Source organism: Myotis yumanensis, unplaced genomic scaffold (assembly GCF_028538775.1).
Source record: "Myotis yumanensis isolate MYYU_CA2020_CCGP unplaced genomic scaffold, mMyoYum1.0.hap1 SCAF_11, whole genome shotgun sequence".
NCBI classification, from domain to species: Eukaryota; Metazoa; Chordata; class Mammalia; order Chiroptera; family Vespertilionidae; genus Myotis; species Myotis yumanensis.
In genome coordinates, this window is record NW_027223762.1 from 55560565 (window position 1) to 55613273 (window position 52709).

A 52709-nucleotide genomic window follows, 5' to 3' on the forward strand; every position below is an offset into this window, starting at 1 on the left:
ACCATTCATATTTCCCTTATGTGAATTGTCCATTATGGATATGTCCATTATTGATATTTTTATGTAATTCTTCTTTTTTCTTCTTGAATTGCAAAAATTCCTTGTATATAGTAAATTAGAATTCTGTAATAGTTTATTTTATTTGTGAAACCAAATATTATATACTAGCTGTCTGAAGGCTGCGGAGACGTTGGGGACCAGGATGGTGGTGGGTGGCGGGAAGCAGAGGGATCCAACAGTCCTAGATGTGAGGGGGAAGTTGGGGGGCAAGGGAGCAGGTTTGTCCCAGTGAAGCAGAGGTGGAGCTCTGCAGCTGAGCCGTGGTGGTCAGGGGGCTGGGTGACACTTCGTTACAGTCCCACATGCCGGCCACGTAACCCATAACCGTCAACAAAGGTTCAGGGCTGGCTCCCAGGCCTTCCGCCGATAGGCTGCTCTGCCTCGAGGGACTCCCCACCCGTGGGGAGAGGAAGAGACCCAGAGCGGACAATCCCACGGGGCTTTGTAGGCCTCAGCTTAGCAGTGACATTTCAATGGCTGGAATGTGTCCTCTGGCTCTGCCCGCCTGCCACCAGCAATCACCTCCACCACAGGATGTGCGATGGCTCAGGACTGGCCTTCTCCTGGGCCTGCCGGGGCTTCCAGACCACCAGGGACCTGCTCTGGAGGGGACATGTTGCTGATGGAGGCCTTGCAAGGCCCTGGGAGGCCTGCCCTCCCCGGAGGGGCTGTGAGACCAGCCTTCCGGAAGGAAGGGGTGGGGGGTTCCTCTGTGCTTTTGGGGCCCCTTCCTGCCCTTTCTTACGACTACAAAGGGCTCACACCTGGGAGGAAGTGACACCACAGTGAGCCGAGGAGGGGTTATGGGTGATGCTGCACTGTCTCCCCCTCCCCCTGTTCCAGCTCCCATAGAGCGGAGGACTTCTGGGACGAGGGAAATAACACGTGTGTGATAATGTGTGCGGTGGGTGTGATGGGTGAGGCTTCTGTCCCTGGAGAGATGGGACTGGGGGTCTCAGGGCCTCCTGGCCGGTCTGTGGTGCCCTTGTTGCTGGCTTTCACCAGAGAGGCCACCCCTTGGGTCCCACTTGGTAGCCAAGGAAGGTGGGGCTCGGGTCACTGAAGGGCCTTGACCAAGGCCATGTGGCAACTTGGGAGGGACCAGGTTGGGAGCCCAGCCTCCTGCCCCTGACCTGACACCTCACCCTCACCCTCACTCCTTTCCCTCCACCTTGGCACTTGCCTAAGCTGACCCTGCTGCTCAGACCACATTTGACACATTAAGACCATCCCTTCAGGAGAGCAGAATCGAGTATCAATGCCTTCCAACCCCCAGGAGTTGAAAACAAGAGGCCTGTGCCCCCTAGACCGACCCAGGAAAACCCAGGGGTCGGGGGCGGGAGTGGGGGCCCAGGGCAGGGGCCCTGGGTGTCAGAGGAGTGGAAACAGGATGTGAGTAGCGAGGGGGCTGTGAGAAAAAAGGTGCCTCCCAGCAAAGGCGGCCACCTGGTGTAGCGTGTTCTGAGCCACGGAAAAAGACCGGGGCTGCGTGGGAGGCGTCACACCCGGCTCCCCCCCAGGCCTCCCCAGCCAGAATCTGATCCCTGGGCCATGCCGGTGAGAGGACAGGAATGTGGCCCTTTAGAGAGATGGAGGCATGGGGGGCGGGGGGAGCTCCTAGCTCCCGGAGGGAAGCCTGGTACCCAAGGGCGAAACTGGAAATAAAAGGAGGAGCTGGGCAAAGAGCTCACCCGTCCTTGCAGCCAACACTGATAGAGGCCTGCTGAGCCAGGCTGAGCCAAGAGCAGGGGAAGCGAAACTGCCGCCCACTCCCTGACTTCAGGGAGGCCCATGCATCGGCAGGTCTCCCGATGAGGCCTGTGAAGAGCAGAGGTGACCTGTGCTCTGGGGGGGCCTGAGAGAGACCCTGGACTCAGCCTGAGGGTCTGTGAGGGCTTGAAAGCTGGGCAGGTGAGGGGTGAATAAAGGCATCCCTGGTGACGCCAGCCAGCACAGAGCACTGACAGGACACCCGGCCTGAGCTCTGTGGGTCCGTGCCACTAAGGGCCTCTTTGCTCACCTGGCCAGAGCCCACCCTCTTGGCCTGCTCAGGCCCTGCAGTCTCCCCTCTGGCCTGGCCTCTCACCGGCCTTAACACCAGCATTCTCCTTTCTTCATGGGTCAGAGCAAGACCCCTGCCCTGTGTCCCCCAGCAAATACAGACAGTGCTGCGCTGCACATCTCTGTGCAGTTCTTTTTTTCTAGAATAATATCCAGAACCAGGCTTGTGGGTCAAAGAATATGTGCTTTCAACATTTGGATAGGTCCTGCCTCATTGCCCTCTAGTCTAGAAGAAACAATGCCAGCACCCTCTGCCACCGAAAGGGCACGAGGTGACTCACTTACCTGTCCCTCCGGTGCTAAATGTTTGCCAACATGATGGGCCCAGTGGGTCAATACGAGTTTCCCATATCTACTGGACACTTGCATTTCTTGGCCTGTTGCTGTTATTTGCCTCCTTTCCTATTGTGCTTGTGGTTGTTTTTTCTTTTCTTTATCTTTCTTATTGTAAGTATTATAGATGCCCCCCGTCCCCCTCCATGGGCCCCCTCCACCCCACTTCAGCCTCCCCCCGCAAGCCTTCACTGCATTCCTATTATGTTGACTGTTTCCTAAAGGCCTCACATCTTTGCTTGCCTTCCCCACACTCCCTTCCCTTCTTCCCTGTGTTTTTTCCCCCCATGACTGCCATCTGACATATTATAAGTTTATTTTCTTATTGCCTGCTTCTCCTGCCCCATGAGAATGTACGAAGCAGGGGGGCAAAGGTTTTTGTCATTTGTTTATTTTATTGTTTCTAGCACCTAGGACAGTACCTGGCACATAGTAGGCAGCCCCCCCCCCCAACTAATTGTTCTATGAGTGAATGAATAATAAGTGAATAATAACCTTTTTTTAATTGATCTTTTCAGAGAGAGAGAGAGAGAAGAAGGGAGAGGGAGAGAGAGAAACATCCATGAGAGAGAACCATTGATTGGCTACCTCCTGCATGCCCCTTCCTGGGGATCGAGCCCACAACCTGACTGGGAATGGAACCCAAACCTGAGACCTCTTGGTGCATGGAAGGACACTCAACCAATGGAGCCACATTGGCCAGGGCTGAGCACTAACCTTTTATCATTATTTGTTTTTCACATATTGTCCCCATGTCTCTCACTTGACTTTACCTTTGTTTATGGTAAGTTTGATCAGACAGAAAATTTTAGGAGAAACCAAGATGGCGGCATAGGTAAACACCGGCAATTACTGCCTTTCACAACCACTTCAAAAATACAACTAAAAGACTAAACGGACATTATCCAGAACCACAGGAAGGCTGGCTAAGTGGAAATTCTACAACTAGAAGGAAAGAGAAAAGCACACTGAGACTCAGAGGAGGTGCAGTGTGGAAGAAAAGTGCAGAGGTATGGAGGCGCATGTGGAAAGGGCTGGAAACTGAGGACGCAGCTGTCTTTTTCAATTGGTAGGAAGTCTGAAACTCCCAACTGCTCTGAACTCCAGTTCCGGGCGAGTCTCTGGGGACCCAGACTCATACAGGGAGAAACTGGACTGTCTGGCATCGGTCAGAACTCGAGGGCGGCTTTCTCTCAGAGGTGCTTGCAGCGATTACCACAGGACACTGAGACGCGGGGCCCCTTAGGGCAGGGCTGAGGATCAGCCATAGCTGTTTGCTCCACCCTGTTGATTCCCTGAGGCCCTGCCCTACCCAAGCTGTGCAAAGAGGCTTTTGCATATGGAAGGCCTGGCCCTTTGCAATCTGAAAATTACCTAACAAACTGCAGCTGGGTCAGAGAGACCCAGAACTTCCAAAAGAAGGCCCAAGGCCCCATAGCAGCTTGCATTGCTTCACAGCTGGGCCTCATCTAGGCACCTCCAAACCCCAAACAAAGAAGAGGAATCTGCAGATCTCTCCATACCTCCTGTTGGGTAGCCTCAGGCAGAGGCTAAATTAGCACCTCCTTAGAGCCAGTGTACCCAGTGGTCAGAGTGGGACCATCCAGATTACAATTCCTCAGATCCATAAGGGACACACTCAGGGGGCAGACTCAGTGAGCACCAAAGCCCCACTAAAGCAAGTCTTGCCCCAGAAGGGTGTCTCCAGTGTTATGGGTTGGCTCAACGAGATAGACCACCGACTCAGAATTTAAATTTAAGAGCATTTATTAAGCTGGCCAGCTGACCACAGCACCTAGCTCCCCCTCTGGGAGCTTCAGAGCATGTGGCAGAGATCAAGGGTGCAGTATGATCCTTTATAGCAAAACAGTGTTACCTTAGAAGTTCACAGAAAGTTCATAAGAACAAAGCGGGGGGGGGGGGGGGGGAGGTAAACAGAGTCACACCTGGCTGGAGCGTATCATAACACATTGTTTTTCTAAGACAATCTAGCAATTTTTCTTCCATGGTTCCTAACCCTGCAATCCCTCTCCATATGTCAGTCCCCCCTCCCAGCACATACACAATCCTTCTCCATATCCTGACAACATAATCCTTCCTCATACAACCCCCTCCCTCCGAGCACATTCAATTTCTCATGTCTCATTTCCTCCCCTTAGCACATTCTGTAACATTCTGTAACCCTTCCATGCCGAAGTCCCTCACCCTAGCACACCAGCACAGAAGTTCTCCCACTGCAGACACAGCTGATTCTCACAGCCAATTGGCCTGGAGGTCAATTCCTCCCAGTGATACCTACAACAATCAAGGCTTAACTACAACAAGACTGTGCACAAAGCCCACAAAGAGGTGCACCAAGAGTGTCCACCTCAGGTAATTGGGGAGGCTGAGCCACAGGGCCCTATAGGACACCTAGCACACAAAGCCACTCTACCAACACAGGGAAGCATAAAAAATGCGGAGACAAAGAAACAGGACACAAATGACAGAAATGGAAGAAAGCAAACTACTGGATATAGAGTTCAAAACCACACTTATAAGGTTTTTCAAGAATTTTCTAGAAACTGCCAAAAAACTTAATGAGACCCTCAAGAAATCTAGTGAGACCCTCAAGGTTATGAAAGAGGACCAACTAGCAATTAAGCATACACTGACTGAAATAAAAAATATCATACAGAGTTCCAACAGCAGACTAGAGGATTGCAAGAATCAAGTCTAAGATTTGAAATACGAAGAAGCAAAAAACACCCAACCAGAAAAACAAAATGAAAAAAGAATAAAAAAAAATGAAGATAGTGTAAGGAGCCTCTGGGACAATTTCAAACGTACCAACATCCGAATTATGGAGGTGCCAGAAGAAGAGAGAGAGCAAGATATTGAAAACCTATTTGAAGAAATAATGGCAGAAAACTTTCCCTACCTGGTGAAAGAAATAGACTTACAAGTCCAGGATGCACAGAGAACCCCAAACAAAAGGAATCCAAAGAGGACCACACCAAGACACATCATAATTAAAATGACAAGAGCAAAAGACAAAGAGAGACTCTTAAAAGCAGCAAGAGAAAAACAGTTAGTTACCTACAAGGGAATACCCATACGACTGTCAGCTGATTTCTCAACAGAAACTATGCAGGTCAGAAGGGAGTGGCAAGAAATATTCAAAGTGATGAATACCAAGAACCTACAACCAAGATTACTTTACCCAGCAAAGCTATCATTCAGAAGTGAAGGTCAGATAAAGAGCTTCACAGGTAAGAAAAAGCTAAAGGAGTTCATCACCACCAAACCAGTATTATATGAAATGCTAAAAGGTATCCTTTAAGAAGAGGAAGAAGAAGAAAAAGGTAAAGATATAAATTATGAACAACAAATACACATCTATCAACAAGTGAATCTATAAATCAAGTGAATAATCTGATGAACAGAATAACTGGTGAATATAATAGAATCAGGGGCATAGAAAGGGAGTGGACTGACTATTCTCAGGGGGAAAGAGGTGTGGGGGATGCGGGAAGAGACTGGACAATAATCATGCATCTATGGATGAGGACAGTGGGGTGGGGGAGGGAAGGGCAGAGGGGAGGTGGGAACCAGGTCGAGGGGAGTTATGGGGGTAGGGGAAAGAGGAACAACTGCAATAATCTGAACAATAAAGATTTAATTTTTAAAAAAACATGAAAAAAGTTTTAATTTATATGAGATCAAACCAGTTAGATCTTTCACACATGATTTTGTGTTCTGCATTTTGCTTAAGCCCCTTTTTAACTCAAAGTTACTTGTATATTTTGGTCTTATTTTAAGTGATTTATTCCTCATGAAATGCATTTTGCAAATGCTATGAGAATGGCTTACCAGTTGTCCCATTGCTGTGTTTTAAAGTCTAGTCTTTGCTTTGCTGCTTCTAAATGCCACCTTTGTCACTGTTGGGCTAGCTAGCTCCATGGATCCATTTGTCCATTACTGTGCCAGGACCACACTTACAAACACATAGTGGTTCTCAACCTTCCTAATGCCGCAACCGTTTAATACATGTTGTAGTGACCCCCAATTTCATTGTTACAAATTGAACATAATTAAAGCATAGTGATTAATCACAAAAACAATGTGTAATTATATATGTGTTTTCCGATGGTCTTAGGCAACCCCTGTGAAAGGGTCGTTCGACCCCCCAAAGGGATCACGACCCACAGGTTGAGAACCGCTGCACTAGACTTTTGTAGTTTCTTTTCTTTTTTTGTTTATTATTTATTTTTTAAAATTTTTGTTGTAGGTTATTTTTATATCAAGTGGGACAACACCCCCCTCCTTGTTCTTAATTTGAAAAAATGTCTTTGCTTTTTCTCTCTTAGATGAATATGAAAGCCAGCATAGCAGGTCCTGTGAAGACATCTTGCAATTTTGGGCTGTACATTTACAGATCAAGTCAGGTCGGACCTGGCACCTTGATGTCAACTCTTCCTGTAACTGGGACAGATACAAGTCTCTGTATAGTTCGCCTCACCCTGTTCTTCAGCCAGATTTCATAGCATCTTCCTGTGGGTCTTACACATTTCCGTTAGGCTTATTTCTTGGTGGTTTACAGTTTTATCAATATTTTGAATGGCATGATTCTATACAATTTCTCATCGTTTTCCCCAGTGTGTGGAAAAGCAATGTTTGTTGTAAGGTGATCTTGTATCTGGTTCCCTGGCTGACCTCCCTTTTTAGTTCTAATACTTGTTAGCTGCTTCTCTTAGATCTTTCTGATGGGCAGTTGTATTTTCTGCAAATAACAATGGTTTAGGACCGCTCCCCTCCCCCCGCATCTTTCTTTGTCTCAGTGAAAGGCCAGGACCCCAGCACACAGCCCCGCAGCCATCCTGTGGCACGCTCGTCTCCTTCCTGCTTATTTATTTATTTATTTATTTATTTATTTTTATTGCTTAAAGTATTACAAAGGGTATTACATAGAAGGATCCTGGAGTTTCACCCTTGAGCATGATAGTTGCTGGAGTTAAGAAGGCTTCTGCTTGTCTATTTCTTGTGTTCTAGAAACTTTTCTATTGTGTTCTAGAAACTTTTCTATTGTCTTGACTGGGTGTGGAATGGTATCGGTGTTTCGACATGCTTGCTCGGTGTGATGGGAACTGTGGAATTTCAGCTGGGCGCCCGGCTGCCCAGGATAATGAAAGCCTTTCTTGCAGGTGGGTGTGGCCAGGTGACTGCATTCTGGCCACTGGAGTATAAATAGAAGTGACCCCAACATCCCAGCAGTGCCCTTAAAGCTTTTAAGGGGGCACGTCTTTCCTCCTTTCTGCCGGCTGGAATGTTGATGTGAACGCAGGAGCTGCCATCTGGGACTCTAAGGTGACCTTGGAAATGGAGGTCGTACACAGGATGGAAAGACCCAGATTTTTGCATGCTTAAAGTTGGGGAGCCTCCAGGCCAGCCCTGAGTACCTACATCCCAGCTTACACCTGAGTTATTGTTCCATCAGCTCACCCCAACTCTACTACCACACCTGGGTGCCGACAGGGGTGACACAGTCAAACGTGCATTTTAGAAAGTTAATTCTGGCAGCTATGGGGGAAATGGACAGGCGGGAAGCAGGTTGGAGGTGGGGTCTACCAGTCCCTTCAGCCACAGGCTAGGCCACAAGGGACACACCTGAACACACCTATGGAAGGGAGAATGCCGCCCCTATCCTCCCCGCCCCTCCGCCCCAAGGAAACCATAGGGCATCTCCGTGAGAGGATGTTACAGAACCCGGCTGTCCCTGTGACTCGCTTGGACAAAGTCGGAGAAGCAGACTCCACTTCTTGATGGCAGAGCAGCAAAATGTTGTGTTATTGCTGCCCTCACAGGCCAGCCCTGCATCTGGGGCTGGAGAGGAAGGGCGCCCTCGGAGCCTGGTGATCGCTGGGGCCGGGCAGAGGGGAATGCCATGGGTCACAGAGTGGCCCCACCGCTGCCCAGACCTGGGAGCAGGGAGGGAGGGAGCCGACCCACCCAGACTCTCCTCCTGCTCTCCCTTTGCCGGCTGGCACCTCCTGGCTGACTGTTAGGAGGCAGAGGGCCAGGGAACCAGGGGAGGTGTCCACACAGACTGGAGCAGAGAGGGAAGGGCCTGGAAGCACGGGGGTGGGGGCAACAGCCTTGCGTCCCAGAACCTGGGGTGGCCCTGGCATGGAAAAGCTGCTCTACAAACGTGTCGAGTGAATATCCCAGGGGTTCCTGGCCCAGGCTGGGCCCCTCTAATGTGTGTGCCTGGCGTCTGGCAGCCCTGGTTCCTCCAGGAAATTCCCAGGGTGGATGCAAGAGGGGGTGGGGCCAAAACAGAGTGGGCAGCCCCCACAGGCACCAGGGGGCCTTAAAGGGCCAAGGGCTTGATATTAATTCCAAGAGAAGGGGGCCCTGGGGGGAGGTCTGTCCTGACTGTGAAAGGATGATCACATGTGCAGAGAAGTAGTCCTGTGCCCAGGGGGCGGGTGGGAGGGAGAAAGGCCTTTTCTGGGGTCTCTGCAGAGGTGGGGGCTGCCCCACATCCCAGGAGGCCAGCCCACTTTCCCACACTCATGAGTCGGTTGTTCCCTAATTATTTATGTTATTTACAGGAGGGCAGCCCTTCACAGTTTCCAAAATGCTTTCCTGAAGGTGGCTCATTCAATTCTCACAACAGCTGGGTGGGCTGTGCTGCTCTGGCCCCTGGCCCAGGGGTGACTGAGGCGGGGTGACTCACTGAGCCGCCCTCCTGCCCACACCGGGGCTGCCCAGTAGGGCTCGCCGGGAAGGGGAGGGCTCTGCTGTTGGTATATAAGCAGTTTCTGTTTCCCTTAGTTGCACTGTGGGGAGCCTCTGTCCCCACATGGAGCTCAGTCTGCCCTGGGTCCCTGGTTGTGTGGCCTCGCCTCCGTGCTTCCAGGCTGCTGCACACTGCCTGGCCCGTGCCACCCCCTGCTCAGACAGATACTGCTCCTGGGCCCCTGGGGCTCTGGGTAGGGAGGTGAAGATCACAGAGGAAAAGCTAGGAGGCTCCTCTGTGACCTGCTTCACAGCCCCACGGCCCAGCCTGGCTCTGGCAGGGGCTACTCCGTGGTTGGGCATAGGGGCCTGGCAGAGCTCTGCAAAGGGGTGGAGGGAAGGCAGTGCAGCCTGAACAAGACTTGCCCTCTGCCCGCCAGCCTGCTGCCCTGGATGTGGCCTTGCAGGATGCACGTTCCCTCTCTGGGCCTGGTTCCTCCTTTGAAAAGTAGGGCTGACGAAAGTCCCCAGGGTGAGGCCTGGGTGAGGCAAAGCCAAGGAGGAAGGCAGGACACACCAGAGCCCTCTGCGCCTTCCTCATTTGTTGTTGTTGTTGTTGTTTTTGTTTGTTTGTTTTTATTGATTTCAGAGAGGAAGGGAGAGAGAGAAACATCAATGATGAGAGAAAATCACCGATCGGCTGCCTCCTGCACCCCGCCCCTCACTTTGGGGATTGAGCCTGCAACCCCAGCATGTGCCCTTGACTGGAATTGAACCCAGGACCCCTCAGTCTGCAGGCCAACGCTCAATCCATTGAGCCAAACCAGCCGGGGCTGCACCTCCTCCTTGACTGTAGTCCTGTGCCTGGCGCTGACACGCAGCAGATCCCAGAGGGACAGGTGGGCCAGTGGCCGCCCGAGTGGAGACTCCAGTGGGATAGGTGCCCCCCCAGCTGCATGCCTTCTGGCTGCTGCGCAAGATGCCTCTCCAGGACACGATCCTCATGCCCTTCTGGGGGTCCGCCTGTGGGCTCTGGGCATCTTCCCTCACCCTCAGCACCCAGACCTGCAGGCGGGAGGCTCCAGCTGTTAGCACAGGTAGCTAGATATTCACAAGGGAGTCGGACGTTGTGAGCCTAATGGGCCGGGGAGCTGAATGGGACACTGAGCCAGCTTGCTTCCCTGGAAAGTGACGGCTTCACACACTCCCCAGAGAACCACCCGACCCACAGGGGGTAGAACAATAAAGGGGGAGGTAAGCGAGATGGTGACCATAGAGGCCTGTCAGTCTAACCTGGGAAAGGAATCAACTGATTAGGGCAGTGATGGCGAACCTTTTGAGCTTGGCGTGTCAGCATTTTGAAAAACCCTAACTTAACTCTGGTGCCATGTCACATATAGAAATTTTTTGATATCTGCAACCATAGTAAAACAAAGATTTGTATTTTTGATATTTATTTTATATATTTCAATGCCATTTAACAAAGAAAAATCAACCAAAAAAATGAGTTCGAGTGTTGCCTCTGACACGCGGGACATAGGTTCGCCATCGCTGGATTAGGGAGTGGACCCACTAGAAGCCTGCCAAAGCTTAGGCAGTTGATTGGTTATTTGAAAAAGTGTCTGTGTGGTTCTTTTCTATAATCAGCTTAACAAAGAAGCCCTTCTCTCTCCACCCCCACAACATGCACAGGCCCTGCTCATTCACATGTTCTCTCCGTAGCGGCCTTGTGGGACTAGCAGCCGAGCCCAGCAGCTGCGCAGACTCTGATCGCAGGCCCAGGCCGGGCAAACAAACTCAGCCAGCTGGATGGCGAGAAAGGCTGGGCATGGCACAAAAGGCCTGGGCACTGATCCTATTTCTGGGCCCAATGAAGGCAAGATGGGTCTTTTTCCGTGGTGAGACAGACAGAGATGGGCATTGGAAACCCAGGGGAACGCCTTGGATTTTGCAATCTTATCAACAGACCTCATCCTCCCTGTGCGTGTCCTGGAATGCTTGCCTTGTGACACCACAAGAACCCCACTTCTACTGGTAACACAGCCACTTAGGTTTTTGGCTCATGATTATTGTCCTTGGGGCTGTGCCCTGGAGCCCTTGGCCTCAACCGGCTTCCTGCCTTCCATAACTCAGCCCACTGCAGCCCCAGCCAACCCGCCCCAAGATGGCAGGAGCACCAGGCATCTGGGCACGCCTGGCCCCTGCAGGCTCCAGGGAGCTGGCCTACGTCACTACTGCCCTGCCTTGCCTCCAGGGCATTTCTTATCTTAGACTAAATTCAAGGCCTGCCCTTGCCCTTGGGGAAACTGAGGCAGACATTCCTTGCTCGGGCCCTGCTGTGCGTGAGTCAAGCTGGGGACCGGGTCAGCAGCTGCACCCAGGAAGGAGCAGTGGCAGCAGAGATAAGCTTTCCGGGTTGAGGTGCTTGAGAATGTGCCCCTCCACCCCGACCGCTCTGCTGGGCACCTCTCCCTGGAGCAGTGTTCTGACTTGGGGCAGTGGGTGGGCTCCCCGGGGTTTTGTCAGTGGGGATGACAGCAAAGCCCAGCCCACAATGAGGTGCCCTGGAGGCACCCAGCATGGGACCTGACCTCCATGGGTCCCTTACCACCACATCTGCAAAACCAAAGACTAATAGAGAACATCTTGTTTTAGTTTCTAGTCTTCCACGTGAAGACCACTCCACAGAGCAGTACTGACTGTGTGTGTGTGTGTGTGTGTGTGTGTGTTTCTAGGATGCCAGGCTCTGAGAAGCAGCCCTGCTTGGACCCCTGCAGTCTAGTTTCCTTCTGGGGCAGCAAGGGTGGGTGGGGCAGCCGCGAAGGGCTGGGGAAGTCACACCTGAGCTGTCTGAGTGGGAAATGCACTTGGAGAGCTGTATCCAGGCTGGACTGTGTTCCAGGTTAGACACAGGTTGGTGCTGGTGGGCAGGCGAGTCTCAGGGCTGGTGGTCAGGTGTGCAGGTATGTGAGCTGCATAGGGGCAAGCAGGGCATGTGTGACAGGGCATGGGCCCCGGAGCCAGGGACGAGCCTGCAGGTCTGTGGACTCGCCCCTGTGGACACTGGGGTGGGGGATTGCTCACAAAGGGGCTCCTGTGGGCTGTTTTGGAGCCTGGGAGGACATCCCAGTGTCCAGGGGTGAGGGAGGTGCTTGAGTTTGCGGTGTGTGATGGTGTATGGCACCATGTGTACAAGGTCAGGCATGTGAGTGTATGAGTCTGGGTACATGTGTGTGCGTATGTGCATGTGCAAGGCCTTCTCAGGATCTCCAGGGCAGCTCTATGAGCAGCGATGGCTTCAGCCTTGTCAGGAGCCCATCATCTTCAATGGCAGTACCATCCAATTTCCGGCCCCCTAACCCATCCTCCCTAATCCTCTCCAACCACGTCCTCTCTGGCCTCCACCCTCCAGCCATCTGTGTTGCTAATCCAGCTTGGGTCCCAATTAAGACAGCCAGGCCCCCTGCAACCTCCCCTCTCTGCCCCTTTCCCTCATCCAGACTATAAAACTGAGTCCTGGGGTGAGGTGAGCACCCACAGCAGCTGGTGTCCTCAGCTGGTCCCTAGGTCTCCTGCCTCGGGAGCAGGTGCCCAGGCAGGGCTCTGGGTTAGGAAAAGGGAGGGAGCCTTTGCCTCACCCCATCCTTAGTCAGCTGGCCCCCCTCACCTCAGCTCAAACTGGAGCCTTCCTCCACTGCTCTGTGCACAATTCCTGTTGGTTTGCCCACACCAGATCCTGGATGCCTCCTCATTTTCATTATCACCTTGGGTCCACCAACCCCCCGCACCCCCCAAACCATAGCCACAGCCCTGACCTCTCCCTGCAGCTCCCACCACCTGTCCTCCACCCACAGTGGGGCTGCTCTGGTGTCCATCAGATGGTTCGTTCCCTTTACTGAGACCTTCCAAGGATTCCCACTGTCCTTTCAATCCAATCAGACCCCGGCCCAACAGGGGACGCTCCACCTCTCCAGTCACTGGCTCCTCCCTGGCTCCGGGCTTTGGTCAAAGGGGAAGGCAGATGGGAAGAGCCTGTTGGATGAGGTGGGAATCCTGGATTTGGGAAGGGGGGGGGGGGGGCAGGATGGAGGGCCTCAAAATTGTGAGTTCAAACTCTGGCTCCATCATCTTCCAGTTGTGACAATTTGGGTCAATTAGTTGACCTCTTGGTGCCTTGGTCCCCCATTTGTATTTGGGGCACCAGCCCTTCCACACTTAGGGCTCTTTGGGGTTTTAGAAGAGGGTGGGGCACATGACAAGCAGGTGAGTGTCTTCGTGAAGAGCCGGGCCTGGCAGGACGGGTGTGCTGGAAAAGGGGTGGGTGCAGGACACAGGGGGCCTGCAGACCCTCCCCAGAGGTGGGGCAGCCTAGTGCTTAACACTCAGGCTCCAGTCTCAGTTCTCCCAGTTACTGGTGTGTGGCCCTGGCTCAGCCCCTTGGAGCCTAGGGTTCCCTATCTGCACAGGGGGTACTGAGGCTGCCCCTCAGATGCAGTAGTGCCCAGAAGGCCCCCAGCTCAGTGCTAGTCATTGCTATTGTTTAAAGAGGGCACAGAGGGGTGAAATCACTTGTCCAAGGCCACACTGTGAGGAAGCAGCCCCGCTGTGTTTGAGCCAAGGTGTTACGGCTCCCGAACCCCCACGGCCCCGGGGCTGCTGGTGGTACTGGGCTTTATGGGGGTGGCCGGCCTGGTCTGGGTGGCCTAGCGCAGGGGTGATGAGGGGGAAGAGCAGTCTCGGCTCCTCGGGCCTCCAAGTCCCCTGGCCGCCTTCACACAACATCTGGCTTGGGCTGCGGGGAAGCCCTGGGAGTTCTTTTGACACAGAGCCACACACCCTCTGACCACAGTGGCCACATTTCTGAGAGCCCCTCACCTCTTGCCCAACCATTACACTGGCGACAGAGTTCTTCCTTAGCAACGACCTCTTCCTCAGCCCCCGGGACCTAAGCCAGGGCAGCCGGCTGGCAGGGCGGGAATGGACTGGTTCCCTGCTGCCGTGGGCTGGGGGCCACGGATGTGCTGGGGATGGGAGCACACCAAGGAAAGAGACCAGGGAGGGGCTCCTTCCGCCCCAAGCCCTGGCAAATCCAGGGCTGTGGCCAAGCCCAGGTCCCTTTGATGGACACGGTCAGAGCAGGAAGGGACACAGACAACAAGACTGGCTTTCCCAGACCGCCCCCCCCCCCCCCCGCCCCCTGCTCTCAGGGCCGCAGCCTCCTCTCCCCTCCACTCCTGATGGGAGGCCACAGCAGGAGGGGGAGCCAAACCCCACGGCATGGGCACCGTGCCGAGGCTGGAAGGGGCTGCAGGGACCCTCTTTTTGGCGACATGTCCTGACTCGTGTCTCTATCTTGTCACACTTGGTAACACCTTTGGGTACCATCTGGACCATTCAACTTAGTTGTTACAAACCTAACATTTATTTTAAAAGGAACCTACATCATAACTCTCGATGGATAACTAGTCTCACTTGTCATGAACACGACATAATCACAAAAATAAATATTATTGAGACCACGAGGACAGCTCCCCGAGGGCAGTGCTTTGTGATTTGCTGCTGTATCCCCAGCTCCCACAACAGTGCCTGGCATGTCATAGGTGCTCAAAGTGTATCTTTTGAATGAGGGGCTGAGTAAATGAAGAAATGACTAAATGCAGAAAGGATTGCTTGATCGGGAATGGATGCTCAGGGGAGGCACAAAGCCTGTTGTTAAAATGAGGAAAAGCAAATATTCGAGAGGCGTCAAAGCCATGCCTGTCTCACATGGAGACTTTCTTCTTGTATTCACCGTGTCCAGCAGGGCTGTCTAAGTGTGTTCCTGCCTGCACACACATGACGTGACACCCGTGTGCGGACAGACTCCAGCGCCCTCAGCCATGTGCAGGCCACTCTGAGCCAGCCTGGCCGAGGCGGGTGCTGCAGTCATAGCTCTCCTCCCCGTCCGTCCTCCCACCGTGGATGGGCCATCTTCATAGAGCATGAAGTCACTGTCCTCGCCGGGCTGGAGCCTGTGGGGGTGGCCAGGCCTATGGGGGTGGCTGAGCCTGTGGGGGTGGCCACTGCACTGCTCTGGTAGAAGCCTGGCACAGGAAACCTGACGTCATCCTGACTCACTCCTCGAGCTGGACTGGGGGTGGCCTCACTCGTCACTCTTACCTTCATACCTGCCCTGGCCTATGATTGTAGCCACACCATTCATTTCTCGCCCCCGCCCGCCCCCCCCCCCCCCCCCAGGACATCTGCCTGGGGTGTGGGTTTGGAAGGAGGAGGCAGGGACATGCAGCGGGAGGCAACCTCAGCACAGAGCTTTGTGCTTTGTGACTGGATGGGAAAACCACTCTGCAGGGAGGCGGGGGTGGGGGGGGGGGAGTGGGGGGCAGGGAAAGACCAGGGACCCCAAAGGTGGGAAGGGGAGGGGGCAGTGATGCTGAGCCAGCCGGTTACAAAGAAAAACACGCAATTACCTTGTGTTCTCGTTGGATATTTTAAGTTTTAAAAAAAGCCGAACCCCAAATCTACTTGATAGTGTCTGCTCTGTAAGAGCCAGGCCAGGACCAACAAAAATCCAAACCACCTTTTGAGTCTGGCACAGACCTACTGCCACCCCCTCAGCACCTAGTGAAGGGAGCAGGGGCCTCCTTCCGGGACCTGTAGCCTGTGGACCTCAGGTCTAGCGAGACCCCTCCTCCCACTGTCCTCCCCCAGGTGCCCAGAGCCCTGCCTTCTCTCCGCCAGGGCAAGCGGTGGTCCTTGAGGAAGTGGCATGACTCACCAAGGGTCAGGGGATCCTAGTCAGAGCAGAAGTAGGGTGGGGTGTGGGCTATACATTCTCTTCCCCTCTCTTCTTCCCGGGCGTCAGGCTTTCACCCAGGTATGGGGGTGGGGGTTCCCCCAGTTGGGGAGTGGGGGGAAGGTCAGGGGAGCCCTTCCTTCATGGTGAAGTCAGGCCTCCTTGAGCCTGTGTTCCAGAGCTGAAAAGCCCCAAAGCAAGTGGCATTGCATACAGGTAGCCACGGCAGGCAGAAATCACTGCTTCTGGCCAGAGTGGGGGGCAGGGCCCTAGGGCCTGTGACAGGGGAGCAAACCTCAGCAGTGTACTCCCACACTCACGGGGAACTTCCAGAAAGGTCACCGCTCTCCCAGGAGGCCCCACCCTGCCCAGCTGATTTCCTCCTGAGCCAGGATCCCAGCTGGCCAGTCCTCCCGCCCCCTCCCCAAGGAGCTGAAAGGCCAGGGCTCCCAGCACAGCAGGTGACACCAGCCCCGTGGTCAGCAAGCCTGGGCCTGACTGTCCTTTCATGTGCTCTGTAATTTGCCCCTGGAATCAGCCATTAAGTCATCTGCAGGCTGATGCCAAGGATAAGGCCCATATCGGACTCTGGGATCTGTGGCCCAGACTCCCGGGCTCTGCTGTGGCTTTGCTGAATCAGCCTCCAGACTGGCCTGGTAGAGAGGGACAGCTCACTGCAGGTGCTCGTACAGTAGCGTGGCCTCAGAGCCTTGGAACCAGTGTAGGCTAGCAGCTGGTCTATTCTGAGCGCCCATCTTTCTGATGGGGACACTGAGGCACAAGAGGGTGGTGTGACTCAGGCATCTTGGGCGCCCTTAAAGCTTCTCTCACCTGTGTCCCCTCTACCCCTCAGCACACCGAGCAGCAAGCTGACATTGTGGAATTGTATACAGATCTGTTCTAACACACAGACACGGCAAGCCCAGTATAGGGCTGGGGGGTACACACGGGTCCTAGCTGTAGTCCTCCAAGAAGGTCTGTACGGGGGGCCTACATGGGAGCTGGAGGGGTCCTACGAAGGCACAAAGTGGTGACTCAGGGAAGGGGGGCTGAGGAGGTTAGGATTGGGTGGCTGTGGGGGCAGCTCCAGCTCCAGGGCACTGTCCCCACCCACTTGAACTTTTCTGCTTTGGAGTTCAGATCTCCCACACACACCTGGGGCTCACCACATCCTGCCCCAGGGCTTTGGGCTGGGGTGGGGGTGGGGGTGGGAGTGGGCAGAAGGGTTGTGAGAGCTTCCGCTTCTTTCTGCTCACGGCCTTGCTGGAGCACCAGGGTCCCTGCCATCCAGGGGTCTGCTGCAGGAGGAAGGAGGCTGAGCAGGGGGAGGGGAACAATGGAGGAGTAGGTTCTGGTAGCTCTTCTCCCCCTTCCCCTTGGGGCCGCTCCTGAAATTCCCGCGAGGTACCCGGGAGAGCCCAGCACCGTCAGCAGAAGAATTCCCCTTCAGAGCTGGCCTATGACTTGGGGAAGTGCTTTGTCTCGGGTCCCTGGGGTTTCCCTGGGCTCCTGGGGAGGAAGCCTTGCCCGCTCATACTGGAAACTCATCATGGGCCCCCTGCCTCGCGCACCCCTCCCAGGCTGGGGTCCTCCTCACCCAGATGCCCAGGGTGTTGGCCTCAGAGGACCATGTTCTGGCCCAGCTCGGCCACTAACCTGCTGTGCAACCCTGAGTGCTGTCTCAGCCATGCAAGGGGGAAGGCGGGGGGTGGGGGGTGGGGGGGTGGGGGGGGGGAGGCAAGCCCCTCCGGCCCAAGGTCTAGTAGAAGAGACAGTGACCCTCCAGTGCAGAGATCACGGTGGCAGCAGGCACACGTCACCTTTGCTGAAATACATTCCTCAGGGGAACATCCTGGGAGGAACAGAGAAAAGGGAGAGGAAGCAGGGCAGGGGCACCAGGGCTCGAAGTCCCTGGGAGGGGGATGTGCATACGAGAGCCACTGCCCGAGGACTGGCAGCGCAGGGCAGATCAAAAGGCGGCACTCGGTTCCAGGCTGCGCTGTAAACCGGGGATGTTTGGGCCCCACTGCTCCTGGCACACACTTCCCTCCAGAGATGGTCCCGGTTTTACCCCAACGCACCCCGCCCCCAGTCTGGGCTGAGCCCGCGTGAGGCCGCGGGGGCGTCCCCGGCGCCTTCCTGCTCTGCCCTTATTTGGTAACCCGGGGGCCGGGCCGGGCTACTTAAGGCCGGGCTGCCGAGGGCGCCGCCGGAGCCGACGGGACTGGGACGGCGGGCCTCGCGCAGAGCAGGGGTAGCAGGAGGAGTGGGGACGCAGAGAAGGAGCGCAGGAAGAGGCCGGCGCCATGGGGCTGGAAGAGGCGCGCGAGCTGGAGTGCGCGGCGCTGGGTGCGCTGCTGCGGGAGCCGCGGGAGGCCGAGCGCACGCTGCTGCTCGACTGCCGCCCCTTCCTGGCCTTCTGCCGGCGCCACGTGCGCACCGCGCGGCCGGTGCCCTGGAACACCATGCTGCGGCGCCGCGCTCGCGGCCCTCCGGCCGCCGCCCTCGCCTGTCTGCTGCCGGATCGCGCGCTCCGGGCGCGCCTGGCCCGCGGGGAGCTGGCGCGGGCCGTGGTGCTCGACCAGGCCAGTGCCTCGCTTGCCGCGTTGCCACCCGATGGCCCCGCCCGGGTGCTGCTGGCTGCGCTGCTGCACGAGACCCACGCCGGGACCACCACTGTGTGCTTCCTTCGAGGTGAGCGGCTGGCCCCACTTTCCCTGTCCAGCCCTCCCGAGCCCCTCCCTCCCGGGCCTCCCGCTGACTGAGCCCCTGTCCTCCCCTGTAGGAGGCTTCGATGCCTTCCAGGCCTGCTGTCCCGACCTGTGCTCCGAGTCCCCCGCCCCAGCGATGCCTCCTGCTGGGGCAGAAAGCAGCCGCTCAGACCCCAGGGTTCCCTTCTATGACCAGGTGAGTTGAAATCACGGCTCCTTGTCACTGTCCCCCTGTGTCACTGTGCCTGGTGTGGGTCTGTGGTCTGTGGATGTTTGCAGCCACCTTTGAGGCTCAAGGGAGATGTGTTTATCCGTGAGTGCTGTGTGCCCCTTGGTGTCCTCAGACCCCCAGGAGCCTGGTCTTGGTCAGGACTGGCCTGGGGCTCCTCCAGGCCTGAGTGGAGTGGGCCTCACTCCTTCCCTCCCCTCTTCCTCCAGGGTGGCCCGGTGGAGATCTTGCCCTACCTCTTCCTGGGCAGCTGCAGCCACTCGTCGGATCTGCAGGGCCTGAAGGCCTGCGGCATCACCGCTGTCCTCAACGTCTCCGCCAGCTGCCCCAACCACTTCGAGGGCCTTCTGCGCTACAAGAGCATCCCGGTGGAGGACAACCAGATGGTGGAGATCAGTGCCTGGTTTCAGGAGGCCATAGGCTTCATCGGTACGAGGGGTACTTGGCCCCAGGATGGAAGGGTTCAGGGGACGGACTTGGGGCATGGTTTCCTCCCTGTTCAACTTCCCAACTGACCCCCGCCCTTTTCCCTTGCAGATTCTGTGAAGAACAGTGGGGGCCGGGTGCTGGTGCACTGCCAGGCGGGCATCTCCCGCTCTGCCACCATCTGCCTGGCGTACCTCATACAGAGCCACCGCGTGCGGCTGGACGAGGCCTTTGACTTCGTTAAGCAACGCCGGGGGGTCATCTCCCCCAATTTCAGTTTCATGGGGCAGCTGCTCCAGTTTGAGACTCAGGTGCTATGTCACTGAGGTGCACACAGCTGTGGTTCCAGGGGAGCTGACCTGGGACAGCTAGGCTGTCCTTGGGGGCCTCGCAGCCCCCCTCACCTCAGGGAGAACTGCCCCTTCCTCGGAGTTCGGAAAGCTCCCAGGCAGGGGCGCTGGAAGTACAGGAATGCTGGACTCTCATCTGGTGCTCTTCTGCTAGGGTCTGAGGGCTGGCCCTCATCTGGGGACAAGAGTGAGGGTCTGTCTACTTCCCTCCTCCCCCATCCTCTGGCAGAAACTAACTGGACTTTACACCCGTGGACCCAGTGGCCCCACCACTGTGTTGAAGCCCTTGGCAGCCTGAGAGCCCAAGGGACAAGCTGTGACAACCAGGAGCCCATCTAGGGTGGCGCACCCCAGGGCCTGGAGCCTGAGCCCCGTGCTCCTAGGAAGCTGGGCTTGGAGAACAGATGTGCCCCTTGTGTGGACCTCTTGCTTGCGTGTGTGTATTTGAGCATTTCACGCCCTGTTGGCGCTGGAAAGTTATTTGTGTTCAACTGATATTTAACACTCCCTCCCCTACTTCCTCCCGCCCCGTGGGCGGGGGTTGGAAACTTAGCACTTTATATTTATACAGAACCTTGAGAATATGCCAATAAAATATTGTTTTGTTTTAAAAAAAAAAACAACTTCGCAAGCATCTGGTCTTAAGTCAATGTCTGGGGAAATGTCCAAACGCTGTTTCTTGCTCAGGGCTCACCTTTCCTTGGCAAGGCACACCTCGGTGGGCCAGTGGAGGTCTATTTTTGGAGATTTGGGCTATTTGGTTGTTTTTATTTATATATTCAATTGGAGTGTAGTTGGATGGTTAGGGGCCAGTTTGGCTGCACCCCGCTGTGTTTCTGTTTCCTTGTCTGTTAAATGGGGTTTGTTGTTAGCCCCCACCTGTTAGGGTGGTGTTGAGACTTACACAAATGAATTGTGTAAAGCTCCTGCACCTGCGCGTAGTAGGTGATCAGGAAATGTGAGCTCCTGGTGGCCCAAGGGGCAATGGTTTTCAGCTGTGCAGTTGTGCCTCTCAACCAAGCTGGATGCCTACGAGGGTGGGGCCTATGGTTTGCTCAGCCTTGTGCCCAGAATCTGGCACAGATGGGCACTCACTCCACGAGGCAGCATGGGGGTGAACAGCCTGCCTCTGGTGCCTTGTTTGCTCTGTTTCCTGGTGAGAACCGCAGAGCTGGGATGGCTATCAGGGCTTCCTCAGGCCCTGAGTGGGCTTCCGTTTGGACCTGCCCAGAATGCCATGCCCATTTGGGATGGTGGGGGCAGCTGGGGCCCTGAGTCACCGGCCTTCCCATCACACAGCCCCACCTCACACACAGCAGGACTGGTGGCTGAGGCCCCTGCTCACCCCATCCTCTCCCCTCTACCCCAACCCACCCCACACAACCCCTCAATTTTACCTTCCTCTTCCCAGGGTTTTAAGTTTGTCTTCCAAACAAACTGCTTGTTCCTTCCTCCCTCCCTCCCTCCCTTCCTTCCTTCCTTCCTTCCTTCCTTCCTTCCTTCCTTCCTTCCTTCCTTCTTTCCTCTCTCTTTCCTTTTTATTTATTTTAACAATTTTAACTATGGTAACAAATATATAACAAAATTTATCATCTTTATTTCTTTAAAATATATTTTTATTGATTTCAGAGAGGAAGGGAGAGGGAGAGAGAGATAGAAACATCAGTGATGAGAATCACTGATTGGCTGCCTCCTGCACACTCCCTTCTGGGGATTGAGCCCGAAACCCGGGCATGTGCCTTGACCGGGAATCGAACCACGACCTCCTGGTTCATGGGTTGATGCTCAATCGCTGAGCCACGCCAGCCCAGTCATCTTCACTATTTTTAAAAATATTTAAAAATTGATTTTAGAGAGAGAGGAAGGAAGCAGGAGAGAGAGAGAGAGAGAGAGAAGCATTGGCTGCCTCCTGCATGTTCCCTACTGGGGATCCAGCCCAAAACCCAGTCATGTGCCCTGACCGGGAATCAAACCAGCAACATTTTGGTGCACGGGACCACACTAGCCAGGGCACCATCTTTACTATATTTTGTTGTTAATCCTCACTCAAGGATATTTTTTCCATTGATTTTGAGAGAGAGAGAGAGAGAGAGAGAGAGAGAACACCAATGTGAGAGAGGCAGATCAATTGGTTGCCTCCCGCCTGCATACCAACCTGGGCTGGAGATCGAATCTGCAACCCAAGTACGTGCCCTTAACTGGGAATTGAACCTGCGACCCTCTGGTGCTTGGGCCTACCCTCTAGCCACTGAGCTACCCCAGCCAGGGCCACCTGGGCTATTTCTAAGTGTGCTGTTCAGTAGTATTAAGCTTATTTGCATTGTTGTGCAGCGGATCTCCAGAACTTTTCCTTCTTACAAAACTGAAACTCTGTTCCCATTTAAACAACAACTCCCATTGCCCTCCCAGCCCCTGGCAACCACTATGCTACATCTGTGCAGGAATCTGTACACATCCTGCCGGTGGGGTCACACAGTTTTGTCCTGTTGTGACTGATTTATTTCACTCAACATAACGTCCTTGAGACGAACTGCATTTCTGAACTAAGAGCCTGTTTCTCTGCCCAAGCAGGGTGATTACTGGTATTGGGGTGGTTTGACCTCGCGAGCACTCTCATCTGAGGGGTCAGCTCCATGTGTTAATATCCCGCCTGGCAGCGGGGACCTCTGTCCGCATCCCTTCTCCCTGTGATCCAATCCCATTCTTACGAGAGACCTGGGTTCCAGGCACAGCAGGATGCTGAGAGGTGCTTGAGGACAATACCTGGCATCTTTGGTTCTGTGGCTTCCCTTCACTGGAGTCCCCACATCCTCTGCCTGCAGGACTTAAATCCAGTGATGGCCACACAGGATGGGCCTCTGGAAAGGATAAGGGGGTTCAGAGGTGCAGGAATCTGGACAAGCAGCTTAGCTTTGGAATGACAGGGGATGACATTAGTGGGGATGACAGGGTATCGTCTATGTGAGGATCTAGGTACCCAAGAGGCTCCGTGTTCCCCATGGCAGGCTACAGCAGGCATTCAGCGTGTGAACTCTCCCTGATTCCTGTACTTGTGATTGTCCCCTGTCTGTATGCACGCGAGAATAAAAGCTGGTGAAGATGTAGTGAGCTTTCCCTCCTTCCACAGATAGACTGGGGGAGCCTCTGGGTCTCAGGCAGCTTTCCCACATCTGAGCACAGGCAGGGGCAGGAACAGGGTTTCCCTGGGTGGGAGGATGAGGTCCCTCTTGCGCTGGGTCTGGGCATCTTTCTGTGATGATTCTCTGCCCCCTGGTGGTGGGAGGGGACCTCAGCAGAGGCACAGCCCCCAGTGGGATGCCTCTCCCCAGGATGCCTTGTACCTGGCCTCTGGTCCACTTAGCCAGGGCGGGAAGGATCCGACCAGGGGCAGCGGTTCTCAATCTGTAGGTCGAGACCCCTTTGGCAGTTGAACGACCCTTTCACAGGGGTTGCCTAAGACCATCCTGCATATCAGATATTTACATTACGATTCATAACAGTAGCAACATTACAGTGATGAAGTAGCAACGAAAATAATTTTATGGTTGGGTCACAACATGAGGAACTGTATTTAAAGGGCCAGAAGGTTGAGAACCACTGGTCCAGAGGCTGGAGGTGGGGAGCTCAAGCAGGAGTGGGAGAGGCTGCAGGTGAAGTTGGTTGGGGAGGGGCTACAGGTGGGATTGATTGGGGAGAAGCTGAAGGTGGGGGTGGGAGAAGCTGCTATTTAAGGGCGGGTGACCAGGCTGTAACTAGGTTGCCTCTTCCGGCCTGGAAGCCAGCTCCAGCTTGCTGAGGGGTCAGTGCGCCCACCGTAGACAGCACAGCATGGGGGGCTTCTGGCCTTGGATGCTGGGTCTGCTCTCTTTGCCAGGTAAGCGGCTGCCTCATCCTCCTGCATGGGCTTCAGTTTGCAGAGGGCTGGGCAGAGACCAGAGGGTGTGGCTGGAGCCTGCCAGGCCCTGAATTGGTTTGAAAGGCTCAAGAATGGGCTCTCCAGGGACATTCCTAGAGTCAACTCCAGGGGCCCCCATGGGAGGCCTCCTGAAGGGCCCCCAGCAGAGGCCTGCCTGGCCGTATGGCACTCCAGAGGCCTCGTTCTGCGGGCTTGGCTAGGCTTGCCGGGCTGAGCCCGATTTCCAGAGGCCTGGGCTGAGAAGGGAGTTGTAGGGCAGCATCTGAGGCTGGCCCACACCCCGCCATCAGTGTTGCAGCCTGAGCTTTGTCCCTGTCCCTCCTTCCTGCTGTCTCCCCACCTCAGATACCTACATACTTTTGAGCAAGGGCTGCCTTTTGCAGCCGGTGTTGGTCCCGCTCAGGGAGCCCCTTCCTCAGAGCTGTCTAGGCCTCAGCACCGGCGGGGGCTGAGAGGGGCGGCCAGGCAGGCTCCCAGGACTGCTTGCTGGAGCCTCCCTTAGTGAAGGGAGGGTCACCCCCCCCCCCCGCCCCACCCACGTCCTGACACCCTCTCCCACATGGGGCGCTTGGGCCCATGTATGTCTGGGCCAGGCTTGATCCTAGGAGCGCCCCCAGCCTCCAGCTGTCCAGGAGCCTGTGGGAGCAGCTTCTCAGAAGGCCTTACCCCTGAGGGGACCCAGACGTCTTGGGACAAGGACATCCCTGCGATTAATCAAGGTGAGGGCACCGTGTCTTGGGAAGGTGGGGCGGGGGGGGGGGGGGTGCAGCAAGGTATGACGGTGTCCACGTGGTGTGGGGAGAGCTGGCTGACAGCTCAGCTGGCAGGAAAGCTGAGAGGAAGCGTGCCTACTCGGGGATCTAGAGGAGTAGTGGTTCTCCCTGCAGCTTTCCCCACCAGTTTCTATAACTTCTCAGCTGGTGTTACTTTCACAGAAGGGGGAACGCACAGGACTTATGAATGGCCCAGCAGAAGTGTGGGCTCTCTCTGTCTGCTGTCTAGCTTGGTCATCAGTGGATGTTGGCAAACATGTCGGCCACCTGGTGCAGCACGGCCTGCAGGTGTGAGGGGATGAGCTGGGGACACAGAGCAAAGAAGCATGAGGCCCAGGGCCTCCCTGTCTGGGTCTCAGGTGGAGAATGAGGACACATTGATGTCCTGGGACCGAGCTGAAAGCAACACAGACGAGGGTCCGGATATTGGAAGCTTTCTTTGGGGGAATGGGTGACCTTGCCCTGGGGATGGGACTGCGGATGAGGAAGTCACGTGTGGTCTGCCCCTTCTTTCTGTGAGCCGGTCTGCAGGCCGGCACTGCTGAGCTGGAGCAGGCAGGACACTGCCTTTGGTGACTTTGACCTGTCTAGGGTAGCGAAACCCAAACTGAGGCTTCCCTGGCATCAGTTTTTAGATGCCATAGAGAAAGTTTTTTAGCTACTATTGCTGGCAGCCCAGACAATTACATTTCCATGAGCCTCCTATAGCAGCCGGGAGCACACGGTCCCAGCTGCTGGGAATGCTGGCTACTGAGGCCTTGCAGCTGAAGGCCTTCAGCCAGGGGTGTTGGGAAGCTGCCCTCCACTGGCTGGGAGCGGGGGTGGGAGCGGGCCCACAGTGACTCATGGGTACATGCATGTGGCCCCTGCCTCAAAGACGGGACAAGTCCATGGTGCCACTGGGGCCCAGAGCTCTGCTGGGATTGTTACCAGAAAGGTGGACCAGGCCCTTAGCGGGTCTGCCTAGGGCCGTGGTCGGCAAACTGCGGCTCGCGAGCCACATGTGGCTCTTTGGCCCCTTGAGTGTGGCTCTTCCTAAGCCTTAGGAGTACCCTAATTAAGTTAATAACAATGTACCTACCTATATAGTTTAAGTTTAAAAAATTTGGCTCTCAAAAGAAATTTCAGTCGTTGTACTGTTGATATTTGGCTCTGTTGACTAATGAGTTTACCGACCACTGGCCTAGGGCCTGCCCATAATGTTTGGGTTTTTGACTTCATGCAGCAAACGTTTCCCAGCATGAGTCCAGGTGACTGTGAGGGAACGTTTATTAAAGCTGGGGACAGTAAAACAAGAAAGGGCTTAGTATAGGAGAAGCAACAGGAGCGCCTAGGCTGGGCTGCCCTAGCTCTGTGGGAAGTCAGAGAAAAGGGGGCCTTGCGGACAGGCTCAGGGGTGAGCCTGGGATGAGGGGCCGCTGCCCATTGCTGCCCAGGTTGCAGTCTCCTGGGGTCCCTTAGCGTCTAGGAGATGCATGCCCTGGGGGAAGAAGTGGCTGAGGAAGAGGGGAAAGGGGGTGGGGGGCTTACCCCCAGAGGAAGAGCACAGCTGGGTCCTTTGTCTTCAGGCTTTCTCTTTCTCACAGGCTGGAATTCAGGGGAGGGTTTTAGCAGACTATTCATCAATTTCCTAGGTGTGCTCCCCCAGGGCCGTGGTCTTCACTGATTGGTCAGTGTCAGGGCAGGGGGTTGACAGTCATTGCAGCTGGTCCTGATGTCACCCACCTGGTTTTGCTGCCTTTCTGGTTCTGGAGCTGAAATACAACTGAGGCCTACATGTTATTTCTCGGGAGGTGGCCTTCTGTATCTGTTGTGAACTGCTCTCAGTTTGTTCAGCTGTCTGTTTCCCGATTCCACCTGTCCTGGCTTACTGGCCTGTCTCAGGATCAAGCTGAGGCTACCCTCCAGCTGAGCTCCGTTCTTCCCCAGAGCTCTCCACATCCCGTAGTCCCTCAGAATTGGAAATCGTTTCCAGCTGGCTCCTGGCTTTGGCTCTTCTAGGGAACCCATTCTCAGGCACCTCCAGGGTGTCGGGCCCTCTTCCAGGAGTCCTCCTGGGGCTTAGATGTGGGGAAAGAGACTGGAGAAGGGCTGCGGCTGTGGCAGAAATGGAACTGTTGGCGGAGAGGAGAGACAAGCTGCATCGGGGAACGGGAGAGAGCCAGGCTCCCTGGAGCCAGTATTCACCCTCCTCCTATGTGGTTTGGGCTGGAATTTCTGTCACTTGTCACCGCAAGGGTCCTGAGTACCACACAGAGGGGCAGGAGTTAGATGGGGATGAGGTGGGACAGAGGGCCCAGGGCATGGTCTGAGGAATGCAGCTGGGCTGTGGATGGAGACAGCTGGAAGACAGGCTGCCTCCTGACAGCAGAGGACCTCCGACCCAGGACACAGGAGTTGGTACTGGATTGTGGCCACCATGGGAGCCGTGGACTGCCTTTGGGCAAGGCTGAGAAGCATCACACTTCTGTAGACAGTGGCTCAGAGGAGCCACCCAACTTGCCTGAGGCCCAGGGAAGAAGAGCCTCAGTGCCCAGGGGCGTTCCGGCTCCAGAGTTGGAGGAAGGACAAACCTGGGGGTTGCTGGTTCTGGCAGCCAGGGCCTCTGAGATGCTATCCCTAAAGCATGCGCTCTGGGGGTGGGGTGGGGGGGGCTGAGCCCCCAAACATCTCTCCCTTCCTTCCCAGAACTCATCCCAGAGGAAACGCCAGAGAGCAGCTTCCTCCTTGAGGGAGACATCCTCAAGCCGGTGAGTGAGTGGGTACTTGTAACCTCACAGATAGTGATAGAGGCCTTTGAACCTCCTCTTGCCCCCAAGGGGAGGGAACTCCTCGTTGCTCATAGCTTGGTAGGCACCCTTTCTTGCCAAAGTCAGAGGGAAGGTTCTATTAGGAAGAGCCAGCCTGAATGGGAAGAAAGGGTAACATCTGGAATGGTGGTAGGCTGGGAGGGCTTCCTGAAGGAGGGGGTTTGAGCCCTCAAGACCCAGCTTGGTATCCTGCCCAGGGGAGATGCTCAGGAAGTATTGGGGTGAAGGGAGAGTTGAACACAGGTTGGCAAAGTGGCTGTGGGGCTGTGGGGAGGGGTTGGTGGTCTGGGGAAGACAGAACAAGGAGTAATGCAGATACTGTCATGGCAGGGGGTGGCAGCAGCATCGGAAAGGGAGCAAGCTGGATGGGAAGGGGGGTGTGTGTGCTGCCATTGGGGAAGGAAGCACTCTGTGTCTATGAGAGCACTGCCATCTTTAAGCGATGGTGAGGACAGAGGCTCCAGAATGGGGTAGTAACCTGGTGAGAGTGAGGCTGTTCTGTGACTTGAAGGCTGCCTGCAAGTGGTGTGGCATGAGACAGGGCTGGGCTGGTTAGGTCGGAACCCCAGGGGCAGGGCCAGGGCCAGGCAGACAGCCCAAGGCGAGGCCCCTGTTCCCCGTTCCCCAGTGAGTGCTGGCATAAGAACAGAATCCACGAAAACCTTTGCCTGTGGGGCAGGACATGCCAGATGCTGTGAAACCTGTGCTTCAAAGGGTTTAGGTTGGTGGACGAAAAGAGGAGTGCTGCCAAGGCCAAGGGTAGTGCCTTCGAATCAGGCTGGGGGGCGGGGGGGCTGCCCCATCTTTCTACCACACATTCAGGGTGTTTGGGGGCTGCTGCATTCAGGGTGTTTGGGGACTGCTGGGGAAGTTCTGAGCACCAGCACGGGGTGGGGTGGGGGTGAGGTGGGGGGGTGGGGGGTCGGGGAGAGAGGCAGGGGGAGGGTTCTAGGACTCCTGGCCAACCTCTCTAGGGACAAGTTCTATTGATTTGATAGAATCAGTTGCAAGTTCTGTGTTACACAGAACAAAGGCTTGTGTTATGTACCGAAGTTCACATAGCTGACCCCCAGCTTCTATCCCATCGCTAATGGCCTCCCCACCCTCACATGCCTGTGTCCTGCCGCTCATATCTCTAGGCCTCTTGTGGCCTGAGGTGTGGCAGGAAGCTTGGCTGGCCTGCGTCCCCAGAGGTCCCTGAGTTATGTCCTCTCTCCTCAGAGTCCTTTCCGCCTGTCGTCGGCTACAAGCAACAAGTGGCCCCAAAATGGGGGTGTGGTGGAGGTCCCCTTTCTGCTCTCCAGGAAGTATGGTGAGTGAGCACTGGGAGCCCAGTGCCACCCTCCCAGGCCCTCCGCTCCAGGCTCTGCCCCAGGCTCCTCCCCCTCCTGATCCCTCCCCTCCCAGCTCCGCCCACCCACCCCTATTCCCAGTGCAGCCTGTGCTCCTCCCTGGGTTTTCTCCTCTTCCTCTTCAGCCCCAGAGCCCCTCTGTCAGCACCACCCAAAGAGCCCTTCCCCCAAAAGCCCCTTCTTTTTGAGTAAAGTAGATGTGGTACATACTAGTATATACAATGGAATATCACCCAGCCATGAAAAAGATGAAATCTTGCATTTGTAACAATATGGATGGATATTGAGAGTATCATGCTAGGTAAACAAGTCAGGCCAAAATGATTTGGTTACTCATATATGGGATATAAAACAAAAAGTAACAAGCCCTAATTGGTTTGGCTCAGTGGATAGAGCATCGGCCTGCGGACTGAAGGGTCCCAGGTTCGATTCCGGTCAAGGGCATGTGCCTTGGTTTCGGGCACATCCCCTCTAGTGGGTGTGCAGGAGGCAGCTGATCGATGTTTCTCTCATCGATGTTTCTAACTCTCTACCCCTCTCCCTTCCTCTTTAAAAAATCAATAAAATATATATATATATTTTTAAAAAGTAACAAAGTAATAAAACAAAGTCACAGAAGTCCTTTTATTCCTAGGGCCTCCTGAGCTGGGGTTGGGGGTGAGTTTAGATCCTGGAAGAGCTGATGGGAAGGTGCATCTAGGGACTGTCTGATCCATTTTGAGACCAAGTAGCCGGGAGGACAGTGACCCATCCAAGATCACACAGCCAAGTTCTGCGTGGAGCCCAGCTTTCTTCCCCTCATCACGCTGCCTTTTCTTGATACTCCATGTTTGGAGTGATTTGAAGCACCGTTTCCTGCCCTGCATGCAGACTTGCAGGGGGCATGAGGGTTCTGGGGGCTTGTCTGGGTGTTCAGCCAGCTGTCCCCTCCCCAGATGAGGCCAGCCGCAAGGTCATCCTGCAGGCATTTGCTGAGTTTGAACGCTTCACATGCATCAGGTTTGTTGCCTACCATGGCCAGAGAGACTTCATCTCCATCATCCCCGTGTCTGGGTAAGTAGTGCTCCTGGGTGTGTGCATGCATGTGAGTGTGCACGTGCAGGGCGAGTTCCTCAGCTTTATTCTGTGTTCAGCCTGGAATGAACTAAGTCATTCTCTAAAACCTATTTCTGGGCCTGTCTGCCCAGGTCTAAATACCCCTGCTCACTGAGTGGCTTGCCCAAGGTGAGCTGGACCTATAGTGCTCAGGGCAGAAAGTGGGGAGGGAGGGAGTTAGGTGCTTGACCCTCCTTTATGTAGCCTTCATCCCCAGGAGACCTCATGGTCTGGTGGGGTGAGTGCAGGTTTGGTGGGACAGGCCTGGCCTTGGGCCGGGTTCCACAATGCAAGAGCTGCCTGACTTCTGAGCCTCTTCTGCCTTCTCTCTCATGCTATTTCTAGCTTGTCGGGGGCCTAAGCTAAGGTGTGGTAGCTTTGATTTGGGGCACCCTGTGTGGGCCCATTCACTCAATGAGCTGCTTTTGTTACCCCTGTTACTATCAGTTTCTGCCTCCTCTTTGCAACCCAGGCTGGTAACGGAGCTCAGGGCTTCCGTTTCACAGAAGGCTAGGCGGTGAAGGGACTTGGGAAAGGTCCATGTTGGTCTCATTCATCCCTGAACTAGGGAGGAGGGGAGGGGCTGGGTCTGCTCTTGCTCTCTCTGGGCTGGTGCCTACCCAGCTCACTCTCATGCCCTTCAGGTGCTTCTCTGGCGTGGGGCGCAGTGGAGGGATGCAGGTGGTATCCTTGGCACCCACCTGTCTCCAGAAGGGCCCGGGCATTGTCCTGCATGAGCTCATGCATGTGCTGGGCTTCTGGCATGAGCACTCACGGGCTGACCGGGACCGTTATATTCGTGTCAACTGGAATGAGATCCTCCCAGGTAAGCCAGGTGGTGCACAAGCCAGGTGGGGTCTAGGAGTCCATGGAGAGTGGCCACAGGTGTGGGCCAGTGTCTGAGGAGTTCCCTGGCTATTTGGAAGAGGTTGTGCATCTCCCCCACCATCTGCCTGTCTTCTATGGGGAAGGTGGGAAGTGGCCCGGATGCTGCTCTTCTGGGTTCTAAGCCTTCACCTGCCCACCTGTAGTCTTGCTTGAGTTGGGGCACCACCATTTCTCCTCATGGACACTGTTGGTTACCTGAGGATGGGTTCCTGGCATCCTATGAACCTTGTTCATTGTAAACCCAGCTGCTCATGCACACAACCATGTGGGTGGGGGCGGGGTTGAGCCAAGCAGAGGCCTAGAGGTAGTGGCTGTGTATGTCCAGTGACAGATGCGGGTGGCCGAGGGCAGTGCTGGGAGGGGGTACTAGTGAGCATGTAGGGCCGAGGAAGCATGGGGAGGCTGGTCTGGGGAGTGGGGCACTGCACCAGATGGCCTGTGTTCTGGGAACCATGCTGGGTACCGGGGGTTTGACCCCAGGCATGGGGGGTGACCCTAACGTCGTGGGAGGATGGCCTAATTCAGGAGGTGAGAGGAATAGAGACTACTGCTGCATGGGGAAGGGGAGCAGAGGGGATGCATGGTCAGGGGTTTGGTTTGGGGTGTGGGAGCAGAGGGGATGCATGGTCTGGGGTTTGGTTTGGGGTGTGGGAGCAGAGGGGAGGAGTCAGAAGGCTTCCTGCAAGAGGAGGGTTTCTGAAATGAGCGCCACCACTGCTGCTGTGGGGTTAGGCATGTGGGTGCCTAGACTAGCACCATGGAGTCTCAGAGAAGGGTGCCCTGGAGGCATGGAGATTAGAGATCAGAATTAGTCTAGGGAAGTGGGGGTAATGGTGTCTCTACCCTGGAAACAGACTATAACCCTTCTAAGTGTTCATGGGATACTTGTGAGAACGTACCATATGACAGCAATAAAACTTCCAATTTGAAAAAGTAAAGTTAAACATTTTGTTATGATATAAAGTAGAAAGTAGAAACTAATAACAAACCCAAAACTTCTTCTACTTGGAAATTAAAGTTTAAAAAAAAAAACCCACAAAAAGCAGCAAGCCTTTCTCTTATTTCTGGGGTTAAAGAAATAGTGGAATTCTAAGAGAGAAAATCACGAAGATGCATTAGAACCGATGGTTCACAGCTAAAAGCTCGGGGAAAATGTGTAGACTTACATACTTCTATCAATAGAATAGAACAAAGTACGCATTCCAGTCCAAGTTAAGAAAACAAAGGAAAGCAGGAGGAATTGACGATAAAAGCAGAAATTGAGATAAGAATCAGCTCTTGAGTTCATTAGTGTTGTTTCCTAACGATAAAACAGGTGAAAACACCTGCTACCCTAATGGCAAAATTGCTTAAGAATTTTGAAAAATGAGACTATTTGTATCTAGTTAATATGTAACAGAACACACGCTGCTCGGATCTGCAAACTGCTAACGGTAATTAGCTGTGGGGGTGAGACATGGGGATCTCAGAAGGGGGTGGAGGGGAGACATTGCATATCTTCAGTTTTTTGTTTTTGAACCAGATGACTATGCTGTCTGTTCCAAATTGTTTGCCAACTGAAGGGTTTTTAAAAGGAAGAAATAAGCCCTCTCTGGGGGCAGGGCTTTCAGGCAGGTGATGGCATGCCATTGACTCATGGTGAGGGGCTGCTGGTGACCAGGAGAGGGCGACCGTGGGGAGGATGTGGAAGCAGCGGGGCCTGGTTGGGGGGAGTAGGGAGCAGAGACGGAGGTACAGCTCTTCTTTCAGAGGCTCACAGTGAAGGACACAGGTGAAGTGGGTGCTCTGCCAACAGGGAGTGCTGGACGCTGAGCTGGTGGCGGGAGGAAGTTGGGGGGGGGGGGGTCTGATGCTGGCTCAAGGCAAGAACAGCTGGGCTTGCTGTGGGGAATGGGGCTTCACTCCCTCCAGCAGATGCTGAGCTCTGCCAAACTGAGAAGTAGGCGCTCCACCTGGTGGTTAGGGGGCGTCCAAGGCTCTGTGAGAGCCAGTGGCTTCATGGAAGCTGCAGATTATAGACTAATTTTATACAGGGGAGCTTGAGATGAGGAGGATGGGTGGAAAATGCTTAGGAGGCCTGGTGCAGGTCGGGACCCCTCCCAGGATGGGGCGGGGGGTAGTAAGCAGGGATCAGTGTGTGTGTGGGAGGGGAGGGCAAAAAGAAGCACATTCAGCAGTAGTTTTGAATCCTTCAGCTTAATTAAGTAGCTTATAAATTCCCAGAAGTCCCCTATCCACCCCCCACCCCTGTCTGTTCTCTTTCCTCATTGATAAATACTGTTTCAGGCTTTGAAATCAACTTCATTAAATCTCAGAGCAACAACATGCTGGTGCCCTATGACTACACATCTGTGATGCACTATGGGAGGTGAGTCCCTTTCCTCCGCTTGTCCGTTTGCCCTGCCTGGCAGCCCTGTTGGGGGTCCAGACTCAGATCCTGTCTGCTGGGTTCCAGGCTTGCCTTCAGCCGGCGCGGGCTGCCCACCATCATGCCGCTCTGGGACCCCAGTGTCCACATCGGCCAGCGACGGAACCTGAGTGCCTCGGACATCACACGGGTCCTCCGGCTTTATGACTGCAGCCCAAGTGGCCCCAGCCCCCAGGGGAGAGGTGAGTGACAGGGGCAGAGGGATTTGAGGAACCGGAGAAGGTTCCTGGACTGAGGAGGCGTCAATGAGGGGGATGCAGAGGGAGACGAGGTTGCAGAGGTAAGCAGGGGCTAAGATAACTAGTTGTCCATTAAAAAAAAAATGAAGTCCTAACTTACATCATGCATAAAGAAATTCCAGGTGTGCCTGATACTTACAAGTAAATAGAAAAACTTTAACACGTCAGCAGGGGCTTGGTGGTGATCAAGTCCTTGAGAGGAGCCCTGCGCCCTGTGGATAGAGCGGAAGCAGCTCTGGCTCTCCGGGGCCGGGCCCACGCTTTCTTCCTCTGATTCTGGGACTCGGCCTTCTGTCTCTCCTGCTCCAGAGTTCCAGGCCCCTGGCATCGATGGGAGCCCCCCTCCCGCCTCTGGACCACACCTGCAGCGGCTTCTGGAGGCATTGCTGGCAGCGGCCAGGAACGCCAGCCCCAGTGACCCCAGGGCCGGAGAGAGCCCGCTGGAGGGGGAGCCCCCCGTCCTGGGAAGGTCTGGTGTGGAGGCCTCTGCGAGGTGGCCTGAGACCTCGGCTTCCTCCACAAGCTCGGGGCCTGGTGCAGCTGCTCCTGGGGTGGCCCCGGAGGGGCCCCGGCAGGCCCACGCGTCCACTCTGCCCCTAGCGCTGTCTCGAGAAGAAGACCAGCCAGCGCCTCTCCAGGCTGCTTGGGGGAAACCAGCTCTGGGGAACTTCATGGGGACACCCAGAGGGCAAGCCTGTGGCTTCTGTCCCCAAGTGGGGCGGGCATCCCCTGTCCAGAGCAGCTGGGCCAAGCAACCCTTGGCCTCTCTAAGCGACACTCCTGTTTTCCAGCCCCAGACTGACCTCCCTGTCTGAGGCCCAAGCCTCTCCCTCTGCCCCTTCCTTCCACACCATGTTCCCCCGAGGGCTCCTGGGGACAGAGGTCTGTCGGGGGAGGCAGACCTGTTGGGGATCCCTGGCTCTGCCTGCTCTCGTGTCTCCCTCAGCCCTGGAGGATGCTGGGGCTGGAGGTGACATTCTCTAGGGCTCTAAGGCCAGGGGGCTGAAGGGGCGAGGAAGAAGATTCTAGCCTTCAAGGCTGTGGAAGCCCTTGTGGAGCTGTGGCCCAGCCCCCCAGCATGGACTAGCGGTACTGCTCCCCTCTCACTCGGGCCAGGCCAGGAGGGGAGCCATGTGGCTGGGACCGTGGGAGCAGCTTCCTGTCTGCTGTCTGGGTGCTGGGAATGCTGGCCTGCCCCTCAGCCTCCGGCCTGCTCTCCGGAGGGTTTCAGAGCCCACCCCTCCCCCGCAGCGCAGGCAGGCTCCGGAGTCAGGGGTGTCACCCAGAGGGAGATGAGGAAGAGGTTGGGGCCCTACCGGACTGCACAGTGGGAAGTCGGCCAGAACATGACTCTGAACACAGGACTCAAAGCTCCCTTCCAGCCTGCGTTGCTGTTCCTGGAGCCTTGTCTCCCCAGAGGCCCTGAAAGGTGGCGAGGGGCGGGGCAAGTCACCCTGCTTGTCCTCCCTCAGCCAAGCCCACTCCTCCTCAGCTCCTGGCCACCCTGGTGAGGGCTGTCTTGGAGCAGGCCAGGAGCCCCCTGGCGGCACTGTTCTGTGGCTCAGGGTGGGAGGGAACAAGAGCCCATGCCCTGTCCCAGGAGGGCCAGGCATCTCGGGTGTTCAGGGGAGGCAGAAATAAAGTTGGGTATTTGCTCCAGGAGTTGGGCACTGAGCTGTGTTGACTACCTCCCCACCCCTCCCCTCCTTCTCCCCTGGCAAGCTCCCTTCCCCCCAAACAAGCCCTCCCTAAACAAACCGCCCCCCCTCTCCTCTCCCCCCCACTCCTCTCCCCCTCTTCCCACACTTGAGTGCCTTTGATGTGCCTCACTGCCCTGGGAGGGCCCTCAGGTGGTCATACCCATTTTCCAGAGGGGGAGTGCAGGCTGAGGCTCAGCCTTTGCCCACCTCAGGGGACATGTGGCTCACAGGGCACCGGAGCCCCTGCCCTCAGTTTCTCTTGGGTCAAGGATTTTCTGAGACCAAACAGGACTCTGATCCCCAGCATTAGCTTCGGAGAAGGCTCATGTGGTGGAAATGCTGCCCACTTACTCCAGACATGGACGGGTATCTGAGTGTAGAGTGGGTGAGTGGGGGCTCTGGCCATGGCCCCAGCAGAGGGACAGCTCCCCTGGGAGCATCCTAAGCAAAGTCTTTGGGCCAAACCTAAGACAGACACTGCACCCGTAGTGCCCTGGTTTGTCAGAGAAACGAGTGTGACTGCCTCATAGCCTGTTGGTCTCTGAGTGGCGGATCCAGGCCTCTGGCTCTGGGCTGGGTTTCCCCGACGGTCACATGGAGGTGACATACTTTGTGCCCTGTGAGGTCCTCCCAGCTCTGAGGCTTCCCATCACATGCCTCCATTCGCATGTGGCTTTGGTCTTGGAATCTGCACACTCCGGTGAGTGAAGTGGGGCTGGCGGGACATGGTGGGGGAAGGCGAAGAGTGCCCCTCCTCTTTGGGAGTGATCAGGGATAAAGCTGTCCTTGTCATGTCTCTCCCCAGGAGGCCACCTATCACTACAGAGCCCATTCCCCAGGCCAGCTCTGGGCCCAGGCCTGTTTCACAAGCCCCACCCTGTCTGTGGTGGTCCAGCCCCTGGAGCTCCAGCATGGGGCTGTGGTATGTGTGGGGCTCTGGGGTGTTAGAGCCTGGGTGGCTAGCCACTCCATCCAGGGTCTGTTGCCTGTCCCCCAATCCCCAACCACATAGCTATGTGGGCTCACTCATCACTTTATTCACTCTGTCTACAACATCTATTACGAATTAGGTGTCAGGCAGGTTCAGTTATAGGCACTGGGAATAGCATAGTAAGCAAGGCAGGGTTTCTGTTCTCATGGAGTTTATTCAGGGGTGGGGAAAGGGATGGAAGGTACATAGGCAGGTAAGAAAGCACCTGGATTGGTAAGTGATGGGGGAGCAGAGCATTCCTTTAGGGTGTTGGCATTTCTGAGACCCCAATGACAGGATGAGGCTACCCTGTGACGATCTGGGGAAAGAGAAGCCGGTGCAAAGACCTGAGCCAGGAAGAGGAGGGTCTGTCAGGCCGGAGTGAATGGGGGATGAAGAGCAGGGAGCAGGCAGGGCCAGGCCAGTCAGAAGGGAGGGTTTTAGCCAAGAGCAGCAGGAGCAGCTGCTGGAGGGTTCTAAGAAGGGGGGTGATAAGATCTGATGTAATATTTAGAAAGCCCTCTGGATGCTCTGTGGAAAATGGATGGGAACACGGAGAACCACTGGAAGCACTGCAGTTGCACAAACAAGAGTGTGTGGGCCGTGGGAATGGGCAGAGGTGGGTGCTTTTGGAGTGTGTTTTGGAGGAAATCACACCTGCGATTGGAGGCAGGGGTGAGGGCACCCCTCAGAGCACTGAGGACCAAGGCGCGAGGCAAGGCTCAGGGAAATGGGTGTTAGACCTGGAGTGAGTGGGCAGGGAGCATGTGGGCTGACAGCCTAATGGCTTCCACTTTCTCCTGAGTGGGAGGCAAAGTCACAGCTTGGGGGTGGGGTGAGGAGAGTGAAAGCAAAGCCAATTCTGAAGAGGGGGAACCCAGCTCTAGGAAAGTCTGGAGATTTGTGGTTGCAAGTTGAAAGCAAGGCCAGTCGATACAGTGAGTGTTCTGCTCCGGAAAAGGCAGCCACTTGGTCAAAGGCAAAAGATGGTGGATGATTTATTTCTGACCAGGGTTGGGGTTTTGTTAGGCTAGTGTAAAGGAGGAAGAGAGGATGACCGACTGACATTAGAGGGCACTGCTCAAGGGTCTGGGAAGGGGTGAGGTCGGGTCAGACAAGGTAGTCTGGGGAGAAGAGTCCCAGGGACTTGAATGGCTGGGGCTTCAGGAGATCATCCTGGTGGGCCCTGAGTTGCTGGAGCCCTGGCCTGGGAGGACCTGGGGCCAGTCTCACCGCTCAGGCCTGGAGGAGTGGCTCCAGGGCCTCCAGCTAAGATGGCACAACCCTTGCTGCACTCTCACAGCTGGGAATGGAACATGTCTTCCACCCTTGGGAAACATGGTACCAGGTCACCTTTCCCCCAATGGTCCCCTTTCCAAGGACATCCCTCGAGGGCACCTTCATTTGGGCACTCTACCTGTCTGAGAAAGGCTCATGTGTATGCCATCCATTGATACCTGTGCCCATCACCATTCAACAAGCTTGACCACCTATTGGGGACAGAAGAGATGTCTGTTCTGATGGAGGAGTGATGCAATAAATCCATTGGCCGCCATCTCAGTACAGTGCTCTGAGCATGACAGTGGTGCTGTGTGCATGGAATTAAGGAACTTGGACAATAGGGTACCTCTTTCTGCCTGAGAGAGTGGTGACAGGTGAGGGTACCTTGAAAAGAGAGTGGGGCCTGCCAAGCACAGAAGGAAAGGTGAGGAGAGAGTTTCTAGCAGCAAACAGAGCCTGGAAAGGACTGGAGATGTAGGAGCTCAGGGCATGTCCAGGGACCAACATGTACATAGCCTGGTGGGGTGGGAAGAGGTGAGGTTGGGTCAGACAGGGTGGTCTGGGGAGACGGGTCTCAGGAAGCCTGGCCAGTACCTGTCCTAGGCAGCTCCTGCTCCTGGCCGGTTGTAGGTCTGGGACTGAACTCTGCCTGGTGGAACAGGAGGACAACGGAAAGTCAGATCTACTTGAAGGAAGCCCTGCTCTGGCCCAAGGTTCTGATTCAAGCAAGGCTGGGTGGAACAGGCACCGGAAAGTGTGTGTGGAGGGGTGGTGGTGGGGGGCGGGGGTGGAGAGCTGCAAAGAGGAGCAGGAATCCAGTTACATAATGGCCCCACTGCCCGCCATGCCAGAGTTATGTCTTGGAGGTGGAGCTGAAAGGTAGCAGCAGGTGACACGGAGCATGGGGTGGTGGTTGAGCCTCATGGGTGCTTGTAGACTGTCCCTGGCTGTCTCCACCTAGACTGGTACCCAGCAGGGCCTGGTATTGGGTAGAACTAGAGCCCCTTCAGGACAGCCCAAGTGAGAACCCCTGAGTGGGGACTTGCATGGGTCAGGGGAGGGAGTAGAGCAGCTCTGGCCTCAGTTCCTGCAGTGTTCCTCACCTTTTAAAGACAATGGGCAGGAGACAAAGGCTGATGCGGGCTGTAGTGTCTGGACTCCTGGTTTGAGTATGACTGGAGAGGGTGAAAAGTGGTCCTTCCCAAGCCCCTTTGGGCCATCAGGGCACTCAGACTGCACAGCCACGGACCAGGGAGCCATGGGGACAGGCAGGAACTTGCTTCAGTGGCTGCACCTCAGACTCCAATAGTCACCCTCTGTCCTTCCTCGTGGGAGGGGTTACTGAGACCTCTCCATCCCTGCCAACTGGGGGTCCAGGCCCTGCCCAGTCCAGCCAGTGGGGAGGATGCATCCATGAAACCTGCCTCTGGATAGGGCATGCCCCCTTGGAACCCAGTCTAGACAACACTGGACCCATTTGTTTGTGGGCACCTAACAGAGGGGCTGGGTAGGCTGATAGCCCAGGATCAAGGAGGAACACACATCCCCGTCCCTACCACATGGCTAGGGGACCTGGGGTACTGCCCATCTGAGCCTGGGTAGGGATGAGCCGTTGTCTGTGGGCATTGAGAGATCGTACTCCCTGCTCCCACGCGGATGGAGCTGAGAGGAAGGTCCAGTGAGCATGCTGGCTCAAGGTGGGTCCTGTGGCACAGCCCTACTCCCTTGGGCAAATAGATACCTACAGAGGGTGTCATGCAGCACTGTGCGCCTGACATTCGAGGCCAGGCTGGAGTGACAGCATGAGGGGCTCCTGAAGCGGAGAAAAAAGCGCCCCTGAGGCTGTCCGGGCTGGCCCTGAGGGCGGTGGCCACAGGGAGAGTGGGTAGGAGCAGGGTGTTTGAGGGAGAGCCCTGGCTCCACAGCGCTTCGAAGCCAGGATGGGGTGGGTGGGTGTGTGCTTACTCAGAAATTTCTTTTTACCCCAACTCCTCTTCCCAGGGCCACCCAAGAGGGGCACGCAGTGTGGACAAGGAGCAAGGGAAGCTCCTCTCCACAGATGCCCCGAGACTCGCTCTTTCTTTGAGAACCCCACTAAGTGTCCTTGCTCTGCTCCAGGGGACATCCTCTTCCTACAGGTCAAGGGGTCGAGTTTGCCCAGAGCCCCCCACTCCCACAAAAACCCCTGCCTGCGTCTCTGTTGCTGCTGAGACGTGAGTCCAAGACAGTTTTCCTCTTACCTCTTTGCCCTCAATGGAGGAAACCGAGGCAGCCGCAGGAGTAGGACAGCTGAAGCCATCATCTCTGAGCACTTGCTTGCTCCCCAGCTTGGAGCGTTTTCAGGGACCCCGACGCGGCGGGGCCACGGTGGCACGATTGGCCGTAGACAGCGGCAGGGGGCGCTCGCCACCCGGCCACGGGCACCTCCTAGGGCTTCGCAGGCCTGACGGAGCCCAGCCAGGGTGAGAACGCTTTAGGGGGCGGGGTTCGGGGCAGTCTTCGGGCTCCCTCAACCCCTCCGCTTGGCTGCTTCTTTCTCGGGCGCCGGCGTTGTTGCGGCTCATTGGGCTTATTGTTGTCCGGCGCCCAACTCCCACCCGCCCTCTCCTCGGGGTTCTGGGCGATGGGAGCAGGAATCAGCTCGCGCCCACCAGCCCAGCCTCCCGGACTCACCCTCAGCCCTGCAGTCCAGGAGAGAGGTCCCCTAGGTGCCCGCGGCCGCACCGTGCAGCATCCCCGCTCCCATGCGCACTGACCCTTCCACTCCCGCGAGCATCCCTCCCAGCTTTCTCGAGACCCCAGACGCGGCCCCTCGGACCCCCGCGCTCGAGGCTGGGGAAAGGAGCAGGGGCGCGGGCGCCTACGCCGAGTCCAGACCCCGGGAGGCTGTGGCGCCCCTCTACTCAGCCGTGGCCCACGGCCCGCCCCGCGCCCCTGCCCCGCCTCCTGCCCCCGCCTCCAGTCTCCTCCCTCCTGCAGCCGCTACTCGGCTCCCCACTCGCCTGCAGACGCTGGCTGCCTGCAGGCGCGGCTCCCGGCCTGAGCCAGCGAAAGCGGCCACCGCGCCTCCTCCGAGAACGGGCAGCGCACAGCCCCGCAGCCCGTGGGAACCCTGCGCCCCCAAGCACGTCCAGCCAGCCTCCGGGTGGGAGGGCGCAACTTTCCCCCCGGCCCTTGGTGGGGAGGGGACGGCAGCGGGACAACTTGGAAAACTTCTCCAGGCGGACTGCAGGGACGCGGGCGCCGGGGAAGAGGACGCAGGAGAGCAGTGCCAACCCCAGTTTCCCCCCCAGCCTCCGGGCCCCCCTGGCCCGGCCGGGTGAATCCCTCGCTCCTCTAGCCGCGCTGGGTGGGCCAACACTGTTGCCGGCTGTGCTTGCGCCGGGCAAGCAACGCCCCCTCTGGCCGGCTCTGCCATGGACTACCAGAAGCCCTACTCGGTGCAGGCCACCGCGGCCATCGCGGCGGTCATCACCTTCCTCATCCTCTTCACCATCTTCGGCAACGCACTGGTCATCCTGGCGGTGTTGACGAGCCGCTCGCTGCGCGCCCCGCAGAACCTGTTCCTGGTGTCCTTGGCTGCCGCGGACATCCTGGTGGCCACGCTCATCATCCCTTTCTCGCTGGCCAACGAGCTGCTGGGCTACTGGTACTTCGGGCAAGCGTGGTGCGAGGTGTACCTGGCTCTGGACGTGCTCTTCTGTACTTCGTCCATCGTGCACCTGTGTGCCATCAGCCTGGACCGCTACTGGGCCGTGAGCCGCGCTCTGGAGTACAACACCAAGCGCACCCCGCGCCGCATCAAGTGCATCATCCTCACCGTGTGGCTCATTGCAGCTGTCATCTCGCTGCCGCCCCTACTCTACAAGGGCGACCGGGGCCCTCAGCCCCGCGGGCGCCCACAATGCCAGCTCAACCAAGAGACCTGGTACATCCTGGCCTCCAGCTTTGCGTCCTTCTTTGCCCCCTGCCTCATCATGATCCTCGTCTACCTGCGTATCTACCTGATCGCTAGACGTAGCCACCACAGAGGTCCCAGGGCCAAGAGGGATCCTGGGGAGGGTGAATCTAAGCAGCCCTGCCGGGTCCCTGGGGGGACATCGGCCAAACTGCCGTCCCTGGCCTCCCATTTGGTTGCTTCTGAAGAAGCCAATGGACTCTCTAAGCCCACTGGGGAGAAGGAGCAGGTAGGGACCCCTGAAGATCCTGGGAACCCAGCCTTGCCATCCAGCTGGCCTGCCCTTCCCCATGCAAACCAGGGTCCAAAGGAAGGTGTTTGTGGGGCATCTCCGGAGGAGGAGGTGGAAGAGGAGGAGGAGGAGGAAGAGGAGGAGTGTGGACCTCAAGCCTTGCCAGTCTCCCCTGCCTCAGCTTGCAGCCCGCCCCTGCACCAGCCACAGGGCTCCCGGGTGTTGGCCACCCTGCGTGGCCAGGTGCTCCTGGGCAGGGGTATGGACGCTGCAGGTGAGAAGTGGTGGCGTCGGCGTCGGCGGGCTCAGCTGACCCGGGAGAAGCGGTTCACCTTTGTGCTGTCTGTGGTCATAGGCGCCTTCATGCTCTGCTGGTTCCCCTTCTTCTTCAGCTACAGTCTGGGTGCCATCTGCCCGAAGCACTGCAAGGTGCCACAAGGCCTTTTCCATTTCTTCTTCTGGATTGGCTACTGCAACAGCTTGCTAAACCCTGTCATCTACACCATCTTCAACCAGGACTTCCGCTGTGCCTTCCGAAGGATCCTTTGCCGCCAGTGGACCCAGACGGCCTGGTGAGCCGCCGCCTGCCTGCTGCCCTCGTGGGGTTGGTGCCAGGTAGCGCCAGGGCCACACTGCCTCCTACCCTGTTATATGTGGCCACCTCCCTGGGGCTGTTTGGTTTCTGCTCAGGTAGTGCAGACCTCATCTTGGGAGCACCCTGGGAGGGACATGGGCAGGGGTGCTGCTCACGGGGTCTATGCTAAGCCTTCCCTTGCTGGCTTGGCTGTGGGGGGACGTCTTCTCCACGCCCTGCCTGAGTGCAGGCAGATGGAGGAGGCCTGGGCCTTCCGGAGTGTGGCAGAGGCCTGGCTTGGACAGAGCCTGGCCTTTTGGAACCCCAGAACCCTGTACACTTCCTCGAGGACCTTGTGGTCCCTGGCAGGCCACTTGCTTGTGGTGTTCTGTTTCTTTTTCATCTTCCTCAGTAAAGAGCAGGAAGCCAGCCTTCCATTCTCCCCAGGAGGCTGAGGAGGAGGCAGAAACAATGATGGCCGTACATTCACATTGAGGACCCGTGGTTTCCATTAGGTGAGGGTTTGTAGGCTGACTCTATCCCAGGGCCCTTCTTCCCCTTCCCCCTGCTTTTGGATGTGTAGCTCCTTTGAAGGCCAAAACTGTGATCTGAGTCCCACCCGGTGCCCCTCTGGAGGCCTGGCCTCTGCCTCAATAGGACATTCCCGATCACTAGCATTCACCCCCTGCAAAATCCAGGGCAACAGTAGCTTGCTGCCTACTTGCTGCAGGGAGATGAAAAGCGTTGCACAAAGCTTTGAGCTCCATGGGGGAACCGAGAGACCCAGAAAATGTGATTATTTGGTGATATGAAAATTCCCTGTCTTTGTGTTTACCACCACCTGTCTTCCTATAGATTTTAGTTCTGTGCCGGGGATGTGAATTCCTACCCCAAACTGGAAGTGGGGAGTGGCAGACAGAACCTCTATTTCAGTTAAAGGATTTCTTTGAGAATGTGTTCTTGTGCCTGCAAAGGTTTGAGTTATTATGCTGCAACACCAAGAGGGTTTTCTGTGGCTTGGGCACCCCTGGGAGGGGTAAGTCTTTTGTCACCAAGAAGGCAAATTGTTTCCTCAAGATAGCTAAAAATACCCACATCCTGGGAATGGGCTGACATGAGAGCCTGTGCCAGGTGACAGAGCCCGCCCCCTGCAGGATTCTGGGCTGGAGCAGGTGAGCAAGGGCCCTCTGGATGCCTGGGGGAGCCTCACAGCCGAGCGCCAGGCAGGGCTCTAAGGCCCAAATGGGTCCCGATGATGCATAGCTGATCCCACCTCGGATGGGTGCGGTGGGTGTTGGCTGGCCGCCTCCACCCAGCCATGTGGCTCTCCCCACTGATGGGGCTCCAGGGGCCTCTTCCTCCTCGTTCTCAACCCCCACCCCAGACACTTGAACCCAGAACAGTTTGGAACATGTTTTCCAGTGCTCCCCCGTAAGAGTGCCTGACTTCAAAAGTAAGCCAGTGGGATCTTCACCGGGGGTGAGGTAAGCAGCAGGGACTGTTGGCACTCCGGGGGACCTGGCCAGATGGCGAGGGGTGCTAAGGGTGTTTTCTGGGTTAGAGAGAATGGAGGGGACCAAAAGGAGTCCCTCAGTTTGTTCCTCAGTTTCAGTGTGAGGCCAGGGCATTGCCCTGGGTCAGGGCTGGGTAGGAAGGTGGCCCTGAGGGAGGGGCTGACTTGTGACATCTACTGACTTGTCTCTGTGCCCCAGGGAACCCCTGATATTGTTGCCTGCTGCCTCCTTATTGTGATATGTAGGTGTTTTTTAAAGGTCTGAGCTATTTTATCAATAAAAGATATTTTGTAATAAGCACGCTGTGTCGTTGTTGCCCAAGGGCTGCCGGCCGTAGTGATTCCTCAGCTACTTGTAGCAGACTTGGCATGGGCCAGATGCCCTGCCCTCCTCCGGGTGTGGCCAGCTGGTACCCACTCATCTGGCTGCTGCTCTGTCCACGAATCACCCCTTACTCCTCATGATAAGACAATGGGGGTAGAAGTGACATGGAGCCTGAGACTGGCTGCGTGGGGAAGGAGGAGAGGGGGTCTTACCAGAGGAGGTGCCCTCTGGGCTGGGACTCAGGGAAAGAGCAGGAACACCCAGAGGCAAGCCAGGAAGGAGTGTCGGGCAGGGAAACAGCACACGCAAAGGGTGCTGTGTGCTGGATTTGACAGTTTGAGAGTCAGCCGGAAACTGGCCTTGCTGGGCAGCCAGGTGCAGGAGTGGGGCCAGCGGAGGTGATCGGACACCACCCACAGGGAAGAACAGGGAACTTTGTGGAATGTAATCTGCTGTCTCCAGTGAGGGCAGGAGGTGAGTAGAGCTGATTTGCTGAGATTCCGTCAATACGTCTGAGCTGGAGTCTCCTCATTTCCAGATAAAGCACCCGAGGCCCCAAAGCACCCAGTGCACAGGAGCCCAGCCCTCCAGGCCTCCCGATCCACCTCAGTGAGAGCAGCTCAGGCCGGCACAGCAGGTTGGCTGCAGGGCCAGCAGGAGATGGGGTTGGTTAGGGTGGTGCCAGGGAGCGGGGGAGGGAGGAGCAGGGAGGCCCCAGCAGCTGGAGGTGTGGGCCACCCTGCACCTGTACTGCGACCCAGGAGTCACACTTCCAAGGCCACAGCCTTTGCCAGGGAAGACTCCATGTGTCCACCAACACTGGTGGACTTGGGGACCTGGAGCTCTGCTGGGACTTAGCAAGAAAGCCAGGCTCCGCCCTGAGGAGCTCCCAGCCCTTTCCAGCAGCCTGCACCCACTGCCAAGGCCCTGAGGCCTGACTAGGGCAGATCAGAGTAGTTCATCTGTTCCCCCGTCATTGCTTTTCTGGAACTCTGCCTGATTACCTCGCTAGTCATCTAGGCCCGAGCCCTGTTGCCTGAGGGCTTATAAGGGGCAGGCCCATGGCTCTGGGGGAGGAGCTCCCTCCCAGTCTCCAGATGGTGGCAGAAATGTCCCTGCTGGAGCTGGACCTTTGGCATCTTATTCTGAATATATTAGCTCATTTGAGCCTCACAACTTTGCTGGGGTGGCAACTTTACAGAAGAGGCAACTGAGGCTGGGTGCCCAAATCACAGCTATGAAATTCAGATGCTAGAAATTGTGGTCCCCTCTCTGGCACCAACTTCCATTCGGTGGCCTGGCTATGTGGGGACTCTGAGCTGCATCTGGGCGGAATCCAGCCGGTGCAGTGCTGTGATTGACTGCTCCTGTCTGTCACTGGCACAAGAGGTCTGAGTTTTACAGGGTTTCCACTCCTGACAGCTCAGCCTGATCACTGCATTTTATTGAAGGAGAGACTGAGGCCTAGAGATAGAGGACTTGCCTTGGACCTCCATCCACGTGGTGGTGGAGCCAGGTCTGGAACCCATGTTGCCTGATCTGCCCCCCACACCACACCTCTGTACTGAGGGGTTGCAGCCAGTCTCAGAGTGACAGGCCCATGTTGAGGAAACACCTGATGGGAGTCCGCTGCAGACCAGGCCCTGTGCTTGGCTTGTCCCGTTACCTAACTCAGTTCTCAGTACCGGAGGAGCAGTCCCGGGCACTTGCCCAGTGCAATGTGCACGCCTGAGCTGGACCCCAGGGCTGCTGGCTCCAGATGGGAACTCCTTCTCAGACACTGCTTCCCGCTGTTCTGTGTGAGCAGCACCTACTTTTGATTGCACCCTAAGCCCGTTTTAGGGTTAGTGGGTTGGTGAAATGTGTTCAGAGCAACAGGTAGGGGTGTGGGGGCCCTGTCCTTCCAGGAATTATCCCAGCAAATGCCTGGAGGTAAGGGTGGGGACAGGAGGCAAGCAGGGAGGTGTGGCAGCCTTCTGAGGGTCTGGGAGCACTTCTTCTGGGGAGGTCTCTGACCACGGGAGGCGCCGACAGAGAAGACAGAGGAGAGGCTGGGTGGGAGGGCTTAGGAAGACCTCGCCCCACTACTGCTCTCACTCTGTAAGAATCTGGGTTTTTAGGTCAGTGGGGACAGCCTTCAAAAGGCGCTGAGGCCCTGCCCCTGCCTCAGGCCAGCTGCTGAGGAATTTGGGGTGCTGGGAATCCCTCTTTGGAGCTTTCTTGAAGGAGGCACCCTGACCCACCTGCTCAGAAGGTACTGTGGCAGGAGGGCCAGCTGACCTGCTAATGAGACGCAAGGTGGAGGGGGGCTTGTGGGTTCATTAGGCTCTTGTTCCCTCCCAATCCTTTGCATGACTTCCATCTTGTGTGTTTGGGGAGTGCTGGAAAGGGGGCTGCCCATCTACCACCTGCAAATGGGGTTGCTTGGCTGGGAAGTGGCATCCGACCCTCGAGTGGTACTGGCCAACCTTTCGCTGCCTGGGTGCTGGCTGGGGCTTCTGCTGCACGGCCTGGTCCCCGTGTGCAGGAGCACTGGGGTGGGACTTGTGTGCCGCTGAAAATCATGGTGGAGAGGTGGTGGGGAGGCAAGGGTCATGCTTGCTTCTGCCACTACCTGTCTGGCTGCCCCTGGCAGGGCTAGGTCCCCCCTGGGGCCTCAGTGTCCCGTTCTGCCCATGAGAAGCTCCAGCCTGATGTTCCATCTCTGCCCTACCCCAAACCCCCTCCTGGAAGGTCCAGCCGCTGAGATCCCGGGAGGTAATTAGTCATTCCTGAGTCAGGCTCCTGGACAGGACCGGGCTGTTTTCTTCACCACTGACCCTCAGTGCAGAGGCAGGCCCGCTCTGGAGGGACCAATCTGTGTGGGGCCCTCTGAGATGGGAGTGGAGAGAGGGATATGGCAGCTCCAGGTCATTAGGACCAGGGCCTGCCATGCATCATTAGAGATAAGAGCCATTGTTATCCAGTCTCACAGATGAGGAAACTGAGGCTGAGGGGAGTTGAGGGCCTTGTCTGAGGTCATCCAGAGTCAGGATTACAAATCCACCCAACCTAACCCCAACTGTGTCATTAACTGGCCTCAGGACCCGCCCTGTCAGCATGAGAGTTAGGCTCTGAGCCGGCCCAGCCCAGCGAAGCCTCTGACCAGCAGAGACTCGGGCTTGGGGTGACCTCCCTGCCTGTCGGCACCTCCATTAGAGCAGGGCCCAGGCAGGGGTAGGACGTTCCCACCCTCCCAGGCTCTGCTCACTGTTAGCAGGGGAGGCAGGGAGCACACGCTAAAATTAGACTCTGGGATCCTGCATGCTCCCGCATCCGTCCGGCGGTGTGGGGAAGGCTGTTGTCAGAAGGCCAGGGCTGGAAGGAGCCTGGATGTCAGCTTGCACCCTCCCCAGGGCTCACTGGCTCTGATCTTCTCACACCCTCCCCAGTCCTTGGCCAAAGGCTCCTGCCCTTGGCTTGGCCCTGTGGTCACCTATTGATGAGCAGTGATGTCAAAGGGAGAGGAAACCCCCTTTTAATACCCACCGTGTCCCCCTGGGATTCCACTGCCCCTTTGTTCCTCTCTTCCCTTCCTCCCTTCCCCTCTCCCGGCCCTTTCCACTTCCAGGTCCTCAATGACCCGCTCCCCCTTCTCTGAGACTCCCCTCTGCCTCCTGCTGGCCCTCTGTCGTGCTTCTCCCTGGGATGGCCCTGGCCCTGCAGGCTTTATGGACCACTGTGGCTACAAGGGGGCAGGAAGGCTGGAGGCTGCAAATGAGCCTTTGTCCCTGGCAAGTGGGGGCTATCTGTGACCCAATATCGCCCTTTGGGGCCCCGGCCCTTTGCAGGCCAGGTTGGGGAGATGCTGAGCCTGGCCGAGAGTCCCAGGGTCCTGCCCTTGGTCTCTGTGGGGAGGGGCAGCCACCTCTGGGCTGGGCCACTCCACTCTCAGAGGACCCAGAACTCAGTTGGACTGGCACCACCTCCCACCCCAGGGAGACCCGGGCTGCTTCCAGAGGAGAAAGGGTTGGGCTGGGGCAGTGTGGAGCTGTGTCCCCGTGACGTCCCGTTCCCACCCCAGCCCAGCCGCAGCTGTGAGGCCGGGAGCGTGAGAGCTGCCTGTGCCTGCTGCTGGGAGTCCCTGGACACCAGGGTCGGCAGGGGCGAGTGCAGGAGAGGGCTGGGTGGGGGTGTCCCAGGCCACGGGCTCCGCCAGGCCCCTGGGTGTTCTCTGACAGGTGCACTTGACACAGCTATTCCAGCTGCAAATCCTCTCCACCCCCTGCTGGCCTAGCAGCTGGGATTAGAATGGGCACAAGGCTGGCAACTGTTCGAAGGATTTCCCTAGTTGTTTCAGAAGCACGGGCCAGGGTCCTGAGACTGGGGTCATGGTCCCAGCAGGGCCACCAAATTTCTGGGTGACCTTGGGCAAATCCCTTCCCTGCCCTGGGCTTCAATTTCCTCATTTTCAGATGAAGGAGTTGGGCTGGGCCATGGTTAAAATGTCCCGGTGCTGCCCCAGGAACCACTGGGCAGGGACAGAGAGGGGAGAGAAAACCCAGTCACCCCTGCCTTTTCCAGCATATCTGCTTTTCAGGAAGCAGCACCCCCACTGCCCACCAGGATTCCTCCTCTGCCCACCCCAGGCTCATGCAACACCATTAGCCACACCCCTGTCCTCCTCCTGACTTCTGTGTCCCAGGGAAATCTAGGTAGTGGGAACCTTAGAAGGGTCACCTTGACAGACATTCATTTATTCCCCCAAGGCAGGCTGGGAGCTGGTGGAACAGGGAAGGGGACCTGTGTGGGGGGTGGGGGCGGGTGGAGGTTGGGGGAGCCAGGGTGTCTGGCAGGAGCCGGCCTGTGCTTGACATTGTGTCTAACATAAGGCTGGAAGGGGGACTCGGACTGGGGCAACAGTGGAGGAAGTGTGTGAGGTCCTCCTGGAAGGGCAAGCAGTGTGTGGGGGGCTCCCAGGGAACTGCTCCCATCGGGTCAGGGCCTAGAATGACATGGGGAGGAGCCTTGGCTCCTGAAAACAAACGAGCGTTAATCCCAGTCACGGTGGGCCTCCCTGGTGAGGGCCGGGGCTCTGCCTTCTTGGTGCCTGTGCCCCTCGCCTGAACCACAGCCTGGCCCAGAGCAGGCGCGTGGAAAACATTTGTGGAACGAGTGAGGTTTCCCAGCAATCGGGGGCAGCCTTGGCCTTGGTCAGCTACGGCTGGGGACCCTTGCACTCCAGGGATGCGTCTCTGGTTTGGTGTTTAAATTTTCTGTTTTGTTTTGTTTTTCCCACATAGTTTCCTAGAAAAACTCTGTTGGAAGATTCCATCTGGGCCTTGGCTGGGCTAGAGTCCTGGTGTCCCTCAGAGCTGGGGGACACCAGGGCATTCCAGGGTAAGGGGTGTCAGGAACCCGTCCTGGAGTGTGGGAGAGTAGATGGGGCTGGGCAGAGAGGGGACAGGCAGAGAGAGTGCTTGGTTGGGTCATCCCGGTGGCAGCATGAAAGTACTACTAGCTTTGCTGTCAAATTTGGCTCCATAGTTTACAGGCTGTGTGGCCTCAGGCAAACCATGAACCTGCTCCCAGCCTCAATGTCCTCATATTTAAAATGGAATAACATGGACTCCTTTAAGATTGGAGAGGTCACCCCACCGGCATGGCTCAGTGGTTGAGTGTTGACCTAAGAATGAGGAGGTCATGGTTCGATTCCTGGTCACGGCACATGCCCGGGTTGTGGGCTTGATCCCCAGTGGGGGGCATGCAGGAGACAGCCAATAATTCTCTCATCATTGATGTTTCTATCTCTTTCTCCCTCTCCCTTCTTCTCTGAAATCAATAAAAATATTTTTTAAAAAATTGGAGAGCTATGTTGAGAGATAGAGATGATATGAAAGATATCCTGATGGAGTGAGGAAGTGCAGAGCTGGCACCACGGATGGCACAGACATTCTGATTACTCTCTGGATGTCCAAGTCCTCTCCAAGGTGTCCCCTGACTCACTGTTGGGAGGAGGTAGACTCGGGGTCCTGGGAGAGGGCCCCATCCTGTGCTTGGAATCTGCCCTACCCCTTGCCCTCACCTAGGCTTCCATGGGATCCAAAGCCTCTCCCACTCAGGGCTTCTGCCAGGTTTTCTACCAGGTTGGGAGGCAAAGGTGCTCAGGCAAACAAGTCCAATGCAGCACACTAGTGCTAGCAACCTCACCCCTGGGTCATGACAGACATCAGCAAAGGACCTCAGAACTCTCTCTGGGAGCTACGACTAAGCTGCAGAAAGCACTGGGCAGGCATTCTCAAACAATTGCAGCTTGTGTGCAAGATGAAGCCCATGTGCCCTCGGTCCAGGGAGAATCCTGGCCTTGAATCCCAGTGGGTGTGGGGGGAAAGGGCTGCCCAGCCTGATGCGAGGGGGCCCTTGGGGTGTAAACAGGGCTGAGTCCAGATACCCCAGGGTCCCTGTAGTGCTACTGCCTAGACGGCAGAAGGCTGCCAAATGTCAGCGCCAGGGGGACCCCAGAGATTCTGAGAAAATTGCATGTGAATGCACAGTTGTCAGCTGAGGGGCATCTGAGGGCCAGCTGGGGGTGAGGCCAGGCAGCATGGGGGCTGGGTGAGTGTGGTGCTTCTTGGGAGAGCACCTTGACCAGGGCAGGAAGAGTAGGAAGGGCTGCAGGGCACTGGAGGTCTTAAGTCCTCAGAGTATGTAGAGCCAGGTGAGGATGGTTCAAGTTCGCCTGCCCACTCTGCCTGTTCTGCCACTGGGGAGTCCAATCACCTGGCGTGAACAGATGTAGGACTCCCGTTCCAGGAGTGGAGTCTGAGCCCCAAGTTCATCCACCTGCACAGCGCCCAGCAGTGCCCCCTCTGAAGCCCCATCCATCAGTGTTACCATGACACCCACACCTTATGCGGACCCTCCCCAGCCAACCACCTATCTCCCTTCTCTGCTGTGAGTTTGCTCCTTGGCACTTATCAGGCTAGAAATCTTACTTACCTGTCTGCTCCTCATCTTTGTCCCCTAATACACTGTAAGCAGCAGGAGGGCTGTCTTGTTCACTGTGTGGCCCTGGCCTGACAGGGCCTGGCAGGTAGTAAGAATGAAAGGGCTGGCCTGCGGCCCTGACACCGCTCTCCAGGGTTGCTAACATACCCTGGAGACATGGTGAGGGGAGAGAGCCAGATTTATTTGAACTCCGCCCAGGGAGGGAGGGAGAGTGAAGGGGGGTGGGGTGGGCAGTTAGAGCTTCAAGAAGCAGCTTGGACAACAACGAGTTGGCTGTTGGTTTCGGGGAGCTGGCCCATGGCTGTGAGTTCCCCGCGGCACAGCTTTGGCTGGGGGAGTAGAGTGTGCAAGTTTGGGGCCTGAAAGGAATTGCTGGGGACAGTGAAGGTAGGCAGATGCTGCCCCAGCGAGGCTCTCCACCCCTGCCTACCTAGGCTGCAGTCATTGGATGGATAGCTGCTCCAGGATGAGCAGTTTGGAACCTGCCTGGGCTTCCGGGCCCTTTCTGCCCCAACTCTCCAGTGCACGGAGCTCTGTGCCAGCTCAAAGGGCTTCTGAGAGCCAATGCCACCTGCACTCTGGGTGAAGGCAAAAGGGACCAGCTTACTGAGACCTGGTGTTGCAAATTCCATCACTACCTTGCCTGCAGAGCAGTGGGGGGGGGGGGGGGGGGCGGGGGGGGAATGAAGCAATGACATGACACTTGACACTTGGGAAGAAGGACCGGTGGTGGGCTGTGGGGCAGGAGGCTGGAAAGGAGGCCTGCTGGCGGGCGCTCTGCAGCAGGGGCTGGCGTCTCAGGCAGGAGGGGTGGAGAGGGGCAGGGGTGTGTGCTTCCTCACGTTCTGAGGTGCCCTCTGGCCCCAGGCTAACCTCCAGAGGCAGGCGACAGGGTGAGGCCAGGGCCAGCAGCTCTGCTCCAGAGGCAGCTGACTAAAAATAAGTTGGGATGTCAGGGTCTCCCGGCTCCAGGAAGTGGAGAATAGGGTTGAGTGTCAGGAGGAGGAGGAGGCAAAGAGGAGGAGAGGGAGGCCAGCAAACTTGTTTGTTTTCTTCTCTGCAGCCTGAAGTCTCTGAGGCCAGAGTCTAGATCTAGACTTTAGGGCAGCGGTTCTCAACCTGTGGGTCGCGGCCCCTTTGGTAGTCGAATGACCCTTTCACGGGGGTCGCCTAAGACCATCCTGCATGTCAAATATTTACATGATGATTCATAACAGTAGCAACATTACAGTTATGAAGTAGCAACGAAAATAATTTTATGGTTGGGTCACAACATGAGGAACTGTATTTAAAGGGCCAGAAGGTTGAGAACCAATGCTAGGGAGTTCTCCCAGGTCACATAGCTGGCAATGCCCAGAGCCACACCTAGACACTCAGGGCACTCTGCGAGGCCTCAGCTCAGACATGGCACGACTACCGCCCCAGGGGCTGAGAGTGGCTTTGTAGAGGCTGAGGAGTAAATGTGGTGGCTCTGTGCCCTCTGGCCAGTGAGGAGCCACCGCATATCCTGGCTGCAGAGCTCATCAGGGTGACAGGAGCATAGCCCTTCTTCTCCTGACCCTGCGGGTCCCAACCACTGGCCTGGGTGGGGCCTCAGAAGACACAGGCCTCTCTTCCTCTGCCTAGGCCGCCTTGCCCTCTGCACTCAGCATACCAGCTCCCCTTGACTCAACCGGATCCAGCCTGTGATGAGTGCACCCCCCTTCTTCACCCTCCCTCCATGCTCCTCTCCCAGTCCTCACTCAGCAGAGCCTCCACTGGGATGAACCCTAACCACCCAGAGGTCATGTGGCTGCCCTTGAGCCTTAGTGAAGGGCCACTCTTGCTCCCTGAATCCCTGTCCCTGTTCATCTGCACCCTCTGGTCACAGTTGGCTTGGGGAGCATGAAATTGCAGTGAGCTCCTCAGGAAGGGGCCAGCCCTGGACAGGCCTGCGTCCAGGGACACAAGATGGAGTCCAGGGCTGACCAGCAGCTTGCATGGTC

General features: G+C 56.5%; 3 protein-coding genes across 3 annotated transcripts; all 3 read left to right on the plus strand.

The window, feature by feature from the left end:
- The first annotated feature begins 18197 nt into the window (after positions 1-18197).
- Positions 18198-20289, plus strand: DUSP2 (dual specificity phosphatase 2). The gene is made up of 4 exons (XM_070428515.1): positions 18198-18661; positions 18753-18874; positions 19117-19336; positions 19445-20289. Exons 1-4 carry the CDS (start codon positions 18274-18276, stop codon positions 19657-19659), a joined length of 945 nt encoding a protein of 314 aa, XP_070284616.1. The 5' UTR covers positions 18198-18273; the 3' UTR covers positions 19660-20289.
- A 3222-nt stretch (positions 20290-23511) lies between these two features.
- ASTL (astacin like metalloendopeptidase) lies at positions 23512-33999 on the plus strand. Its single transcript, XM_070428326.1, has 9 exons — positions 23512-23557; positions 24193-24318; positions 27061-27122; positions 28404-28494; positions 29470-29587; positions 30274-30455; positions 32804-32885; positions 32973-33127; positions 33494-33999. The coding sequence occupies exons 1-9, from the start codon at positions 23512-23514 to the stop codon at positions 33997-33999; spliced, it is 1368 nt and encodes a 455-aa protein (XP_070284427.1).
- Positions 34000-40216: 6217 nt separating this feature from the next.
- ADRA2B (adrenoceptor alpha 2B) lies at positions 40217-43700 on the plus strand. Its single transcript, XM_070428516.1, has one exon. It carries the CDS (start codon positions 40552-40554, stop codon positions 41899-41901), a length of 1350 nt encoding a protein of 449 aa, XP_070284617.1. The 5' UTR covers positions 40217-40551; the 3' UTR covers positions 41902-43700.
- The last annotated feature ends 9009 nt before the right edge of the window (positions 43701-52709 follow it).

Bases quoted from the DNA above. Each gene is read 5' to 3' on its own strand.
- DUSP2 (XM_070428515.1), top strand. From the start codon at position 18,274: ATGGGGCTGGAAGAGGCGCGCGAGCTGGAGTGCGCGGCGCTGGGTGCG. The intron at 18,662-18,752 runs GTGAGCGGCTGG...CCTCCCCTGTAG, and splicing joins CACTGTGTGCTTCCTTCGAG to GAGGCTTCGATGCCTTCCAG. The intron at 18,875-19,116 runs GTGAGTTGAAAT...CTCTTCCTCCAG, and splicing joins GGGTTCCCTTCTATGACCAG to GGTGGCCCGGTGGAGATCTT.
- ASTL (XM_070428326.1), top strand. From the start codon at position 23,512: ATGGGGGGCTTCTGGCCTTGGATGCTGGGTCTGCTCTCTTTGCCAG. The intron at 27,123-28,403 runs GTGAGTGAGTGG...CTCTCTCCTCAG, and splicing joins AGGGAGACATCCTCAAGCCG to AGTCCTTTCCGCCTGTCGTC. The intron at 30,456-32,803 runs GTAAGCCAGGTG...ATACTGTTTCAG, and splicing joins CTGGAATGAGATCCTCCCAG to GCTTTGAAATCAACTTCATT.
- ADRA2B (XM_070428516.1), top strand. From the start codon at position 40,552: ATGGACTACCAGAAGCCCTACTCGGTGCAGGCCACCGCGGCCATCGCG.